The sequence below is a fragment of the Lemur catta genome, chromosome 4 (genome assembly GCF_020740605.2).
Source record: "Lemur catta isolate mLemCat1 chromosome 4, mLemCat1.pri, whole genome shotgun sequence".
Lineage (NCBI taxonomy): Eukaryota > Metazoa > Chordata > Mammalia > Primates > Lemuridae > Lemur > Lemur catta.
The window spans coordinates 79,146,152-79,218,240 of NC_059131.1; the positions used below are offsets into that span (position 1 = coordinate 79,146,152).

A 72,089-nucleotide genomic window follows, 5' to 3' on the forward strand; every position below is an offset into this window, starting at 1 on the left:
CTCATTCCTCACGTAGCATGTAATGTAGTTCTGTTATTATCCCCAGGGCTTTGAGACTTAGAGAGTTTGCTTTGTCTGATGTCTAAGAGAGAATAAACTGAAGAAATGTCTCCAACAGAACAGCTTTAGGCCCTGGAGCACAGGGGGCTCTTTGAAGGCAGTACTGATAACTTTGTAATTGACTGCCTATTCTTAAATGCAACTTTGTTTAGTGGCTCAGGGAATAAGAAAAATAGAAGGTGACAATCAGTATATTATTTAGGGCAGTGTTAGTTAGGATAACAAACCAATCCTCAAAGTACATAATAGCTTAAAGCAAACCTAAACTGATTTCTTGCTCATAGTGTAGTTCTGAGGAGTTCAAGTCATTGGGGAGTTTGGCTCCGTGCAGCCATTTAGGAACCCAAGCTGAATGGCCCTCTGCCATCTCCACCTTCCACAGCTGCCCTGGTCCTGTATCTCTAGTCAGGGGAAGAGGAAGGAAACTGGAACATCCTATGTGAGAAGTGTGCACGGGCCAGCCCGGGATGGGTCCCCATCACTTTCCATCCCATTCCATTGCCTGGAACTCAGTCATGCTGCCCCACCTTCTTGTAAAGGAAGCTGGGAAGTATCATCTTGCTGAGTATCCACAAGGTAGGCAAGAACATGATATTGGGTGTGAAGCTGGTAGTTTGTCCTAGTCCACCCTTCTGCTCCGCAAACATCTGATCATACCCTTACTCCTGTAGAGAATACACCTTCTTCCCTCCCTACAGAGACAAACTACGACCTATCTACATACTGCATCAAACTTCAAGTTCTCTAGGTTATATGCAGTCCACCCAGCAGGTTTGAATGTTGTTCTGTATGGTATGACAAACTACAAGGCAAGTTATCCTCTTCCTCCCCTGCCTGTTATTCCCTCACCCCAACTCACTCCTAATACTGGAGCAGGGATAATTGCAACAAAAATGTCCCACTTGAAAAAGGGAAGAATTTTACTTGCACAGCAGTCATTGGTTCGTAGCAATGATGCAATCCTTACAGGCAGGCACTGCAAGCCCTCTGCACAGGCTGGGACAATGTGCCTGGACTTGTCCCTGTTTCTCCTCTCTAGCCTAGAAGCACCTGCCCTGCCCATTGATTTCTGTGAGTCTGTCTCTGAGAGGGTTTCCTTGTTAATTATTTCATGTGTTCACAGCTATGGGGAACTTTGGAGCATTAGACAGGATGCCCTCTTCAGGGTGCACTTTTATAGCCAACTTTCTGCTTGTGCGAGTTTGAGGAGACAAGGGTACAGTAAGGCTTGAGCCATCAAAGTGCTTGTCTTGGTTTAGTTTTGACCAGCCTCCTTGGCAGGGTGACTGAGAAGGCGATGTTTTTCTCCACTGAAGGCTCTTCACATATTTCCAGGAACTCCTCTATCCACTGCAGTACTGCCTGTGACCAAAGCTTGGCAGACTTAACAGATTATCAGCCCACTCCCTCGGGAAAGGAATTATATACTTGACATTTAAGCTCATGAAGTTTTTAATCTCAAATGCTGCTTTTTAGAAACCCCAGGGTCAGAGTCAACCGTTCTATTGACTCCCCTGGGAGCTGTGGCAGCAGATGAACTTTAGCCTTCCTGGAGCTCCGTTCCCCTGCCCCGAGCCAGCGAGGGATAAATCAAGGTCAAGGCTTGATCCTGCATGCACATCCCATTAGCACCGGCATCATTCTTGATAAGCATTTAATTGAGCACAATAAATGTCTCAGCACTGAATCATGGCAGATCCTACCCTTGGGGTCTCCTGTAAGGTAGTTGTGGAGGGGAGGAGCATGAGCAGGGCACGGGCTGTGGTCACTGGTCTGAAAGATCTGCTGCCACCACCCAGTGGTGTCCTGGGATCCACTGCCAGGACTCTCACTCAAGGAGGGGATATTAAATCGAAATGCAGGTTTGGGTAAATCATCTAGGGATATAAGAATAACGTTCTAGTAACAAAAAAATTAAATTCTAGCCTGTCCTTTAAAAGCAGAATGGCTTTAATCCCTCCAAATAATAAAGCTAGAAAAATGCATGTCTTGGACATATGCATGTCTATTGGTGTTCCATTGGCATAAGTGAGTCCCATAACCAAAGCCAAGGTCAGTGATGTGGAAAGGGAAACCAATATTCTGCTAGTGGTTTATGAAAAGTTCCTCAATCCATGTATTATAGCTATGGGCAAAATGACAACATATACTGGTCACTGGTCTGAGTATATACCACATCACCGTTAGCTTGCTGATGCTGTAATGTACAGTGAGAAAGTATGTGGTAAAACCAGCAATTCTGTGGGTGTTAGCTCACCATCACACTTGCTGCATTGTAAAATGAATTCCCTAGTAGGAAGCCTTGCCTTGTGGGATGGTATGACAGTGGATGGGGCCTTCTAAAAGCCCATGGACAAAGGTGCTCACAGAAGTATTGCAGGCAGGGCATGTGAATCCATGTTCAGAGAGGGTAATAGTTCCAGTGAAGATGCATCCTGTCCCTTGCCCCCACCTGCCCTGGTAGGAGGGGTCTAGTTGTCTGCCAGGAAGAGTGTTGCTGAGTTAGACGGCTTGGTGTTGCCCTCTGCAGTGGCCAGGCTCGGCGTTCAGCAGAGGCTGTGGCCAGGCAAGCTCTGCCGGGAGCCCACGTAGTTGAGCCCACGCTTGACCATCAGACCTGCCAGTGTGACCACTTCACGAGCAGGTCCACTGGGCATGTTTTTCGGGGGGGTGACAGAAAGAGTGACTGACATCCACACACCAGGCGGTCTTACCTTCCTCTTTGGTGAGAGCTACCTCTACTGGAGCTGCTGTTTGGGGAAAATCCCCAAGGGACCAACATCCTTACACTCTGTGACTTCAGAAAGTTGCATTTAAGTACTTTTTTCCCAGAGCAACTTGTCACTGATTTCTCACTCTTGTTCCTTCCAAGTCCCTGAACACCCTGTGAAACCATTAGCCGTGGTCTCTCAATCAGTGCAGTTCCATAGCACTGGCATCTCTCCCTGCAGGCATAGTGAGCAAGCCACTGTCCTTAAGGCCACTCCCTTGTGGGGCTGTGGAGCTGCAGCTGTCCACTTTCAAATATGCCAGGAGAACCCTCTGAAAACAAGGTCCATGTTTTCTTGTCCTCAGTTAACTGCTCACTGGGAGACCCAGCTGGGTCACAGGTGTGGGTTGAGGGAAGGTGTCAGTGCAGGAGGAGGAGGTGCACAGAAGCTGCAGACACTCGTTCAACCAACTTACTTGTGGCTTTAAGCCCAGTTTCCCACATACCAGTTCAACTTGCTGATGGACAGCAGCTGCCCATGCCCAGCTACCCATGCTCAGTGACTCAGAGAACACCCAGCTCTCAATGTGCATCTTGGGTCACATAGGAATTGCCAGGGCCTCTCAGCAAGCCAGGAGCTATTTTTTAGAAGGAGAGGAGTTAACAAAAGGAGAGGATGATCTTGCTCCAAACTCCTAAGGGACCATCCACATGTGACCTCCTGTCAGAGCCTACTAATGACCACACTGGATCTGCTGGAACATATACACGGTCCCTGTGCAGAGCAGCTTGTCCAGCAGAGCTTTTTCTAGCTATGGGACCCACTCAGATCTGGAGCCTGATGGGTAACTTGGGTCAAAGGGTCAAACATGTTGCCCCCAGAATCTATTTCCATATATATTCCTCAGGTTATACACAATATAAACCAGTAAAAGTTTGCAATTATTTCGATGTGTATGGAATCTTTGAGATCAGATTTTATACTTATCCCCTTATGGCCCACAGTGAACCCACAGCCGTTGTTAGACTCTAATCCAGATGTGAAAGCATTGAGAGGTGGAAGGGTGGGTCTGAGGAAGAATCTGCATCCCCTGCGAGGTAACTACCTCAGGTGGGCAGAGCGCATGGTCTCAGAGTACCATGTGCTCACCTGCTCGCCTTGGGGCGGGGGAGGCTGCTTCTGGCAAGGGAGGCGTGCTGGGATGTGGGATTCAAGGTCCTCAGAATAGTAGGAATCTTTTCTAATGATCCCATTATAATCTCAGGGATTCCTTCTTTCCTGATCAACACTTTCACTTTACATATGAGACCTGGCAAGGCTCTGATTTCCATTTGTATTGTATTAATAATTCAGCCACCTTCAGGATTCAACTTTGGTTTAGCTGGTTGTCCTGCGTCTTGACTATCTGGCTATGAGAAATAAGGGGCTTGTCAAGGACGCCATGGAGGCTCCCTCCTCCCTATGCATGCCTTGAGATGAGAATTTAGAACATTGAGCTTGTCACTTCCTTGTCCCCAAATATTCAGTGCAGTGAGAAATAGCCATTAAGCCCCACATTAAACCTTGAACACTTCATTTCCATCAGAACATTCTATGCAATAGCCACTCAGTCTCCCCATACTTGGCCTTCTATAGGCACTTGATTCCAGGAAACTGCATTTGAGCAACTTAAATGGGTTTGTCACAATAAGCCATGGATGGTGGACATCCCATTTTCCACTAGTAATGAGATCATTACTATCTTCAAATCTGGTCAGATCTGAGGAACAATCATCTGGTAACAAAAACTGTCAATCAGCATTCAGAGAGGGGAAAAAAAAAGCCACTCTATGTACCCAAGGTTTAGAGGCTTTAATGTAAGGAAACAATGGCTTACACAAACCGTTGGAAGAACTATTTGAGCAAAGGTCAGAGAAGCCGCCAACAGCGATCTCAAGCTGGCACACCAGAGTGTGGTTCTCAAGTGCTTCCCAGGAAGCCACCAATTCTCCAGAACTCCTGGCAAGCAAGCTCCTGCCAATCCCTCTGCTGGAGCAATGAGCACGTACGTGGCTGTGCAGAGCTGGCTGGGAAGCTGCCGTGACTTACATCTGCTCACAGCCCTGCCCCTGCTGCCTCCAGACACCAACAGCCCTTCATCCTTTTGCATTTTCAAAATCTTCCCTGAGTGCCTCCAACAGCCAGGGTCTTAGCTGGAAGGAACCATATGGGGTAAGGATTCTGGGGAAATTGAGCCCACAGCTTCTCTTCTGCAGGGTAGGGGGGACCCTTGCATGTAGTGTTGGCAATAGTCAGTCAACCCCAGACTGTCTTGTGCAAGAATATCTCCGTGCTTTTCCGTGAGAGAGAAATCTTGGCTTCCAATTTGGATAAACTGATAAGAAGATGAAAATGCAGTGACTGGGGCGGGATTGGCTTGTAGCAGAACAAATGGGGACTCATACTCAAGTGTGGTAAGTTGTTTCATAGCCACAAATTTTCCCACCCCAGATGCGTGTCCCTTTGCCAAGGTCCCTTTGCACCCCTCCCTTTCATGAGGTGGCCATCTTTCTACCTCCCTGCTTTTACAGATAGAATTGGCAGATGTTGTGTGAGCTCTGGAGCCTCAGGCTCAGGGGGCTGGTGCTCTGCCTCCAGGTCTCCCATCAGGGAGCCGCTCTGCCTCACTGGAGCGTGGGCAAGCCCACAGAGGAGAAATGAGGGGACCCAGCGGACAGCCAGCACTGCCTGCCATGCGTGGGCATGACTGTCTTGCACCCCCCAGCCCGGCTGCCTTTCCAGTTGAGTGTCACCCAGGAGTGTGCCCAGGAGACATGAGCAGAGGAACTGCCCAACTAACCCTCCCAAGCGTGAGGAATAATACATCACCCCTGTTTCAGGCCATTATGGTTTGTTGTTCAGCACTAGGTATCCGAAACACCGACGGTGGGAAACACAAATATAGTGAAAAGCTGTGAAGAAGAGGAAATGAATGGCAGCTGTGTTATCTATAACACTCTCCTGTTCGCTTTACTGAGTGCTTGCGCAGATTCTGGCAAGAATCATTTAGACACGTTTAACCCCTTCCTCGGGGCGATGAATGGGAGACCTCTTGACAGCAGGTACAGATCCTTTATATGAAAAACAGGGATAGGAACAAGGAAAAAAATGTGAAAAAACATATTTACCTATATTTCTTATTTCATGAAAGAGGATTTCTGTAAGGTTTTGTTTAGAGAAACTTAAAAACAAATCGTCACCACAAAGATTTGTTTCATTTTACTTTTAAAACTTGAGCAGATGAAACTGTTCTGAAAAAGCAGCCATGTGCAATGTCCAGCATCCCTCAGTATTCTCTTCTGTTAATTATTTAGATATATTGGGCTGGGAGATCAAAATATAATAATAATACCACCAGCAATTCACATTCACTAGGTGTCAGGCTGTGTTAAATAATTTACATGCACTGCTTAAATTAATAACTGCAATAATTCAATGAACAGGTACCGTTATTATCTCTATTTTACACAGGAGGAAACTGAACCTCAGAGAGAATAGGTAATGTACACAAGGTCACATAGCTGGTTTGGGGGGTAGGGACTGGACCTTGTCTTTCTAATCAATAATATGACTCCAGGTGCTTGCCACAGGGCTGGGTGATTGGTGCAGTGACGCTGCTGGTCACTCGGTGCTATGCCAGCCTGTACTGCTGCAGATGTTTGGGGCTCTGGTCCCCAACACACTTGGATTAAAACAATGAATAAACAAAAAGCTGTATGTGGATTTTCTTCTCTGATCACACACACCATCCATCGAAGCCCAGGCTCTTTCCATGAGACCACAAGGTCTCCCAAATATTTTCTGAATTTCCTTTTTTTGTGTGATTATATTGTTCTTTCAAAAATGTGTATTTGTGTTTGTTCTTTTAAAAATGTGTGTGATATAAATTATTAGGACAAGATAGAAACTACCTATTTTCCCACTATACAGAGATAATCACTGTTAGTAATTCTTTTCGTGTTTTAAAAAATATTTGGCATTTAATTAATTTTGAAGTCCTTGAAGTATATATACATGACATATATTATATAAATTTATAAGTAATATAGGTGTATGTGTCTATATGGAAAAGAAAGACATTGTAACATAGATGCGGTTTTCTCAACTACTTGTTTCCCTTAACATATTCATTCCCAGGTCTTTCACATTTTTGTAAACGTGGTGTCCATGACTGCACGGAATCCCCTAATGAACTGGTACAGTCACTTTATGATGTTTCCACCAAGTTAGGACATAAAAGAGTTAAAGCCTAGGACAATTTCCTTGTAAATCCCATCAATTCACGGTAGAGGCCCCAATGTTTTGGACATGAGCAAGCCCCAATCTTTATACCTGTTTTTGCATTATTTCTTACAGAAAGACGATGGAAAAAATTGCAGACTTTGGGTAAACAGACCTGGACTCCAATCCTGCCCTGTTGCAGTGACCTTGGTCAAGTTTGGAGCCTCTTGGAGCCTCAGTTTGCTTACATATCAAATGAGGGTGATGACATCTTCATGAGATAATGTGGGTGAAGTATCTGCTACATAGTGAGTGCTCAGTCTTAGCATTTATGCTAATTCCTTTTCCCAGGCTTCTTTTCTTTGGGGAAGGCAAAGAAAGGCTAGTTTTTAAATACGAATTATTTGTCTCAGAATGTCCATTAAGTGTGTCTGTTTTGTATGTCTGGTGGCTACTCTGGCTTTGGAGCGGGCTCCTTGCAACAGTTGATGACACAGCAGCAGCACAGCAAAGTGGATGAAGGCTGCGAAACCAACAGCCCAGATTGGATCCCGGTTCTACCCCTCCCCAGCTCTCTACCTTTCACTCTCTCTCCTTGTCTCAGTTTTCTTACCTGTCAAATGCAAAAACAATGGTACTTCCTCTACAAGATTAAATAAATTAATACATGTGCAGTGTTATGGCAGGAGGTTCGACAGAATGAAGTGCTTAATAAATGTTAGCTGTTACTGTTCACCATCTGCATCTTCACAATAGGCAGGGTGTGTGATTGATTTCAGGCCAGTAACGGTGGGCAGAAGTCGTAGCTACCTTCTCTAGGCCTGGACCCTAAAGCGTCCCATGGGGCCCTGCAGGCTCTCTCTCCTCATCCTGTGGTTACCAGAGGTGCAGGGAGGGCTCTGAAGACCCCACAAGGAGGAAGAGCCTCAAGGTGGAGGAGTCTGTATCCCCATTCACCACCTGGAAAGATGTTGGCCAAGCACCAAGCAGCCTATTGAAGTATCATGTGAGCAAAACCCAAATCCGGTATTTGGGAGCTGCTACAGCGACGCAGACTGCTTTACTAACATAGGAGTCATTTCCTAATTTGCCAGGGGAAAAACTATGATAATCAATCCATTTTCCTCAATGTGAACTGTGCTGTCTACATTTTTCTCTTAAACCTTGGCCCCTAGTATTGTCTGCTCATGACACCAACAAGGGTCAAAACTAACAAGTCACAAATGAAGACAGATTATAAATCTGAGGGATACTAAATTATCATTCTTAGCTCAGAAATTTATTCTGTTGGTCTTCAGGTATGCCCATGGTTATAACTGTACATTGAACACATATGGGTGACAGATTTTCTGCTAGAAAGAAACTTTTTTTAGTGTGTGAGATGAATTCAGCATATCATTATTTTACAGTTTCACAAAAACCTTCACGTGTTGAATCGTTAAGGTAGTGCGTTAAATGACTGAGGAGAAGTGCCCGGACCACGGGCCCCTCCTGTGATTTGCAACTCACCCAGAACTTGGCCGTCTGGCAAATTTGGTGTGTTGTGATATCATGAAACAGTAATTTAAGGTTCTCCCCCCAGCCCAGGGAGTTAGGGCACGCCACCACCACTCCTCAGGGAAGACATATCACCATATACAGAGAAATAAAGGGTCAGACTTTTGGCTTCTGAATTTCATCAGCCACAGTTCAGTTCTAAGACAAAACGTTCGGGGAAAGATGCTGCAGGAAGAGCTAGCTGTTATCCATACCCAGATTGGCTGAAAGGTCTCCAAATCGGGAATGGGAGAAAAGCTGGAGAACAATCAAGAGAGTTAGACGCTGGGGGCTCAGAACAAGGTGCATTTCCCTGCTCCTCCCCACGCCAGGATCAATCCTGGGCCAGGGCGGAGAAAGCGTCCCCAGGCTGGTTTGAAGATCCCCAGCCGGTAACACAGGAGGCCGCTGGGTCGTGTCGCAGCGCCCCACTCCCAGGGCGGCACCCAGTGGCGAACGTGACACTCCGAGCGAGGAGCCCGAGACTCTGGGGTGTCCCAGTGCCCTAGCAAGACAGCGCTGTGAACTGTGTGCCCCAGAGGGAAAGGAAACAGCTTGGAAAAAAAAGCCAGCCTGGAGAGTCCCAGATCGGCTCCGTGGGACCTGCGGCTGGACACCAGACAATCACCAGGACATTCAATGAATGCGACGCCTGGTGGCTGAGGACCACAGCCTGCCTCCCCGCACCTCACACAGTGGAGGTTTCTAATTTAGTGAAACCTTGCTTTTATCTTTCAGTGTAAGTTTGAGTATAATTTTGATAAGTAAAATTGAGTATAAATTTTTTTATACTTTGTTGAGATAAAATTCACATACCGCAAAATTCACCCTCTAAAGTGCCCTGTTTGGTGGCTTGAATGTATTAATAGGTTTGTGGAGCCATCGCCATGATCTAACCCCAGAACACTCCCATACCTCGGAAAGAAACTCCATACTCATCAGCAGTCGCACCCTGTCCCCTCCTCTTCCCAGTGCCCAGCAACCGGCTGGTCAACTTTCTATTTATAGATTCTACTGTTCTTCACATTTCCAATACATGGAAGCGTACAATATTTGTCCTGTGACTGACTTTTTTCACACTATTACATAATGTTTTCAAGGCTTATCCATATCGTAGCATGTATCAGTAGTTCATTCCTTTTTATGGCAAAAAATAAAAATCCATTGTATGGATATACAGTACCACATTTTTTGGATCTATTTATTAGTATAGATATTTGGGTTGTTTCTGCTTCTTGGCTATTATGAATAAGGCTGCTATGGACATCCCTGTACAGATTTTTGCATGGATATATTTATATATCTTGGATGTTGTGTTAGTTTTGTATGCCTGCTATAACAAATGACCATGAAGAGTAGCTTAAAACAACAAAAAATTACCATCTTAAAGTTCTGGGGGTCAGAAATCTGAACTGGATCTCACTGGGCCAAAATCAACGCAGCAGAGCTTCATTCCTTTCTGGAGGCTTCAGGGAAGGCTCCATTCCTTGCTCGTTTCAGCTTCTAGAAGATGCCATGTTCTTTGGTTCATGTCTTTCTTTTTGTATCATCAAAGCTAGCAGTGTTGGGTAGAGACCTCTGCACGCTGCTGTCTCTCTGGTTCTCCTTAGTCCTGTCTCCCTCTCAGTCTTTTAAGGACTGTTGTGATTTCACTGGGCCCACTGACATAATCTAGAATAATTTCACTATTTTAAGGTTAGCTGATCAGCAATCTTATTTCCCTCTCAGTCTTAATTCCCCCTTTCCATGTAAACAACAGATTCACAGTTTCCAGGGATTAAGTGCAAATGTCTTTGGAGGGTCATTATTCTGCCCACCACTGGTATCTATGTAGGATGAATTGCTGAGTCATATGGTAAGTTAATCTTAAATTATTTGGGGAATGGCCAAACTATTTTCCTAAGCTGCTATACCATTTTCCAATCCCACTAACAATATAGGAGGGTTTCTCTTTCTCCATATCTTCATCAGCATTTGTTATATCTGTTTTTAGATTTTGCCATCCTAGAGGGTATGAAGTGGTATCATACTCTAGTTTAATTTACATTTTCCTAATGACTAATGATGTTGAGCATCATTTCATGCACATAATGTCCATTCATATATTTTTTTTGTAGAAATATCTATTCAAATCCTTTCCTCATTTAAATTGGGCTTCTTGGATATTTATTGTTGAGTTGTAAGAGTTCTTTATATATTGTGGATACTAGACCCTCATCAGATATAAGATTTGCAAATATTCCCTCCCATTCTGTGGCTTATCTTTTCACTTCTTTGATGATGCTCTTTAAAGCACAAAAACTTTTAATTTTTATGATGTCCAGTTTAGCTATTTTTTGTCACTTGTCCTTATTAGGTGTCATAGCTAAACAACTGACTCATCCAAAATCATGAAAATTTACTCCTATGTTTCCACCCAAGAATTTTATTGTTAACCCTTACATTTAGGTCTCTAATCCATTTTGAGTTAATTTTTATGGATAGTGTTATATAGCAGGAGTCTACTTTTATTCATTTTCATGTGGATATCTAAGTTTTCATAACACTGTTTTTTGAAAAGACTATTCTTTGCCCACTGAATCTTTTCAGCATTCTTGTTGAAGATCAATTGACCATAAATGTGAGGGTTTATTTCTGTACTTTCAATTCCATTCCATTGATCTACATTTCCATTCCTTATGCCAGAACCACACTATTTTGATTACTGAAGCTATGTAGGAAGTTTTGAAATTGGGAAATGCGGATCTCTTACTTTTTTTATATAAATTTTAGGACCAGTTTGTTGATTTCTGCAAAGAAAAAGAGCAGCTGGGATTTTGATAGGGCAATATTGTGTTGAATCTATAGATCAATTTAGGATTATTGACATTTTAACAATATCAAGTCTTATGATCCATGAATAAAGGATGTTTTTCATTTATATAAGAGGTCTTTAATGCTTTCAGTAGTAATTTGTGGTTTTCAGTGTACAAGTCTTATACTTCTTTTGTAAACTGTGTTCGTAAGTATTTTATTTTGCTGATGCTATTGGAAATGCTATTGTTGTTTAGATACATTTTTAGATTTTTCATTACTGGTAGATAGAAATAAAATTTATATTTTATATTTATCTGATCCTACAGCCTTGCTGAACTCTTTTATTAATTCTAATATTTTGTATGTGTGTATGTGTTTCTGTGTGTTTGTATGTATTCTTTCAGGGTTGGGGAACCTACAGCCTTCTATTTTAATAAAATCCTTTCATTTTTATTAATACATTTTTGTTCATCTTTTATATTTTTATTTTATTTTTAAAACAAATCTAGGATTTGTTCTGTAAAATTTGGATTCAGTCAAAAGGCTGCACTCAAGGACCTAGAAGGCCACATGTGGCCTTAAGGCCGCAGGTTTCCCACCAAGCTCTGTTGTGTGTAGAATTCTTGGTCTGCAGTCTTTTTCTTTCTGCACTTTAAATCTGCTCTCCCACTACTGGCCTCCATGGTTTGATGAGAGGGCAGCTATCAATCTTATTGAGGATTCCTTGTGTCTGATGAATCACTTTCCTCTTGTTGCTTTTAAAGTTCTCTCTTTGTCCTTGGCTTTTTGCAGTTTGACTGTGTGTGCTAGAGCATGTCTTCAACACTTGAACCTCAGGTCAGCCAGATGTGAGGTTAGGCTCTTCTCAGGTCTTCCCTGGGCATGCACATGTGCACAGCCTTCTGGCTTCACAGGAATATGTCAGAGCTTTTCAATGCCCATTTCAGACATCTCATTCTCCAATTGTTCCTTATAAGTTTTCAGGTCAGCCTCTTTTTAGCCCCAGCTGATATCACTGCCTCAAACAGCTGTGAGGTAAAACAATTTCCACTGGTTGTTTTCAACAAACACCCTGGGTCAGAGCTGTTAGCCCAGAAGGAGCTCTGAGTCAGGTAAAATAACTACAGTCTCTGAGAATGGAACTTTTCAGGAAGCCGTAAGAAAGGTAAAATAGTGACAGTTCTCTGGGGCTTTCAGGAAGCTCCTAAGTGGTTCTGATCCCTCCGGTGGCTGCTAGACTTCTGGTTTCACAGCCACCATAATGCTGAGACTGCAAGTGTTCAGGGTTCCCATGGAGCTGAGGAGAGAGGGATAGAATAGTGCAAGTAAAAGTGTCACAAGGGTCACTGTTCTTACTTAGAGTTAGCTATTTTTCTTGAATAAATACTCCTTAGATTGTTTCAAGCCCTCAGTTAATTTCCAAAGTTCTGAGAAATTTGATTTTAACAATTTTTTCTAATGTTCTTGCTTTTATGGAGGGAGTAGATTTTTGTAAGGCTTTATGGCACCATAACAAAAGTGCTTTTTTACAGCCCAGCATTTAAACACAACTCTGGGGGGAAAATGGGGCTAACCCCATACTAAATTAGAAATACTGTTTTTCATCCACACCATGATCTATTTTCCCTCCCTTACATCTTAACATCTCTGAAATTAGAATGCATCTTGGAGTCCCTATTTGCTAGTCAGCAACCCTAAATAATTTGTCATTGCCTCCTTATGGACATCAAAACTGCAAAATGTATTAGTGGCTTTTAGAAGAAAATCCTGGAGACACTCTTTAAAAGTGGTGTCATCATTGCTTCTAATGGTGCAGATGACAACTTGGGGTGGAAAAGTCATAGAAATTTATGACTTATCCAAAAAGTGATTCAGAAGGAAAAGACTCTGAATATAAATACTTTAAGAACAACTTAAATGATCAATTTAACTTATATTGTACTTTTCTGTAGAACTCCAGCGATATGTAATAAAAAATCTATGTCTAAATAAGTCTAAAAGCTTTTCCAACAAACATAAAATAAAATTCTGAGTTGCTACTATTTACTGGAAATATAATGTGAGCACAGAGTTAATTTGAAATCTTCTAGTAAGCTTGTTAAAAAATATAAAATGAAATGGTGAAATTAACCTTAGGAATACATTTTTATTTATACAAATATTAAATATCTGCTCAACATTTAATCAATATAACAAAACTACTGAGCTATTTTACATTTTCATATCAAGCCTTGGAGATCCAGTGTGTATTTTCCGCTTCACGTCTCACTCAGTTCAGGACTAGCCACGTTTCAACTACCCAATATCCACGTTTGTCTCATGGCTACTCTGTCTCACAGTGCACACCTGAGTGAGACACAAGCTCACATTAAAGTTTAATTACAATATTTTTCTTTGTAGCGGGTGAAAAGATTGGTGCATCTTATACTCAGTGATGTCTTAGATTAGATGAAATATCATAGTTTTCAGCTCATGTTGAGAAGGGAATTCAAGATAGAAATTAAGTTTAGTAAAGGAAAAATAGCTGTATTTCTCACATAAACCTGCTATGCAGTTTAAAGGAGAGTTTTCTGAGAATATGATTGTTTACACAATATTCCTAAACGTGTTCTGGGGGTCACCATGGCCGCCAGCTCTTCATCTGCTAAGGACCCAGCACAGGATATCTTCTCTTCTTCTCCAGTGCCCTCCTGGGCACTCCCAAAAGCTCTTTAATCTCTTTGGGTCAGAATTGTTTTTAAAACAACCAAAGGGCATGTTGCTGTTTCAATCTTCTTTTTTCTCCACTCTTGGAACAATAAGGAAGTCAACAAAGACAGGAAAAGACATATTTCCCCAAGTCCTCGACTTTCCTTTTACCTTGATTATTTGGTCAGTTTCTCAGCGGGTTAAGTACTACTCATTTCTCCAGCCTGCTCCAGTTTAGTTAGGACAGTGGCCGGGAGTAGAGCTTGTGCAATGTCAACCCTCATGGCTGTAGTAGAGGCACTCTTTTCCTCGGGCTGTGACAATCAGAGAAGCTGCCTTCTCATATCAAAATAAAAATTGTCCCTGGCTGACATGAGTATTATAGTTCAGATACATTTCTATGCCCTGGGGATTTAGAGGACTGGAAAGGGCTCTGGAAAAAAGTCTTGTTAGTCTTGATAAATTTCAAAGCACAATTTCTCACAATATTCAAAGTACAGCTATCCTCCGAAGTTGGACCCCTGGAATATTTTGGGGTATAGGACTTTTGAGTACTAGGACAGTATATCAGGGCAGGGGCTGCTTTTAAAAGACTAACATCATGGCTCTGAGCATGCACTTTGAAGTCAGACAGGGAGTGCTACCCTGGCAGTCATTTCCTGGCTGTGTGACGGCAGGTTGATAACTTAACCTCTCTGACCCCAACTTTCTTGGGGCTAATACAATATCTACTTTAGAAGATGGTCTTGAGAGGATACATGCATACCATCCACTGCAAGGCTGGCCTAAATAGTTCTCCGTAGGTTGTGTTTATGACTGGGGTCAGCAAAATTCTGTAAAGGGCCAGATAATATTTATTTTAGGTATGGCAGCCTGCCAGGTCTCTGGCAGGACTTCCAGGCAGCCACAGACATGTAAATAAATGAATGAGCCTGGCTGTGTTCTGAGAAAGCTTCATTTGCAAAGGTAGGCTGTGTGCTGTGGCTTGCCAGCCCTTGCTGCAGGCAGTGAGGGCCTGGCAGAGACCCCATTCTGTGCACCAGGAGTTCTTGAACACAGCACTCAAGTGCATTCGCTGGGCCTACCGGGTTATGCCTTTGTCACATGGTAGGCTTATTTCTGAGTTAATGACTTTGACATGCAAATGGAGTCAAAGACCCTGGCATTTATTTTACTCAGCTCACCTTAGCCTTCTCTTTCCCTACCCTGCTGTTCACTCCCACCTCCTTCACCTAGTTCCTGCTTTCTCTCTTTGAGTGCAGTCTTAAGTAATTCCTTTTCTTTTCGTCTTAATCCTCCCAGCAGCATCCAGATCTCAAAGGATGCCAAGTCCCCTGTGTGTGCCCCTAAGTCTCTGGGGTTCGCCCATCCATGGCTGCTCTGGGAGCAGCAGCCCTTAGACATTCCACCCCCGGGCCCTTCCTGATCGGGGCTGACGGAGCCAGGCCCATGTTTTAATTACCTGGAAGAAAGTAGTCATCTTGTGGAGCAAGAAAAATGACGATGGTACAAAGGTGGTGGGAGTCCTCTCCGATTCAGCACAATTGTCCCAGGTGATGGATGGTCCCCTGAATTCCCCACCTGCTCACATCGTCCTCACGTCAAGAACCCCGAAGGATTCCCTGATTCAAAGATTCCTTCACATTCTAACCAGAAAAGCACAAACACTGAGAATTTCTTTCCAGGAGCCTAGTTAACTGGTTTGCACTTTATGCGGCAAGTAGGAAAATATCAAAGCTAATTTGACATTGTGGTAGGTTTGAGGTGACTCAGCTGTCCCTAGACTTTCCTCTAACTAAGACTTAAAGCCCTGTCAAGCTGGGGAAGAGTCCCCCAAGGCCATACATTAATCGCACTGCTGGGTTACTAAGTCAACATCAAGATTTGTTAGCCTAAATGTGCCTTTGCTTCTTGATTTGCCACTTTCATTCTCCTGCATGTGGCAATTAGTCCCTGGAAGCAAAAAACCCACCCACCTGTGGTCTCAGGCCCAGGCTGTGTCCGTATTCACGGTCTGAAGGCCTGACACTATTATTTCTGCTGCCACTCCGTCTTCTAATTAGGTTTCGGATTTGTGCCATTTTTTTCCTAGGGATGGCTCATTATTTTGCCACTTGCTCATTTGTATGTGTAACTTCAACAAATTCAAGCAGGGAAACTTCTAGACAAATGAAAACATGTTTTATTTACAAGAGAAAAGTCTATACATTGTGTACACATAAAAATATACAAAACCAAAATAGAAAATATCGAAGTGTTAAAATGTATACAAACACTTTTTAAATGCGACTCCTGCAAAACCTCAAGCCTTAATTAGTTGGAAGAGTACACATTTTATTTTAAAAATTATTATACCAAAAAATTCTCAAAGCTGTTAGAAAAGTTCACTGGTTTCCACTGGAAGAATTTCCTAAGTATTTCACCTAGAGTAAAACAGAACATATACTATAAATGTTAGATTTTAACACTATCAATGCAGTTTCCTTTGTTTGAAACCTGCCTAGTAAGAAGATGATTTTCCATAGAACCAATAAATGTTTCTTCTCCTAATCTTTTAAAGCCATGAGCTACAGATAAACTTCTCTTCAAAGTTCAGCATTAAATCAGGCTTCTGACTAGGATAAAATATGAAGGTAGTGTTCCACCTTCATAGCGCCTTTTAAATATTTCTGTCAGACCTTTTTAAACGTAGCCAAGATGTGCTAGTGTGAGTGTGTGTATGAGGGGAAGGGGGGGTTAGAGGACTAATTTTTTTTTTTTAACAGAAGGACATATAACGTTTGAGTCCTTCTGTTAAAAAATTAGTGTTCACATAATTAAAATAAAATTTAGTGTAAAGGTTTCAGCCAAAAAGATTGATGAAAAAAGGCAATATAAAATCAACCATGGGTGCAGATAAGGATATATACAATTATATATCTACATGTACACTTTTAATAGAGTAAGAACTAGATCAATGTCTTTAATTCTTTAAATTTCATTAGCCCAAGCTTGAATAGGAATATGTTGGATTATTGTTTTTCTTACTAAAAGGCTTTATTCATTTATTAAAATAAGAATTTAAATTCTATTTCCTTGAACTGACAGAGAAATACCTTTCATTTACCAAGTGTGTAAATAATGCCCGTGACAGAAACATGCATAATAATCTCACAATGAAAATATCCAGAGTATAAAAGACAAGTTTAAACTCAGGCACCTTTTACCTAAGTAATTAATTTCTAAATGGAGCTGCCTTGATTAGTCATGGAACCACTGGGTAAGAGTTCTAAACTATCAGAAAATCATAAGTTGAAACAGATGATATGATAGAATATATTCCGAGGCTATTTGGCCTATATATTCACTCGAGTCTCTCTGATAATTCCCCTGGTCCCACCCCACACCTTTGCTCTGTCTCCTCCCATAGCTAAGCAGAAATGGGACCAGGTACCTTTGACCACAGGCAAGGTGTATTGATGTGTAAGAAAAGCTGGAGAGAGGACTTTAATCATGTCAGCTGTGAGTACAAAATTCTTCCATCACATACCATTGCTCATCTGAGACTGATCCCACTTAATGTACCCAAAGAGGACCTAATTAATTCAGTAGATGCAAGTGTTCCTGCTCAGAAGGGTCAGCCAACACCACAAGGTATAATCTGTTCCAGCAGAATGAACTGGCTCATAAGCATGTAAGACAGACAGTGACCCAGTGACTTTGATTTCCCAATTTTGAAAACGCTAACAAGTATTTGAGCATCGCTTTCATCCGGGTGCTATGTCTGCAATGGCCGAAGACTACTGCAGAATCCAGGATTGATTAAGTTTCTGGCTGAGAGACTGAGGGGATGAGACACGTAGCAAATGCTGTCTCTGAAGCAGGGCACGCTAGGCTCTGTGTCCAGGCAGAGGAGGAAAGACCCAGGAATCCTAAGATATGTAACAGCCCCTCCCTCTCCCATTTTAATGCATATTTCTGATACAACTTTTAATTGACCACCTACTTGTCCAGAGCACAAAGTTCTCTGTGAAAGCAGCCCGGCAAGGATGGAATGGGGGAAGGTCAGCTGCCCAGGACCAGCACCTGTATTCCATGGAATGCCATGCTCCTGCCCGGCCAGGTATGTGATAACAATAACAGCAACAACAAAAGACAGAGTGAAATTATCTTGAAATGAAAAGTAATGTGATGTTTGTTAATCCTGAGAGTGAACAAAGGAATGCCTAATGGCTTCAGGTTGCACCATAAGGACTGTAACAGCTTCCCTTCACAAAAGAGGACGGAGGACTCTGGAAGGGACAGAGCCCAGGAGAAATTCAGTGGGGTGCCATTTATCGTTAACTACTCCACAGAAGGGCTGTGGGTTTATTGGAGTTCAGTAAATGTTGCATGTAAGGATTTAATCAATGTCTGGCAAAATATGGCCACTTAGGACCCATTTGGCTAATACTAGAAGCAGTCATCACATTAACTGTAACTGCCTAACACTTTTTTAGAAGCTAAACAATTTAAACTTTTAAATAAAAGAATGCCCAGCCAACACCATATTAATATGTGTAGCACATTTTCTGAATGTTTAACAGACCCTGATTCCCAAGAGTCTTTAAGGCTATAATAAATTCAAAAATTTTAATTAAATTTCATTTATGTCTTCAGTCTTTCTTGTAACTTCAGTGAAACTGAAAGTACTCTTTTAAAAATACATGTGTTACAACAAAATGCCCTTTAAAAATCTTTGAAGTGTTTTCTGGGGCTTTTGAATTTGAATATTTACATTGACCCCAATAAACTATTCCCTAGCCAAGTTCTCATGTCACCAAAGGGGACAGACCTGGATAATAAGGATGTCTGCACATAAATCCACTTGGAAGACAACAAAAGGAACTTTAATAATTGGTGGCATTTAAAGGCAAAGCCTGGAAGATCCAGGGATTGCAGGAGGAATATTCATCCCACATCAGAGCTGCCTCATCTGTGCTCCAGAGTTACTGAACTTACTATGCACATGTGAACATGTGGACAAGACCAAGCTCTTTTAAGAAATTGGAAAGAAACATGGCCATATTTGGAAATTAGAAAGAAGTTTGACCATGTCTGCTCAGGCATGAGTTAATGCACAGGACAAAGTTATCTATCCCATCTTGCAGACTTAGTAATGAAACTCCCAAAATGGGCTTTTATTGGATAGTGTCATGATGAAAACTTTTCAGTTACTCCTGTTTCCCTATTATAATAAGCCATAAGAGATGTCTGTTATCCAACTGATTTCTGTTGAGTAGACTAACCAAACAGAAGCTGCCAGTCTCTGTAAACCATTCTTGCTCAAGAAAGTGGTACTGAGAACAGGCTGGACAAAAACAATCCTGAAACAAATAAAACTTTTCCACTAAACCCTCCTGACATTCACATGCTTTGCAAGACAATGTATTTACTTAAGCTGCTACTGTCATTGTCAACAAGTCTTCACTATACCACTGAGATATGTTTTGGTTATATATTGAAATAAAATGTTTAATTAAAGTATTACAAATGTTTCTGTTTTACTATATTCATAGCCAAAAAAATTTCAATGTATCAATGACGGAAGTTGAGATTAAAAAAAAAATCTAAATTTACCTAACACATTGGGATGAAAATTTCCCTCTAGCTGCCTTTTCCTCTGAAGCATATACATGTCTTCCTTGTTGTTAAAGAGCAATGCTTTCACAATTTATCTAATTATATGGCTTTGTTTTATGGTGCTGACATAAAACATATCTGTGAAAACAAAGATTGGATTCCCAAATGTTTGTCTGTAGGAAGAGTTCGTGAAAATTCAGTGCACGTCACTGTTGAGTTCCCAAAAGCTGATAAAAACCTGCAAGAAATCCATATATTATAAAAGGGACAGGTGTTCATCCTCAGCAGCACAGGGTGATGGCTCTGAAGTCCTTATTTCTAGTTTGAACGGAGCAAGGTGTCCCCTGCCTTCTCCCGCAGGGCTGTACCAATTGTTACGTGTGTCACAGCAAGAGCTGTGGGGGAGACCTGCAGGTAGGGAGGTATAAGGCAGAAGAGCCAGAGCCAGGCAGCACCTGGGCCACCCTGTTGCACCAGGGTCCGGTATTACTTGCCAGTGGTGTTCCTTTCCGTCTATGTGACACTTATGCTCCTGGATGAGTCATGGGATATTGTAGGGAAACAACGGGTCTCCTCTGTGGTGTTATAAGGGATCTTACTTTTTCTTGGACCCCTCAAGATGGATGTTTTATGGGTTTAGAAATCTGTCTTGATACACAGAGAGCAAAGCATTCAGTGGACAATGGGAAGCAGAGACGAGGAATGCCAATGGCTGGAAACACGTGCATCTGATAGGATACGGCGGGGATTTCTGCTGTTAAAATAAACACATCTGAGTGGTAATTCAAATGTTCATCATACAATCTAGGATGTTTAATGATTGATGCATGTATCAGTGATACACTAGGTGCTGTAGATACTGCACCTCAACTTGACGTTTCTAGATAGAAAGCATTTCATCATGATCAGGAGTATCACCAAAAACTGTACTTGAAACCACCCTGGTGAGGGGTGCCCCTGGCATAAGAAAAGGCTGACATTTTTGGAGGTATCATACCCATGGTTATACATTTTTCTTTCTAGCTATCTTTTTTTTTTTTGCATCTCTCTTGAGCTTTAGTTTTTAATTCCATTTCTGTATTCAAAGCAGTAATAAATACTCAATGGCTTAGAAAGAGAAGAATTCTCATGACCACCACTACATTATAGTTTAAAGACTCAAAACTACATTGTCTAACATCTATCTTCAAGTATTCCTTTGCGACTCTGAAGTACAACAGTAGTACGTTATTGCACATTGATTCCCAACAGGCCCTTTTTAAGAGTGTGGACCAGTTGGGTTGGGCGCAGGGCAGCGCACAGCCCGAAAGCCCGGCAGGACCACCTTGCCCTTGCGATGCAGATCCCCCTGGGAGCCCGTGTTCAGGCGCTGCACCAGGAGCTTTTCGTAGAGCAGAGGGTGATAGGCCCCGAGGGTGCAGGCCGCATCGTAGTACAGCTCATGGTAGTGGCAAAGCTCTGTCTGCCGGATGGACGGGATGTATTCATACACATGCACCTCTCTGCACATGGACATCATGATGAGGATTCCTGATATGAAAAAGAAGATAATTAGAACCCAATGAACAACTCCCAACAAAAGGGATCATCTCGTTGGAACGGTGGCAACGGGGAGTGACTGTGGCAGGAGAGACTCACTTTGCACTCACTTTCTTGCTACCTTTACTTTTGCAATGCTAGAACCTCCGTTAAGTGGCATGCTTGCAGTTCATAGGGTGTGAGGGCATATTAAGATGTAATACTCTAATATATTCACTGGTTCAATTGATTACTGTGGGTCTGGGAACAAGAGATAAAAAAAAAAGTCATTGAGCTTATGGGGACACAGTCTAGGGAATGACAGATTTGCAATCCCTAAATCAGGCTATCCCATATCACGTTCTACACACATATCCCATGTGGTTTGCAATGGTAGGACTGTTGTGTTCCAAAGAAACATGCTATAAAAAGTTGATTATAAAATAGTTGCTTGATTATAAATTGACTATAAAGCAGTTGTTTGAAAAGTTGTACAATGGAACTATAACAATGGAACAGCTATTATAAAACACTATCATTGTTTGAATGGAAAGAAATGGAATTAGGGTGACACAGTTTAAGAATAGTATTGACAAAATTATTTTTCTCACTTGAATATCAGTATTGAAGTTTTAATTTCTTTTTTTTTTAATGTTACAGATAGAGAGCTACAAAAGCCACCTGTCACTGAGTGAATTTTATCCTTGATCTAAGCTGACAGGCTTTGTTTCTTTGCCTACTATCACTAATGTGAACCTTTTTTAAAAAACATGCTTATCACCTTTCTGGAAGGGTATCCCTTGTTATGAAAAAACAAAAAGCCACACAATTAGCTCCTGTTATAGCCAATATTTGTCTGCAGAGGACAGTCATATTCCCCAATTATTAACTGTGTTTGCAACACAAAAATTCCAAACCAGAGAAGTCCTATATAAGGGACACTGTGAGAGAAGAGGGAAGGAGCCTAATTTTGCCTGGAGGAATCCAGAAAGGCTGCCTGCCCAGAGGAGGTGAAGCCTGAAGCTCCAGGGGCTGCCTGGTAGGCAATGGGCAGAAGGAAACAGGAGAAGGAATACTGTTCCAGAGACAGCAATGTTCTACTGTTCAGAAGACTTTAGAGCCATGATTCAGTATTGTTCCATTTTACACACTCCTAACAAAGAGAAGGAGATTATGCAGGTCAAATTTTGTGAAGTTAAACTTATTCTCAAGGGCAATGGTCAAAACATCAAGTGGCTGGTCAGTTCTTCTTGTTTTCCTCCCAGGTCTACCAGTTTCCTCCCCTTTTCCATGGCCGAGCTATCGCCTGGCTGTGGCATCTCCCTTGGGCTGGCCTAAAGCCACAGTGGCTCAGGTGGCACCAACTGAGAACAAGGAAGCAGTGCCTCCTGGACACTGGGTATGTGGGACGGGCACCAGCACGGGAACACACAATGCAGGTGTAAGTAAGTCTTCCTCTTTCTGATCAGCAATTACTGCTCTGTGAATGTTTTTCTCCCCTGCATAAAACCATTTGCAAGGAATTAACATGGTGAATGAGAAAGGCATCTACCCAGGAAGAATTAAATTATTTGATTCCCAGTAACTTTAAACCTAAACAAACAAGAAACTCTCTGGCGTGTATGTTCTCTGGAGGTGAAGTCTGCCCAGGGCCTGTGTCTGTGGAACCAAGGATGATGGCTTTGTGTTTTCCGATGAGGGGCTGTGGACCAGGTTCCTATGCATTGCCCAGCACTGCCAGCTCTCCCTCACCTGGGCATGGGGTCTGCTGTGATGGCTGTGGCTGTGCACACGGAACCCCCCGAAAGGGGTGCCCTTCACTTATGGACAGGACTGATCAATACATTTATTACAACATTTTTCCTGCACCCAGCAGTGCAGTGGTTTCAAGGGTGTCTTTTGCACAAAGGCATCTTACGACCTAGCAGTGGAACTATACCCCGAAATCACAGGTCCCTGCTACCTGGGCATTTCTGTGAGCCAATAACATGTCAGTATCTGTGGGTATTGGCGTCAACTGTGTCTTGAGCTGTGACCGTTACAGTTCTGGCTCTTACACTGGGTGGCTTTCAGAAGCCAATCTTCTACTTGGGAAATTATGCTGGTCACGCAGTTGGCCCTCCCCCTAAAGCAGTAGTTCTCAAACTTCAGCAAGAAAAAGAATGACCCAGGCAGCTTGTTCAAATGCAGTTTCCTGGGATTTGTCCTCTTTCCCAGAAATGTGGTTTCCATTGCTTTGTGTTGAGGTCCAGGAATCTGAATTTTTAACAAGCATTCCTAAACTGTCTGTATTGAAGGGCCATTTAGAAAAAATTTACAGGCTATCACAGACCAATACTTTTGTAAAATACAGTAATGATAAGTTACCAGAAAAATGATCACCCATTTGGATGCCATGGCTATATGAAATTGCTATAAAGTTTCTAAATACTTGCAATTTCTACAGTAATCTAGTTATGGACCAATAACAAGCCTTCCTGGACCAATGCTGGTCATTGATGATGCTTTGAGGACCAGGCTGGGCTAACACACATATTCTTTGACAATCACTGTGGCAGATCCCCAAGCTGTCTCATGGGAAGTGAGACACTCTGTATGTTGACAGCTACTCTAGAATTGAACTGCAACCCAACCCCCAGTAAGAAGAACCTTGGGTAGTTTCCCTACACATCCTTGTGATCTTCTTGGTCTCAAAAAGCTATCAGATGCTTGAATCTGATTATTTTTCCTGGAAAGTTTTCCAGGGAAAATGTTTACTCTTGCTGCTAGTTAATTGTTATATCTTAAATCCTACATCTGCTAAATATACAATATAGATTTTGTCATTAAGACTAGGCAAAAAATTATGCTCTCAATAGACATAAATAGGTACACTTATTTTCTCATATAAGTACTTTATACTGTAAAATAATTTCTAGAGCTTCAGAAATAGAGCAATTTGTTGGTTAGTTCACAACCGTCCAAACTGAAAGCCAATAGATGCTAAAAAGGGTGTGTTTGTTGTTAGCTATCTGAATAGTTCCTCCTGATGTTTGCCCATGAAATAGAGATTTAGTCACAATGGTTTCCCTATCTTGTTTTTTAGTCTTATGTAAATTTGTGGCTTCCTGGAACTATGAACCACAGTCTACCTAGTGCATCCTAAAATTTAAGTAACAGCAGCATCTGCTCTGAGTGTTTAAGTGACAGCAAGATATAGTACTGATATCAGAATTGGTATGGAGGCAACTTCAAGGGGAAAGGAAAAGATTAATTTACAGCCCTTTGGGTATATGTGAAAGGTGGACAAGGAGGTTTATGGTACCAAAGGAGGAGAATATTCTTTAACATTTTAAACCTTTCCTAAAGCAGCATGATCAATTCATTCGGCAAATGCATACTTTGCTTTTTAATTTTAAAGCTCTTATTATACATAAATTTGAGTTTAGATTCAGACTCTATCATATAATAAGTATTGAAGTCATTATTCTTATATCCAATGTTGTTAAATCTACACATCAGTTTTCCTAAGAGTTACTGATGGTACTTAACATTACACAAAAACTTGAAGGATAAATTTCTTTATACTGTGTGAAAAGGAGCTAGGTGGACGTCACCGTTTGGAGGTATGTGACAGCTCTCACATAGTTCCGATATGTGTGTGAGGAACGGGGTGTGTGGGGAGCAGATACTGCAGGCAGGCAGGGGGGGACAGGGTTCGGAACAGAGTCTTCAAGTGCTGTTGGAGGCCTCTCCAACTAAATTCAACATTTATCAAGCTGGGCACAGAGCTAATCATCATTAGGGACTCAGAGAAAATGTCTTCCAAAAACAAACAAACAAAAAAAACTAAACTAAATTAAAAAGCTGACCTTTAAATTTAAAACAGGTAGAAAGCCCACGAGCAGACCACACTGAGGATGACTTGAAGAATGTATCCTGAATGTTATACTGAAAAAAATGTTTGCACACTACCACCAGATCTTTTCTGCAAAGTTCTGACACTGAGCCTTGTCCTCTACAAACGACATAAATGAGAGCACATGGCTCTCGGAGGTTCTCTGAATAACCACCAATAAGGTACTACGTCAGGAGTCCCCAGCACACCCCTAGGTTCAGTGATTCCGTGGGAAGACCCACAAAATCCAGCACAGAGTTGTACTCATGACTAGGATTTATTATGACAGGAGATACAAAGCAAAATCAGCATAAGGAAAAGGTGCACAAGGCAAAGCCCAGGGGATACCAGCAGCAAACTTCCACAGTCCTCTCCCAGGGGAGTCGCACAGGGACTTAATTCCCCCAGCAATGAGTTGTGACAACTGCTATGGACCAAATGTGTCCCCCCTCCACCCCCCATGCACATGTTGAGACCCCAATCCTTAAAGTGATGGTACAGAAGGTGAGGCCTCTGGGACATTATTAGGTCACGAGAGTGGAGACCTCGTGAATGGGATTAGTGCCTTTATAAGAAGACATGTTGTAGAGCTGATCTCTCTCTCCAGCGACACCATGGGAGGACAGAGCAAGAAGGCAGCCGTCTATGAACCAGGAAGAGAGCCTTCACCAGGAACCAAGTTGACAAAGTAACTAATCTCTGACTTTCCAGCCTCCAGAACTGCCAGAGAAAAATTTGCACTGTGTAAGCCTACAGTCCCCAACCCCAGGGTCACAGACCAGTACTGGCCTGTGGCCTGTTAGGAACTGGGCCACACAGCAGGAGGTGAGTGAGCAAAGCTTCATCTGTATTTACAGCTGCTCCTCATTGCTTGCATCACTGCATAAGCTCCACCTCCTTTCAGATCAGCTGCAGCATTAGATTCTCATAAGGACTGCAACTCCTACTGTGAACTGGGCCTATGAGGGATCTAGGCTGCATACTCCTTATGAGAATCTAATGCCTGATGATCCGAGGTGGAGCTGAGGCAGTGATGTTAGTGCTGGGGAGCGGCTGCAAATATAGATTATCATTAGCAGAGAGGTTTGACTGCACAACAAATGTAATGTGCTTGAATCATCCCAAAACCAGCACCCCACCCCTGTCCATGGAAAAACTGTCTTTCATGAAACTGATCCCTGGTGCTAAAAAGGTTGGGGACCGCTGGTTTAAGCCACTTAGTCTATGGTATTTGTTATAGCAGCCAGAAAAGATTAAGACAACAACACATGTTAAATGTTGACAACCAGAGAAGCTTGTTAGAGACTCAGTGCTCGGGTTTTTATTGGGAGCTGATCATGTAAGCAGTCTGCCCGGCATGTACCAAAATTCCAGACTCCCAGAAAGAAAGCAAGTATTCAATATAAACCATATTTCTTCCATAAACAGTATAGACCACTGAACCACTCTTATCAGTTAGAGGGATGGGAACCTTCCCAAATCCAAGTTCCCAGAAACCAGCCCAGGGCCAACCTTGTAAGCAGCCTCCCAAGGATAAGCAGTCAAGCCTGTCGTGCTATTTTTTCTGTACAGATACCATAAATGCATGAATTCAAAATATCACATTACTTCATTATCATTTCTTCATGCCAGACTGATGTGGGGAATTCACATCTGGTTATGCTAAAAATGTTATTGATTTCTTTTCATTTCCTCTCTTATGCCTGCTTAAGATTACCTAACATGCAAGAAGAATACAAATAATCTAATACTATGCAATTCAGTAAAGAATAACTTTTTAAAAAATCACTTATGGAACTTTTATGTTAAGTAATTTTGCTTATGGACTACCAAAAATTAACTATTTATACCTTCATCACTAATAAAAGTTTTACTGCTTTCAACATGAAACTGGACTTTTTGACAGGCAAATAAATATTTAGACACTTTTTAATGTGTTTTTCAAAGCCAATCAAATGGGCATTTAGCCAGCTGTTTAAAATCTTTAAACAGAATTTAACTAATGCTAAGTTTCTTACAAGGCCAGTTTTTACAAATGACTCCATATGAAGGATTCACTTGAAGAAAAAAAGTGTTAGTACTTTCTAGGCAATTATGACTCAAGAGGTTTCATTTGCCAAACTGTGTACTTTTAAATACTGCATAATGTAAGATAATTACCAAACCAATTAAAAAGCATTTTTACTGGTCTTGATAAAATGTCATGTTATATGATTCAGTATAACAAGCAGAATGGACACTTATTTATTTGCTCTAAAATATGAATAAAAAGCAAATTTTAATGCATGTTCAGATTATCACAAATTCTAAATAAATGAGGTTTCCTTTATAAATCTTTACTTTGCGTGTATAGATATATTTGCTATGTTATCAGAGTCTAGTGCAGTTTAATCATTTAGCATTTAGCTTAATTGTGATTACAGCAGAACTATCTTGCTTTTCACCTGACAGAATATTCAAAATAACATCCAAAATCATTAAGAATAACAGACTCTGCTCCTTGATGACAATATCCTTCCAGTAAAAAGCAAAATGAGCTGTGGGTTTAAAACAGAACACATATAAGCAATAAGAAAAAATACTAGCTTAAAGCAATGCTAATAAACACTTGAACATAATTCATATGCAAGGTAAATTAGGAATTTCTGAGAATCACCACTGCAAAACATTTTTTCTGAATGAGAGGTGAGGGGAAAGGGCTAAGTTTATTAAATATGTCAGGCTAATGGAAATCTAGCAGCTGTTTTGTGGTTTCTCCATAAATTCAATGGTAAATGGAAAATTATGAGAGCTACACTTAAGATTTCTTAAAGAGAAAAAGTGACTTTTTAAGTGGCATTTCCAGAAAATACTTTTAATTAAAAGATGGTTTGGAAATCTGAACTTGAAACAATTTAAGAAGTCTCTACTATATTAAATAAAATAATATAATATAAATTGTCCTTCAAGAATAATAACTTGAAGGCCAATTTTTAGCTCACTTATATTGGATTATTTGCTGCCAACACACATTCAGGATTCATTATTTACAGGTAAATGCAAAAAGTTGTTTCTAAAAAACAAAATTGTGGCACATTTTATACAATCAGAAATATAGATGTTTAGTGGCTTATTATTTTTGTTAATGTTGTGAGTCTAGATGATATATTGGAAAATTAGATCCCAAAATACAATATAAAATGGGAAAGAAATGAAGTTATACCCTGTTTTTATAAGCATATTATTCTTGTGCATACATTAAATAGCCTGAAATTATAGTGTTTACATCTGTGAATTTCAAAAATATTAGTTATAGTATTATCAATAGTGGCTGCCTTTAAAAAAAGGGAGAATAGAGGTGTTGGTGTTTCCTGCAATAAAAAGAACTGGCAGTTGTACATTATAAACGAGTTCCATGTCTGTGTGTATGTTGGACTGGACTGCTGGCTGCAAGGCCTGTCTACCCGTCAGTGCTCAGGCTGTGAGCCAAGGGCAGGGAGACTGGTGCCTCCTACTTTGCCTGGATGCCCTACTGCATGTAGGTGGCAAACCAATCCAGGTGAGATCACTCACCTTCTATAAAAATATCTGTCATTAGGGGGGCAAAATAGAAGCTATGGGATTCCGAGTAAATTATTCCTTATCCTCAGTCAGGCTACGGCACAGTAAAAATGACTTCATTGCACCAAATAACAAGATAAAATCTCTAGTATCCAACTAAGGATAAAAGAGAGAAATTTTCCTTACATATGAACAAGTAGCTCCCTATGGGCTGAGTGTAAGGAACCTAATGAGATGAAGCTGTTCCAAAGAAACGAGTCCTTATGGATCTTCTAAATTACCCTGATCAATGTTATATCCTTTCAATTTTAAAAATACATATGCGGTCCAGTACTGGGTGTACAAATCCCTTTACTGCTTCTCTGAAGAAGAGGATGATGCAAGTGATACATCTCCCATATATCCACTAATGTACATCTTTCTGTGAACTGTGAGGACACATGTGGAGTCTAACTAGCAACTCAACCAGGTAATCCTTGGGAAAGCAATATGTGGGCTCTTGGCAATCATCAAAATGTTATACCCTTTGCACTGGCACTAATACTACTGGGAACTTACCTTAAGGAAATGCTTTAAAGGAAAGAAAACTCTATTATATAGTTACAAATAGAAAATGCTATAGTCTGTAATAGTATAAAAATATGGTAATGACTCATCAACATAATTGTGTGATAATATCAAATACTCTGAAACAACCAAAATACTCAACAGCTAAAGAAAGGCATAAATGATAAACCTATTTGATGTAATTATATGGCCTCTGTAATATTAAAGAAAACAAAAGTCCACTTTCACCGTGATTATAGATCTTAATGAAAAAGCAGTCTTTTCTATTTGGGAGTACAGTCTTATTTAACCTAGTGTAAAGTTTTAGATGAGGTACATCACAGTAACAGTAAGTAGGAAATATTTGTTATTGTGCTTAGGCAAATGATGATTCAAATTTAAAGATACTATCAGCATATTCATTTTAGAGATGAAAGGACTGGGGTTTAGAGATGGTAAGTAACTGGCTCATGTTCATACAGCTAGTTGAGTGGTGGAGCCAAGATTCGATTCTGGTCTCTCCAGAGCTATAGCAAAGTGACACTTACGGGGCTACTGTAAAGTCAAACTCGGGGATGGGTGGGCACCCTCCCGCATGTGAGACCAGTTAAGTCAAATGTGAGAGTCTATAAGATAACATAAATCACAACCTCCCGTTCATTCCTTTGTTCATTCATTCAGCATTACGGGAGGCTCATTCATTACAACAATGTTAAGCTGCAAATGTGGTCAAGATTTGGAAGTGTATATGCTAAAATAAAATCAGGATAGCACTACCACGAAGAGGGGGTGGGGGGTTATTTGTCGTTTAAAAAAATGTTTAAACATTTAGTTATGTTATTTTCCTTCTTCTTATAATATCTGCAAAGTTCTAGGACATACTTCAAAAAAGCCGCAAGAAAAGCTAATGAATCAAGACAGAATGGAACCCATTCTACTAAGTGAAGTATCCCAAGAATGGAAAAATAAGCACCACATGTACTCACCATCAAATTGGTTTCACTGATCATCACCTAAGAGCACATTTAGGAATAACATTGATCGGGTGTCGGGCAGATGTAGGTGGGGGAGGGGATGGGTGTATACACACATAATGAGTGTCTAGGGGATGGACATGTTTGAAGCTCTGACTGGGGGGGTGGGGGGGAAAGGGCAATATACGTAACCTAAACTTTTGTATCCCCACAATATGCTGAAATAAGAATTTAAAAAAAAGACTGATTCTCTTCCTCAAGGTTTGGTGAAAGCTTTGGACCCATATCTATGTGAGGATGAATCATATCTCTAAACCTCCTTAGCTTAGATATGTTAATAAAATAGGATTTCTTAGAAAGCTAGTCAAGCTTTTACTGATTTCCAAGCAATGACCTTGTTACCATAAGTCAAAACGTATTTGCATAGTTATTTTTTAATGTTTTGAAAAATAATTATCAATAATCAATATGCAACTTTGAGCAAGGTTTTCATGTTTAATCACAGTAAATATTCAACTTTTTAATAATAATTCTTCAGAATATTCTGTTAGGTAGAGTTGCTCAGTCATAATAGGAATCTATTATATGTTAAAATGTAGAAAACATGATTTTAAAATAATTCAGAAATTTAAGAGAACTTCAGTATACATTATAGGTATTAAAACTGTAATAAGAATCTTATTAATATTAAGCTTGTAATTAAAGTATAGTTTAAGTCATTTAATGTTAAAATGTATTTATATTATATCAATATTATAATTATTTACATGTTCTCTAATTCAGTTATTATAAGGAAAACATAATAAATTATTATCTTTGACAAATTCTCTATGTACATGAATTGCAAATTTCTGAAATCAGATGTTTTCCCCACAATCAAATGACTTTTGGTGAAGAGCTGCTTAAAGTTTTCTTTAATGGCAGGTCAATGTGTTCCTCAAATCTCAAAACTTACTGTTCTTTCTCTTTAAGCATAAAAGGAAGTCCTATTATTTGCAGATAAAAGAAGGAGAACTTATTTAGTTGCAAGCTAAGTATTTCTGTCCAAATCTGATTTTACCAGGAAATCTGATTTCCTTCTCTATAGGAAATGGTACCAGGCAGATCCTGCAGTGGTGAAGGAAAAGCTCAGCCCTGCCACGGGGTGCTGGGATCAATGCCAATTCTGATGTCACAGTATCTCCAAGCTCACCAACCAAAGGACACTCACCTGGTGCCCTAAACAGAAATTTCATCTAGACTCTTCTTCCCTTCAATATTTATTACTTTCCTTTGCCCAGCAGAAAACATATATGCACACACGCACACACACACACACACACACACACACACACACCAGGTCCTAACCCAACAAGGCAAGACCCCATGATTTATAAGCTATCAGGGATGCTGTTGGTGCTAGGCTAGGGGTTGCTAATGAAGGTGCAAGAAGGATGTTACACTTTTTGAGAAGAAGGTGTTGGCTGAATGTCTTATTCCATCTGGCTGCTGTAACAGAATACCATAAACAGGGTGGCTATAAACAATGGAAATTTATTTTTCACAGTTCTGGAGACTGCAAAGTCCAAGATCAAGGTGTCAAGAGACTCAGTGTCTAGTGAGGGGCCACTTCCTGGTTCACTGATGGCTGTCTTTTTGCTGTGTCTTCATGACAGAAGAGGTGAATGAGCTTTCTGGGATCTCTTTTATAAGGGCACTAATCCTATCCATGAGGGCAGCTGCACCTTCATGACCTAATCACCTCTCAATAGTCCCACCTCCTAATCACCTCGGGGGTTACAATTTCAACATACAAATTTTGGAGAGAGAAACATCCAGTCCACTGCACCGAATCATCTGCCCAAATATTACAGAGAGGATGGTTTTTTGAAATCAGTGAGAGCTGGGATTTGACTTGTTGATTTCCAACTTATTCTCCACTACTCAGTATGTCTAAGAATCTGGGTCCCAACTTGATAGAAACAAACAAGAATCCCGTTATTATGTATGTCATTTCATGATAAGTTTTATGAACATAAAATGAGTTCATTAGAAATGGGAACAAATTTTATAGCTATGTCTTCAAAAGAATAATTGTATTTGTAGTTAAAAATATAATAACACTGAAATATAGGATTTCATGCTACAAAATTTCAAAAGACAAAGATACAAATAAGTGATATTTTTGGTAATAATATGTTATATTGTTTTAACTAAACATAAATAAAAATAATTATTCCAATTGTGTTTAAACACTGCAATAAGTAAGTGACTAGTAGTTACTAAAGAATTTTGTGTCTGCCTGCCGAGCCAAATGCATATCACCTTGCTGGTACTTCTATCAATATAGTAGTAGAATCTGTAGACCAGATTTCTAAAGTTCTCTCTAACTTTAAGATTCTAAAAAGATAAAAGAGTGGTTCTCAAAGTTTGGTCCCAGGACCAGCAGTATCAGTATCACTTGAGAATTTGTTAGAAGTGCAAAACAAATTCTCACCACCTCCACATATTAAGCAACTCTGGAGTGGGCCCAGTAATCTGGTTTAAAAAGCTGTGGCAGCCACCCTCCAAATTGGGTCCCAGTGATTTCCACCTGCTACTCTTGCCTTTTGTGTACTTCCCTCCAATAACAAAGGTGCTGACTTGTGTAACAAATATTATAGAATGCAAATGTGATAGTTACAACATCATAAAAACATGTGGCTTCCTCCTTGCTCTCAGATTCTTTGTTCTCAGGAAGCCAGCTGTCATGTTGTGAGGATGCCCAAGCAGCCCTATGGAGAGGTTCATGTGGTGAGAGACTGAGGCCTCCTGCCCACAGCCCACAGCCATGCAAGTGAGCCACCATGAAAGCAGACCACCCCACCTCCATCTGGATGGCTCAACTGTAACTCCATGAGAGACCACAAACCAGAATCATCCAGCCAATCTGCTCCGAGATTACTGACCCACAGAAACTGTGTGAGATAATGAAAGCTCACTGTTCTTTTAAGTATCTAAGTTTTGCTTTGCAGCAAAGGATTACTAATACACAAATCTTCTGGGTGATTCTGATGCATGCTAAACTTTGAGAACCACTGAGCTAGAATATTCATTCATTCACCAAATAATTATTATTGGTGGTTTTTTTTTTTTTTTTTGGTATCTACTATGTGCCAGGCTAAGAAGAGGAACACAATGATGGGCCAGACACTGCCCAGCTTTTGATGCAACTATTCTTTTCCTTCAATGCACTTATCATAGTCTGTAATTATATTTTATCTACATCTGTCTCCCCCCATCCCCCACCAGCACCACAAGGTGTGGGCAGGACCCTTGCCTGGTTTCCATATTACCATGTCCCTGGGACCAGCCCTGTGCCTGGCACACAGGAGGTGCTCAATTAATATCCACTTGATGGATGACTTCCTTGTTCACTGCCTTCCTCCTATGTGATGAATTCAGGTCCCATTAACCAGGACTCTGAATAGCACCAACAGCACCGTATTTAAAGAGCTCAAGAGCCTCTCCCTGGGAATCTAACTGCTACTGGATCCATTTCCATACAGAGAAATGTCTTTTGTGTTCAAAATAGTCATCTTTTAGAGTCCCTCTGTTTCACACATGCGGATTCCTAAAAATGTATAAGGAAAATGTATGTGGTGGGTTTAGAAATATAAATAATTACATGGGAGACTATTTTTCACATATGGATGAACACATCAGTAAAGGTTTCAGCCACAAAGATTGAGGGAAAAAGGCAATATAAAACCAGCCATGTGTGTAGATATGTGCATCTATTCAATGAACACATCAGCAAAAAAAGTGATTCGTGCTGCTTCACCTCCAGTGCAGCCCTGTCCGGATCAGAACAGGAGGCTGGGACACTGCCAGGGTGCTCTTTTCTGACGATGACCACCCTGCTGACCCATGCACCTGGGGCACAAGACAGAAGGTGCAAACTGAAATGCTCTAATCCGTCATAACTGCTTGTCGATGGGTTCTTTCATTCGGGAGCTGACGTTAGAGGTTAGAGTATTTGGAAATGATGAGGTGCTGAGACAACAAGTCAATACCTTTTCAGCATGACCTCAGAACACGAAGCAGCATTCGGAGAACCTTTTTGATACAAGAAAGAAATACACTCATTGATTTTTTAAATTCTTATGACAGATTGAGATGTGGGTGACATCATTTTAGTGCTATTTAAGGATATCAGATAAATTATAAAACAGACTCTGGCTCTCAACTGATTTCTGGTCAAGATAAAAGAGGAGGTGGAAAGATTATAGTAGCTTCGGGGATAGTCAGTGGGTGCTGGTGTTTTGCTGAGCAGAGCTCACCCAGGCTGTACCTACTGCCTGTCCTTGGTGAGCAGTCTTGCGCTTGCCTGTGGCAAGACACAAGAGCCATAAATGAATTTATAAACACCAGACCATGGCTTCTGCTGCATCTTCTGTCCCCACCCACAGCTTGTCCAGTGGGAACTTAATGATTCCTTATCAACTTGCTGTTTTTCATTCTTCTGTAATTAGGAGAACTTAACAGTGCTGTCCTATACAACTTCTGGGACCAGGAAATGTTCTCTATCTGCACTGTCCAAGATGGTAGCCATCAGGCCATGTGGCCACTCAGAACTTGAAATGGAGCTAATGGCACCATGATGGAAGTTTTCTTCTTATTTAATTGTAATTAATTGAAACTTAAGTAGTCATATGTGTCTAATAGCTACCATATCGGGCAGAGCAGTACTAGGAAATAATGATTAAAAATTGGCTAGCTACTTCATTCTTGGAAAGGTTTTATTATTATTGCCATTTCTCATCTGAGGATTGAGGGTCAGAGGATTAAGTAAGTTGCCCAAGGTCAGACAGCTAGCAAGGGGCAGAGGAGAATTCAAACGCAAACCTGTGCAACCTCAACCTACAGTCTGGCAATGACATCGAACTGCATCCTCCTGCTTCATGTCAAAGAAGCGTTAAACACAATCATCAGCCTCTGAAATCTCCACATTCTCAGTCAATAGCTTTGAAAGGAAGATGGCCACGTGCAGCATAATTATTTTTCAATAAAAACACGTGCGAAGTCACTTTTTTTCAGCTATGACTTTCTAACTTGAATTTTTAAACCACATGTTGATAATAAGTATATTTGACAGGGCCCCCTCACTATGCTTTAAAACTTTCGCTCAAATCAAATATTAGCCACATGAATTCATGAGAAGGTGACAATATGAAAAAGACTTTATTAAACTCCTGCCACATCCTATTGTGCCACCTAGGCATTATTCCATCCTGTTTACCCTTTGCTGACAAACCAGATTATACTTTCTTTTCTAAATCAACAGGATCCTCTGAAATTATACAAAAGATAAAGAACTTGGAGTTTCAAACGAGTCATTTGGAAACAAAGAGTGTCAAAGGCATGACTTTAATGGCGAGAAAAAAACTTGTGGTTAAGAAAAATAATAGGCAGTCATGTTGTAAATTTTTTCTTGAGTTCTATGTAAAATATTTCACAGTGTTACAAGACCATAAACCCACTTTAAAATCTGCGAGGCTCAACTCAGGATATCTGTGTGTCCTGTGTCCATAACCAAACCAGTGTTATCTTCACAAATCTGTCCTTTACGCACAGGGACTCACTGCACAGCCCAAGGAAGGCATAGGGCTGTCAATTCATTGAAATTGGGGCAGAGAACATTACAGTTTCTACAGACAAAACCAATGTTCCCGGTTCTACTATGGCCTTTCGTATTGCCAAGGGGATCTAGGATTTTCCTTAGTATTACCCTACTCCAGTAAAAGCACAGAAATAATGGGATGATAAGCTGAAACACAGTTAAAGAAATGGGGTAAAACCAGAAACTTTGAGGATCAAAGCCTGGCTGAAAAAAATATAAGCCAAATGTGATTACCTTGTTACATAAAATCCATCTTTGGCTTAGAGCCAGTGGTCTCTCTGGTTGAGAGAGCTGAACGAGATACTGGAACTAGTCTCATCAAAGCTCCACCTACCAGTAATCTTGCAACACGATGCACTATCCTGTGGTCACAAACTCAGCTCCTCAGCCTGGCATCCCATAAGCAGTGTGAACAGGAGTGGGTGGTAGATTGAAGATGCCACAGATTCCTGGAAACGCCTCCCTCACCTCCCCTCAAGAGGCGGGGTCTGTGTTTCTCCCCTGGAATCTGGTGAGTGCTGTGCTGGCTCTGAACAACAGAATAGCACATGTGACGCTGTGCAAGTCTCTGGCTGTCTATCCTAAGAAACTGGCAGCTTCTACTTCCTATCTTTTGGAACACACTCCCTAGGATCCCTACACTGCCATTTAAGAAGCCCAATTACCTTGAAACCACCACGCAAAGAGGCCATGGGCAGGCGCATGGTCAACAGTCCCAGTGGAGCCAGGCCTCCTGCTATCCCTGCCAGGAGGCTGGACATGGGAGTTAAGCCATCCCAGACTGAATACCACTAAGTGACCCCCAGCAATACCAGGTGCAACAGAAAGAAAAAATCATTGGCCCACAAAATCATGAGAAAAATAAAATAGCTCTTGCTTTACACCTTAAAATTTTGGAGTAATTTGTTATGTGAGTTTTTCTTTTTTTCTTAATCTACTTTTCCTCCAAAACCACCAGTTAATTGCTCTTACTATACAGGTTGAGCATCCTTATTCTGAATATCTGAAATCTGAAATGCTCCAAAATCTGAAATTTTTTGAGTGTCCACGTGATGTTTAAAGGAAATACTCACTGGAGCGTTTCAGATTTTTGGATCAGAGATGCTCAACCAGTTAAATATCTGCAAATATTCCAAAATCCAAGAGAATCTGAAATTCGAAACACTTCTGGTCCCAAGTATTTCAGATAAGGTGTACTTAGCCTGTATAACATGACCGTCTATTTATTAAATATTAGGCCTCCCCTGCCCGCTGCCCGATCGTTCCAGTTTTTGACGTACACCTACCAATGAAACCAGAAGATGGTGGGTTTGGCTGAATCTTCTCCTTAGTGTTCTCCTGGATAACGTCCCAAAGCTGCCATATAAATTTGGGATGAAGGATATAAAATGGCTGATTTGGGTTTTTCTGACGATGCTGAATATATGGAGTGAACAGGTTGTAATCTGGCTTCTTGTACCACTAAGGAAACAAAAAATCAGAACAGTCAAGTAGAGAAAAGGAGATAGGGCAGCACCCAGGCAGGCTGGGATGGAGGGAGGGCAAAGCCCAAGACTCGTCACTTCTACAGACACTTCCTCACTGTGTGTGAGGATAAACAGACCGGGGTGCTCACCCCAGCAGGGATAATGCTTTCTGCTTTAGTAAAATGAGGGACATAGACTAGGTCAGGGGTCAGCAGACTTTTTCTGCAAAGGGCCACAGAGTCTCTATCTCCTCTACTCAACTGTGCCGTAGTAGCACAAAAGCAGCCATAGACAATAGGTACTGAACAGTGTGCTAATAAGACCTTATTTACAAAGACAGGTGGATGCCAAATTTGGCCCAAGGTTACAGTTTGCTGACTCCTGGTCTGGATTAGTGTATTTCAAAAATAAGTTTTCCAAATTTCGTCCATAGTGACAGAAAGTATGTCAATGCTGTCTGGGTCTGGGCAGTGCCACCTGGCCTGGGGCTGGGAAGACTGACTAGGATGGATTGACAAGGGAATCCTCTGGGGTGATGGAAATGTCCCACTTCTTTATTGTGACAGTAGATACATGGATATATAAACTTGTTAATGCTCATCAAAATGTACACTTACATTTACTGTATGTAAATTATTGTAGCAAAAAAAATCAATAAGATCGATTTAAAAAATAGAAGTCTTCACGAGTGTTTCAGGTGCCATCGTGACATGGGATTTGGAGAGGGTGGGTGGAAAGAGGCTTAGCTCATAGGGCTCCCTTCAAATAGATGCCATTGGTATACAGTGGGTGTATATTAAGATCTCAAGTAATGCTCCACTGATGAAAAGCTTCTGTGGGTTTAAATAATTTGAGAATGACTGGACTGGATCATCTCTAATAAACTAAATCCCCAAGCCAGGTGTCCCATTGGCAAGGGAGCAGGAATGTGGGACCAGAGCGGGAATCGCTCCTTTGCCCTCCCACCTCCCAGGTCCTCGCAGGGCAGCAAAGTCCCCACAGAAAGGGGCCTTTGTGCTTGGATTTTAGCACTGTTGGGTGGGCCTGCTCGTGCCCTGGGCTCAGATGCTTCCAACAGAGGAAGAAACAAGATCCAATAGCTAGAAGCTCTCAGCTGTTCACAAACAACAAGAAAGCTGCCAGAGCTTAAAACTGGGAAGCTTGGGCCAAGAAGGAAGTTGAAAAGGTCCAACACGCATCTTATGTGCGATTCTCAGTGAAGGGTATGTATGAGAATCAATTGGAGAGCTTTCTCAAAAACACACACTGAGGCTACATATTGCCTACGTTTCTGGGAATGGGGCTTTGACAGATTTTGAAAAATATTCTCCAGGAGATTCAGATTTGCACCCCTGGTTAAGAACCAGTTAGCAATTATGCTAGGTTAATGTCCAGCCTCAGTCTCAAGGTGCACAGTGACCAGACCCTCCTTCTGGAGGACCCCATTCCATCTCGGAAAGTTACCCCTTGGAAGAGCAAAGGAGCAAAGATCTGTGCCTCACATCCATCTTAAGGAATTGGCATCACCCCACATTCATCTTAAGAAGGCTGCATCCTCGCTGGTCATGGCAAAACAAGTCAAAGACACTCATTCACACAACTGACAGCATCTCTTACAAGGCTCAGTATAACCCATCTTTCCCAGCCCTCATTAAAAAACAAGTACACTGGCTTTTCATGCAAAGTTTCACCAAAAGTAGTTAGCTGCTTGTTTAGATAGGCGATGATTGACCAGAATGTCCCAAATATAACCCATTTGTATTTTGATCGCTAGTAATAAACTTGTTTCAGCTCTATTGCATAAAATTAAACAGATTTAGAAGCAGAAGCCAGTGAAGAACACATGCAAGAAAAAGCCCCATTTAAATAACCAATGAGCCATAGATTCACAAAGTTTAGATTCTCCTGCCAACCACTTTCAACTTATTTCAATAAGTATTGCAATGACTTGGAAAGTGATGTAACCCTATCACAATGGAACAGTTCTGAGTTTAATCAGCCCAGCCATTTAGATGTTCTATATTTTTTCTCTTAATCCCCCAGAACAAAAGCACTCTGGCATTAGGCAGCTGATGCTCACCAAGGGTGCTACTGTAACTGGGTATCAAAATGCTGTGCACATACATAGATTTAAATTGTACCCACAGTCAGTTTCATTCTGGAGTCAAAGCTGAATCCTTGACTTGTCCCCATGATTAATCAGTGAGAGGCGTGTCTGACAACTGGGGTGGGCCCCCAGGGAAACACTTACCAGGTTAAGATTTGAGGAGTAGGGAGCAGGGTCCCAGGCCACCAAAATGACATCTTTATATAATGAACTGTCAATGAAGTGATGGTTGGGATTGGTCAGAATCTGCAATCACATAGAAAAACCATCTCAAAACCAGTGTCTGGTTCTTCAAAATTATATTTTAGAAAGAGATGAAAATTAAAAAGAGGAACAAGAGCAAGAGAAAAATGGCCCAGACTTTGTATTTTCCTCTGGGGGAGGGAGAGAGGCTGGCATTGCATGCCGAAGCACTTAAAGAATGTTTGCAGAAAGGAGGTTTTTTAAGGAACCACAAGTTCTTCCATTCTCCCCAGCACTGCACTCATATCTAGTGTGCGTGAGTCCAGCTCCCGAAGGATGTAACTCCCGAGCTAATTCAGGCCCCACAGCCTCTTCCACAACTGCCTTCGCGTGTCATGTGAAGAGAGAGCTGCGGGTGGGTGAAATGAGTTATTAAGGAGCCTCCGGGGTTCCAGCCACAGTCTTCCCTCTGCAGCCCTACCTGGTTCAGGAGGAGTTCTTCAATATCACCTGCTAATCATTTTTTTTTAAACTGTAGTTTTGCAAAAAAATAACGTATTGTTCTTCCTCAGTTTTAAGACACAATTTTTCAGCTTTATTACGATGCACCTTTTTCCTTCACATGTTAAGGTTTCTGAAGTTAGGGTGCATCTTACAGGTGACACGTATTTTAATTTGGTGGGGTTTATTTCCACCTCTCTGGGAAGCTTTTGTTAAGCGAATGGTGGATCTCACAGTCAAAGGCATCTGTGAATTAAGGAAATACGGTAATTGTCTCTTACCCTGCAGCGAAGCGCGCAGAAAGCTAATCTCTGTTCTGCAAGCAACTCACCAGAAATCACTCATCACCTCATGTTTTTCCTACATAGTTTTGAAACTCTAGAAATTGTTGTGGTTTGTTCTGAGAATAATTTTCCTATAAATTTGGAAGGCGTTCTTGTTAAGAACATGAAGAAAAGATGTATTTTCATTCCTAATTAAACAATTCCTTTCCATTTTTTAAATTTCCAAATAACGGCCAGTAGTTTCAAAGATGTCCTATGGACCCGCAGAGTTTGTACCTTTGCGTTTCTCTCCTTTCAACCCTGCTTTCCTCATTGCCAAGTTTAACTTTCTCAGTTCACAAAAGGCAACATGCCAAATCTAGAATTATAAATACATAGATGCATATTTCCATTTCTACTGTTTTTTTCCTTTTAATCTTATTTATTCATTTCTTCCTATTCATATCACATCTAAATTCCCACTTCTCTGAATTTTTTCCTTACTAATTTGTATAATTATTAAGACCCATAGAAATAAGCAAGTACTAAGGTCATGGGTAACCAGGTAATTTCTCTTCATTCATCCAGTTAAATCTAAGAAGTGTACATTTGTGAAAATACTCCATCCACCTTACCTGGGAATTAATGATGCGCATGGTGGTTTTATTTCCAACATCTTTCTCATAACCACGCGTAGGAGCAGAGTTAAATCTCAAAACTGCATCATGAGAATCTAAGGGCACATAAGTGACAAGCTTACTTTTTTTCTCTGTAGAATCACATAATCTAGGAAAAAATGTTAAAGCAAATCTTTCAATACCTGAAGCTAATTAGACACCACCAACAAAGTTAAGATATTCACACATGTTTTTCAGATAATTTACTATTGATTTAGAAGAGACCTTGGCTAGGAGGAAAATCAACATGGATATATACATATATATATATAAATCAATTCAATCACAGGTGATCCTGTATCACCTAAGTTATATTTAGATGCTTGCTATCTTTTCACAATCTTTACAAGTGACAAGCTTTATGCAGCCATTCTCTCAAAGGTTCCAAAAAAAAATTTTTTTTTTTTGGAGACAGTCTCACTGTCTCTGCAGTGGCATCATCATGGCTCACTCCCACCTCAACTTCCCAGGCTCAAGCAATACTCCTGCCTCAGCCTCCTGAGTAGCTGGGACTACAGGCGTGCACCACCACACCCAGTTAATTTTTTCTATTAATATTTTTAGTAGAGATGAAGTCTCACTCTTGCTCAGGCTGGTCTCAAACTTCTGAGCTCAAGCTATCCTCCTGCCTCGGCCTCTCAGAGTGCTAGGATTACAGGCATGAGCCATCACGCCTGGCCTGTTCCAAAACATTTTGAAGGTGACTCCTGGGAGCAGGTAAAGACACTAGAGGTCAGGGCCTCATCGTCTGTGGCTCCTTATGGCTTGGAGAGCCCTGAGGCCGGCCAGTCAGGGTAAGGACTGCAAATAATGCCGCTGCCTTCATGAAGATCAAGTGCAGCTCTCACACAGCAGGAGCCACAACCTTCAATTCCACTTGACCACTTTCTGGTGCTGGAGTATGCTTAAAAAGAAAGTTAGCTCAGATTTCCGTGCAGCCTTACCCACTGCTAGCAATGCCAAGACTCATGCGAGAGCAACCTTGGAGCATTCTGCATCTGCAGCGACGGTCTGACCGACTGCGCCACCTGGGAGGATGGCAGAGCCACCAACATCATCAGCTGCCAGGGCTCTTATGCTCTGTGACGGCACACGGTGGTCCATCAAGTTTGAACTACAACATAAATCTACATCTCACTTCATTCAACTTGACACCGAGACTTGCCCAAGTCCTCTGAATGCCGGGCTGAGAGGTCCTGGCGAAAACAGGCTTCTGTATCACGGAGGCCGACAAGGAGGGGAAAAGTGGGAGGTGGAGGAGAGTGGGCTCAAGTATTAGGGGTGGGAAGGAGGGACAAGGTCCCTCTGCATAAGGCAGTCTATAAACATATATGCGTCTTGAAATTCCCAGAAACCAGAGCCAATGAACAATAAAGGAATTTCTAAGGGCTGTCTTCAGCTTCAAACATCCCACACACATCCAAGTCAAACTTGGAGCAATAAAGGGAGAGAGAAGAGAGTTGATATATTTCTGACATGCAGAAGAGCCACGCGGACACGAGGGTGCTGCATGGACAGCAACCACAGCCCACACAAGTCCTGAAGCAGCTCACTTTCTTCCCTTGAGTCATGCTACCCCTTCCTTGGGACTTGTCTTCCTACTCCTCAAGCAGCAGAAATTCACCAAGATGCCACCATTAGAACAACGTTAACAAAAGGTACCTTTATTGACAAGCCTTGAACTCAAAAGAATTCAGACTGCAGTTTTGAGCACCAAAATTAATTAATACACTTTTGGAACATAATGATTGCATAAAGGGTATGTGCCTATGTCATCACAAATCCTATATTGTTCTTTTAGGGGAAATTTTGCAGTTGGCAAGCTATGACCTACCTACGGGCCAAATACAGCCTGCCACTTTTTTTAGGGAATAAAGTTTAACTGCAACAGACACACTTATTTGTGTACACACTGTCTATAACGGCACGGTTGAGTTGTTGAGACAGAGATCCTATGGCCCACAAAGCCTAAAATATTTACCTCCTGGCTCTTAAAAATAAGTTTGTCAATCTCTAGATTCAAGGGGATCTATGCTTTGTATAAATGATGCCAAAATACTTGAATGTTTCCGGTTAAAACCTGGCTCTTTATTTCACAATTTAAGTACTGGTTCATACCTTTCTTTGGTAATGAAGTGTTTTTTATTATTAATATTTATTTTGATTGGACAGTGTTTTGTCATAAAAATTCATATGCTATTTGAGCTAGAAAAATTAAATTACTCAAAGCTGTACACCTCACATTCTGGTCTTACAATTCCTCTACACTCTTGAAAATTGTTGATAACCCAAAGACCTTTTTGTGTATATGAATTGTATCTATTGATACTTACCATATTAGAAAGTATAATAGGAAACTTGAAAAAATGCTTATTTATTAATTTATTTTAAAATAACATTTTTAAATTAAATAAAAACTACATTTTCAAAAAATTAGTGAGAAGACTTGCACTGTTTTAAATGTTTGCAAATCTCTTTGAGTCTGGTTTTTTAGAAGACAGGTGGTTTTTCATATCTGCTTCTGCATTCAATCTGTTGCAATCTGTTGCTTCAACTGAAGTATGTGAAGACTTGGATACATTGTTGAAAAGGAAGGACTATTTTAAGAGTCCTTTGAATAGTCTTCTTTGATACTTCATCAAAACTTGACAAGTACCAATTTCTTAAAGGTTGGTTGCAATGTGGAATCTGAAACACATCAATGAACTTTTTGTGCTCTATACATGAAAATCCATTGGTCTGTTTTGCTCTTAAAATGGATCTTTCACCCATGTGTAATTTTGTAATATCATGCAATGATCCCTAGAAAACTATGGGGTCATTAAGTTAAGCAGATCTTCCAAATGTGGATGCATTTCATTAAAAAGTATCAAAAGACCACATTGGTTAATATCAACATGGATCTCATTGGTTTTCAAGCATGGTAAGCTTCCAGGATTATGGTTGGAAAGCTTGAATTTTATCACTGGCAACAAATACTGTCAGTTATTTTCCTAAAAGTGACAGGCTCATTTAATTCCTTTTTGAGAAAATATCTGCCAAATATCCAAGTTTGAATAATTAGAGTGTGTCTGTCACTTTTTTCAAGCAAAGGTTGCATTTCATGACAAAAGTGGCTATTTGAGCTCACAACATAAAAATCACAGGAGTGCTTCTCCACTGTGCACAGTTTGCAGAAGTGCTTTTCTCCTGTCTCCCAATTTGTCATACGGAATCTGAAAAACACTCAAGGGTTGAGATTTGGGTGCTGATTCCTTGATTTGTGTTAAGAAGCCAGCAGTTTCCTATATCATTGCTTTTGCATTGTTAGTGCAAATGGCACCAGTTGAACAGGAAAAGACCTCTGGGTATTACAAAAATAGTTTTTACTTTGTGGACCCCCAAAAGGGTCTTGGGAACCCTAAGGTAGGGGGACTGCACTGTTCCATCTGCTGACCCAGGGCAACACTCTGACAAGGCAGAAAGTGAGAGGAGACTCCAGACAGTGAGGTGATGACAGGTGCTCAGGGAGAATCAGCCCCAAGACCAGGGAGGAAGGGAAATGGCAGCAATCGTCAATCAGAGTCCCCCAGGAACCGTGCTGCCCTGCGCGGACACAGCCTCACATAAAGGTAAGGTGAACAAGCCAAGGGCCTAAGATGGTCGATGCATTTCTATTCACTGCGTAGTAATTCCAAATTAATCCCATTACCCTTGAAATCATCCCAGCATTTAAATGCCCATTATCCTACATGGAACTGTGTTCTAAGCCTTCCAAGGGCTTCATGAGAACAAGGCACAGAAAGGCAATGTAGTGTAACTCCTTGGGAAGTGTGACCAGTCTAGAGAGTTAAAAGGCCACCTGTGTGGCGGGAGCAGGGAGGCATAGTGTTGGAGACTCCTGCTAAGCCTGCAGCAAGCTCTCAGTGAGCTGCGTCAGGTCTGGATGGGAGGGGAGGACACACTGAGTGTCTGTCATGCAGGCATGTTTTGCAATGTCCGCCTGGTTGTGCATCACCTTGATAATGTGTCTTAATAATAAAAGAAGGAACAGATCAGACAGCAAGCATGAGGGGAAGAAAGGCAAGCCTCATTTCTGGAGAAGGCATTTCCAGGCCTGAGCTATGCTATGTTGACCTTGAGAATGGAGCCAGGCAAGTGCATCCACTGAAGGAAAATTGAAACCTGTCAAAGAGCTGCTCCAGTCACTAGGGAATTGCCTGCCAGGGATCAGGACAAAGCCATGCTCCACCTCCCTCAGCTCCCACCACCCTGGGAGTCCTGTCTGGGCTGCAACCCTCACCTCTTGACTGACTTCCCTTGTGCCCTCAAACCCAGGCTCTGAAGCAATCTCTCTAAAGTGGAAATCTGCAACACCTTTGCATCATGGGCATGGGGTGAGAGAGAGACCCAGACTGGGGTTTGAAACCAGGCTTCACCATGTGACTTGAGGTGTCTGTGTTTCCTTATCTGTAAAATGGGAATAATCATGTCTATCACTTATGGTTGTGAGCCTTAGAACAGTTAGCACATGAAATGCATTTCAAATGGGACCTTGTCTGTAGTAAACACCCTGTAAGTGGTTCCTATTATTACAATTATTAGCTAAAGTCTAATTTCTGTAGAACAGTGTGCAAGGATGTCCATGAGTTGATCTGCCTTCCCAGCCAGCTTTTCTGTTTCCTCTCCTCACTGGCCCTGTCTCCTGTGGCTCTCACCACCTGCACACCATGCTGTCTCTCACCTCCCTGTGATGCTGGGCCTTCAGCCTGGACCCACCCTTCCAGAGCTGTCTTTCTTAACCTCCTCTCTCTGCTCAGCCACCAGCCCTGGGAGTGGGGGGGTGGGGGCAGTTAGGATTCCATAGCCATTTCTGCCCTGTCCACCTGTGGATCTCTCTGTCTTTCTCCTACCCACATGACACTGGACTGTTGTCTGTTTATGGTCTGCCTTCCCCACTGGACTGTGCAGGTGCTATGAGTTGAGTCTGTACTTTATTCACCTTTGTGTCTAGCACAGGATCGGGCAGAGAGTTGGTGATCAATAAATAATTAATGCCTGTTCAGTGACTCTATAAACTGCTTTCTTTCTTTTTTTTTAAGGAAAGGTAATATGACATGCTAAACCCCACACTTTCTCCAGTAAGTTCTCCCTGTCGCACTCCAAACTCACCTCATTCCCCTACCTTCCATTTCCCACCCACTTGCCAGAATTTCAGTTTCAAGTACACAGATCTTGGTATCCCACATCAAGGCTGTTACTGGTAGCTTAGATCTTTCTCCTCTGTACTGTGTTTCCACAGGAGTGCTAGTAATGATTTCAACTAGCAAATTATTATTGCTCAAATGCATGACTGAAAACAAGTCATCTCATGACTCTAGGAAAGAATGGTCCATGTTTCCAAAACAGTTTGCTTTTCAATAGCATATTCAAAGTGGAGATGTTTACAACTGCTACACTTTTCTGGCCAAAAACAATTACACAGTATGACTCAGTCTAACAGAAGGCTCAGGGAACAGGACTGCATTGATAACAGAACAAACGCCAGGGGGAGCTAAAGGGAAGCCAGTAAGCAAACTGAGGCTGGCTGGGTCTCCCTGGGGAGGGCGGGGCCAGCTGCTGAGTGTTCAGGGACATCCACTTGGTGGGGGCCTCAGGGAGAGCTGGGGTGGGGCTAACAAGCACTGACCACTGCAGGTACTTTCTAGCTCTGCCGTCAATTTTTCATAAGATCCTGACCTTGGTAAGTCTTTTGATCTTCACTTAGCCAATTCTCAAGCAGATACTTAGGGCCAACATGAATTTAGCGGGAGCATGCCTCAATCTTCCAAGTTGCCTGGAGGAATCTGCTACGTGAATTTGTTTTTATTCTAAGAGCTGTTAATAAATATGCGGGTTTGCGTGTGTATATGCAGGTGACTAGGAAGGAGAGTGATCAGTACCTGGCATGCACAGTGCTGACACTATGAGATGCCAGCTTATAATAATGAAAGACTTTTTGCTTTTACAAATTGAGTTGTGCTATGATTATGTGTTCTTAAAATGGTAGGTACAAAATCTGATTCAAAGGAACCTAGACAAAACAATAAAGAGAATTAAAAAAAATTTCCAGGTATGTTCTTCAGTTGTGATTCCACAGTTCTAATTATGAAGCCTCATATAAATGCAAACAATATTAATTAAATTTGGACACCAGAAACTACCAAAGATATAACTCTGTCATTTCATGTTCCCCAGAAACATGGACTTCCCAGTGTCTTGCACACTCTCTTGCAAATTCTGGATAGAGCTTACAAGACTCTGGTCAGAGATGTCTGTGCGGGAGTGAGGGAATTCTTCCTGAGATGCAAGAGCCATCCCCGATGCAGAGACAGAGGTGTTTAAAACAAAATAAAACCAGAAGTAAGTTACTGCCTGTTTCTTAGCACAATACTTAAATCCCTTCTCTACATTATTAATATTGGTCCTCAGAAATGAGAAAGAACTGTGGTGTTATTTCACCCCAGGGACCTCTAAAACCACTGCTCTTTCTTAATAAATTGCAGGCTGCTCCGCTCTGGCTTTGGCTACAAGCTTCTGTGACACATGGATTGTGTTATTACGAGCCTGCTGTAATGTCAGCACAGGGACACAGGGACCCCAGACCTCAAGTCCAGACTTACTGTCTTGTTTTTTTAACTTTTTGAAAATGTCCCATTCAGCCTCATTCCCAAGGACATCTGAGCAGAGGTCTCATTTTCTGAGCCTGCCTACCGTGGCTCCACCCTACTGCAAGGTGGCTCTGGAACATCAGCCACTCTTCAAGGACACACAACAACTAATGCATTTGCTTAAAAACAAGGCAAGAAACAAGGATTATTCATTCCTTCGTAAGGAAGGAGCAACGTCCCTGGAAGGTCACTTCCAGACTACTTATGACCTAATATCGTCTACTGTAAGAATGTATTAGCTAGGGTTATTTTACATCTAGACTTGAGGCTGAGGCTACATCAGATTCACATTTATTTTCCTGCTCCTAATACAGAATCAGGCACATAGTAGGGGCTAAACACATGTCTGTCAAAAGAAGAAATGAGCCTGAAGAGACAAGATGCTTGCTCTCTGGTGCAGCAGTGAAATTAGCCTGGGCAGGAAATCCCGGGAGCAGCAGCAGCACAGGAGACTGGGTGTCTCTGGTGACCAGGGTGAGAGGCTGGGGAAGGTGAGGAAATGAATGCGATCCAGCCGCGCCAGTTCTGTAGCTGGCCAATGCCAGCCCACCCAGGGCAGGGCTGCATTATGTGGGAGGGGAATGTACCTGAACGCTTCCCTGCCCCCTTCAACCAAAACGTATTAGAACTGTTATTTTACTTAAAGACTGGGAAGAAACTGTCTTGGTTATTGTTATGTGCCAGCTTGGCTAGGCTACAGTACTCAGTGGTTTGGTCAAACACCAGTCTAGATGTTGCTGTGAAGATGTTAGATGCAATTAACATTTAAATCAGCAGACTTTGAGTACAGCAAATGGCCCTCCACAAATAGGTGGGCCTCATCCAACAAGTTGAAAGCCTTAAGAACAAAGATGGAAGTTTTCTAAGGGCGGAGGAATTCTGCCTCAAGACTGCCACACAGAAACCCTGGCCTGAGCTTCCCACCTGCCAGCCTGCCCTAGGATTTCAGACTTGCCAGCTCCCATAAGCACATGAGCCAAGTTCTTAAAATAAGTCTTTCTTTCTGTCTCTGTATCCCACCAGTGGACTCTCTGGAGAAACCTGACTGACAGAGGAGCTGTGAAGCAGATGTGCTCCAGGGCTCTTGACAGGGATTTGAAGGCAGAGTGTGGCAGGGAAGATGCAAGCTCAGGTAGGGTTTGTAATTTACCATCCTGGAGAAGGTCCCTGCTAGGTGCACTGGCCATGAACCAAAGGTTGCATTTGAGTCAGCAGTCGAGGAGGCCAGAACTCATTTTCCAATGAGAAGGGAGTTCTCCACAGCAGGTGGTCTCTTCTCAGAGCCCACAGAGGACGACTTTTAGGCCCAGAAATAATCAAAATAATCTTCACTTAGCCTTCTCCTTGGAGTTGGCACCTGATCGGGCTTTCTCCTGCTGTCCTGCCTCCTTCTCGTTTCTCTCCCATACTCCCTCTACACGATGGGTGTGTCAGGCTCTTGGAGGCCAGGCTGGGAGCCTATCCAGCGTAGACCATGGGTTCTACGGGAGGTGAAGTCTGAGACAGGAGCAGTGGGAACTGATGTCGGGGCAAAGGGAGTGCTCCCCTTCACTCCTCACTGGCACCATCTACGGGGAAGACATCCTTCCTGCTCCCCAGCAATCTCTAAGAACCTGCTCTCAGATTCCTCCGAAGAACATCTCTGCTGAGACCCCCAGACAGACTCACTCTGTCCCAGCAAGGTGAAACCATCATCGGAAGACTCTCCAGGTAACTCTAGACACACCCACAGTGGATACGCAAGCCTGCCCCGCCAGTGACATCCAGGGACGCGCACAGAAAGAACCAGCCCCCAGTTACCCACTAGCCCAAGACAGGGCGTCCTGCCTCCCCCATGAGACCCACCTATTTCCTCGCCCAAGGAGGAGTTGAGGATTGCGCCTGCAGACATGACCACGGCGCAGCTGCGCAGGCCGCGGGGGTGCAGGCGGCTCAGGGGCACGGCGGGCACCAGCCGCCGCCAGCCGAGCGCGGAGAAGGGCGCCTCGGTGCCGTCCAGGGTGCGCAGGCGCGCGTGGCTCCGCAGCCGGCACAGCAGCTCGGCCCTGCTGGGAGCCGCCGCCCGCCGCCCGTGGAAGCGCACCCCGTGCTTGTTGGCCGCCAGGTAGGCCTTCATCGCCTTCTGCAGGCGCGGGCTCAGCATCCTGGAGGAGACGTTTCCCTTCCAGAGCTGGTACAGCAAGGCCCTGGACATGAAGGGCCTGCTCTCGTCGTCGTCCTCCAACACGTGGCTCCTTCTCTGTCTCCGGTGCCTGTCCTTCACCCGCCCTCTCTGGGCCTGTCCAGCCTGCAGAGCCCGCTGCTTCTGGCCTGGCTCCCCGGGGGAAGAGAATCCCAGTGTCCTCTGAGTGTGGCTGGGCCACCCTGGCTGACCAGCAGCGAAAAAGTAGGCGTCGTCCTCCGCGTAGAAAGCATTTTGAGATTTTTTCTCCACCTGGGAGGAAAAAAAGTCTTCACTTTCCAAGCCATCTTGCGCCTGGGACCATTTCTGCGGGTCACCAGGTCCCACGTGAAAGGGGCCGGCCGGGCGTCCCGCGGGCAGCGCCGGGTCTGCGTCCATGCTCCCCGGCCAGGCGGGCTCGTGCATGGCGCCCATGATGACCCGCTGCTTGCCCTGCACGGGCAGGAGCCTCCTGGTCTCCAGGAAGGAGAAGGAACTGGGCGCAGGCTCAGCAGGGTTGCTGTCGGTGAAGTAGATGAAAATCACCAAAAAGAGGAGCCCCCAAGCGAAAATCCCGAACAGCATTCGTTGTCTCCATTGCTTCAAGTGTGGTTTCATGGCAAGTCTCTGGGGTCAGCACCTTGTGACCTAAAGCAGGTGGGAGGCAGAATGAACCTGAAAAACAGCCAGATGCTACAGTTAGCCAGTGTGGGACATCTGCTCATACGCTGCTGGGAACTTCCATCTGGAACAGTGTTTCCAGGGGGAGGGGGGAGTATTAGGAGCGGCATCAGAAACGAGAATCGTCCCGGAGCTTAAGCTAAATCCAGGTGTCATATTTACCCCTCCCTCACCCCTGACCTCTGCAGGACAGGGGATCTCACCATCTCAGCTGAGTATCTAGGGAGAGAGGGGGTGGGATGAGTGTATATTTGTGAAAACCTCACTCAGGGACATATCTGCTTCCCCACCTTGAGAGACACTTAGCAAGGTGCCTGCCAACAAGCTCCCCCTGCAGCCACGTTTGCAAAATTCCAGTTTGGTAAAGCAAAGCAGGAGAGTTAAGCAGAGTTTGCCCTCTCTTATCTGCTTATCAGAGGGCCCAAGGCTCAGATCGTTTCTCAGGAGTTACTACCATACCTGATTTCCTCACCATCTCCCCAGGCCTGGCTGGCTACTTGGAACATACCAGAATTTCACCTATGGCACTGAATGAAGCAACGCTTACGTGACTGTGCAGGCCAGGGTGTCTGCTGACTTCAAGAATGCCTTCCTACTTCACCCTTGCATGAGCCACTGGTGGGATAAGAGGGACATGTGCTCAAATTTTACATGGAGGGGGAGGTGAGACGAGAGCTTGCTGATCCTAGATGAGATTCCAACAGAGAAAGAGTGACCAAGGAGGCAGAGATGAAAAGTATCAGATACAGTGAGAGAGACAATGAATCAGTGTTACTGCTGTGGGCAGCACAGGGCTTGGTACTAAGGGAAATCATAAAACATTAAGAAGATGTGCTCCTAACTTTCCAGAACTTATGCAAAGAAAGGGAAAAACATAGGTATGTTTGTGGAATAAGAATTAAGCTTGCTAGAACTTCAAACTGAGCACAAAGCCAAGCATAGGCAAATACTAAATAAATACTGGCTGCATGAATGATGTGAGTCTGTGTGTGTGTTTCAGGGAGGGGCTGTGTGTCTGGGGGTATGCATGAGTGTGTGTTTGGGTGGTGGTGTTGGAAGAAGAATGGAGACCACTTGCGGACGATGTAACTGGAGAGGTACATCCTTCCTGCCATGGAGAGCCTCCAGTACCTGCTGGGATGTCTGGGCCACATTCCGTATGAGAAAGAGAGAGTGAGTGACGTTCTTAGAGCAAGAGAGTGACATGGTGGTTCCATGGGCTTTCAGGAGATTACTTTGTGGCAGGTAAGGCAGGGTGGCATGCAGGGAGGAAACATGGGGAAGGAGGAGGTCATTGGTGTTATGGAAACCAGTCACCAGAAAGTAGAGAGAATCTGACAGGAGGTGCTGCTAGGGGACATCTGTGACTCCCACCCTCCTTCTCCGGCTGAGGCTGACTACTGCTAAAGCACAAAGGCATGCAGGATGTGACCACAATGCAATGGCTGGTGTCTTTACTCAAACAGATGGTAACTGAAATCAACATGAGTGCTCCTACGGTCACTTGCGAAGTGGTCAGCTTGGGAAGTCATACAATGTCTTTGGTGAAAAGAGATGTGCCAAGTAAGAAAACTAAAACCACATTTCTTTTGTGGCTCTATACCAGATTAAAGGTGGACACAGATTTTTTGACCTTCCACCCAGGGAGAGGTAGGGTCCGTATATCCCTCTATTAAATAAAAGTGGGGCTCTATGACTGCTTGCACTAGTAGAATATGGTGGTGGTGACACTATGGCAGGGTCCGTATATCCCTCCATTAAATAAAAGTGGGGCTCTATGACTGCTTGCACTAGTAGAATATGGTGGTGGTGACACTATGGCAGGGTCCGTATATCCCTCCATTAAATAAAAGTGGGGCTCTATGACTGCTTGCACTAGTAGAATATGGTGGTGGTGACACTATGGCTGTTACTGGGCCTAGGTCTAGCCGCTTTCACTTCCTGCCTCTTAGAATGCTCACTTTGGGGGAAGCCGGGCACCAACGAAGACCTGTCCCTAAGCTTAGTCCACCAGGCAGTGAGGAAGCCCAAGCTAGCTATGCGGAAAGGCCACTTGGAATGAGAGATGCCAGGCAGCCCCAAGCTGTTCCAGCCACCCCAACGGAGGCACCAAACGTGAGGAATGAAGAGGCCATCCTGAATGTTCTGCCCTGCTAAGCTTCAGGTGACTCTATCCCCAGCCAGCAACTGACTGAAACCCACAGAAGACCCTAAGAGAGAACCAGCCGAGCCCAATCAACTCATGGAACCATGAGAAATAATAATAGGTTGTTGTTCTGAAACACTAAGTTTTAAGGTGATTTGTTACATCAGATCATGGGAACAGGCTCTAATTCAAATGCCAAATAAGAAGTTCCAAAACCGCTTCCAACGATTGCAGCATCCCAGAAGGATTCTACAAAAAGCAACATTCACTTACATGTGTAAGTTGTGGCTTTTAAAAAAGCGTTTGCTTTATTTTGTATTCACATAAAAGCAAGGCTGTAGATTTCATATACAATCATAAATCAAACATACATACACAGAATATGCTTCAACCAAGCCAGAATCATTGATGCCAAGAAGCAAACATAGAAGAAATAATACCACAGTTAACTTGCTATATGCCAGGATATGGTTAGCATTTGTCCTGGGTTATTTCATTCGGTCTTCCCAGCACCTAGTTAGGTAGAAAACGCTGCTATATCCGTTTTCTAGATGAGGAAACTGAGGGCCAGAAAGATTAAATAATTTCCCCAAAGCACAGAGAGAGCAAGCAGCAGATATTACATACAAATTGATCTGTGTTTTTCTCAGGCTCACACTTTTTAACACTAAATTCTGGTTCCATCTGATCACACCAACTGAAGCTGTATTTTCTAAATTAGGCGTCTCAAACTGTGGTGAAGGATCAATTTTTTCCCCAAGTTGTCACTGTCTGATATTTTATATTTCCATGCCTGAATGTCTTGGCATTGTCCAACTGCTAGAAAAGTTTCTAAATTCTTGCTCTCAAGTTCTGTACATACCTCATCGGGACCTGGTAATGAACAGTTTGTGGACATGCAGTCTGGCCCACACTTTGAGTAGCAACTTCTCCATGATCTGTCTAACCTGCCCACTCAGCGGCCCGTGCTTCAAGTTGTAATGCCCAACGTGAAGGGCTAGAAGCTGTTTCTGATGTTTCAAGATTTCCAACAGAAATTGGAAAATTACCCTTAATAACAGTGATTCTGTTTCTGTCCCAGTGGGGTGCACTGCTATATAATTCTAACACTCACTACTAAGAGTCAGAGCAGACCCCCTGAGTTAAGGGCTGTTTTCCACAAGACTGCCCTCACTTCAGATGCCAGCTGCATGTGGGGTTCCAAGGCCACCTACACTAACAGCTGTCCAGCTACCAATCCCCAGATTCTTAGGACACCCTTCAGGTTTGATAATTTGCTAGAAGGGCTAACAGAAGTTATTATGGTTACAGTTCTATCGTAAAGGAGATACATAGGGTGGTATCTGGAAGGAATGCAGTTTCCACACCCTTTCCCCTTGGAATCTGGCTGTGTCACCCTCCTGGCACATCAATGTGTTCACTAACCAGAAAGGTCCACGGAGCCCCAGCGTCCAGAGTTTTTACCAAGGTTTCATTAGGTAGGCATGATTGATTATATTATTGGCCGTGTGACTTAATTCAATCTCCATTCCTTCTCTTCTTCCAGGAGGTCTGGCTGGCCCAAAGTTCCAACCCCATAATTTCACCTGGATGGTCTTTCTGGTGACCAAGCCCAGCGGAAGTTATCATTAGCATAACAGAGACAGTTCTATCAGTCAGGAAATTCCAAGGGTTTTAGGAGCTACATGAGCCCCAGGCAAGGCCCAGACAAATAGCTTTATTATAACACACTAGGGCTGCAGTAGCTAATTTAAAAGGCAGTCTTTCTGCCTCTAGCTGAGAATTGTCATTACCTGCTTTCCCTGCACCTAGCATCAGCTCAGTGGGCAACTAAACAATGGGAAACAGAAGTTTTTTATTTCAGCATTTGCTCAAGAGAAAAAATTTAAAACAGAGGCAAAGGTGAGGTATGTGCAGAATGGCAGGAAGTGAAATAACAGAAACGAAGACTTGAGCTGTGGAAAGTTCTGGCCTCGGGGGTCAGGGCTGAGGGCCAGTGCCCCATACTCCAGATGAACTAATGTTGCCTTAGCTTGGTGGAGTCAAGAAACCGCAGGAACTCAAGCTGAGAAGGCGAGCCTGCTAAATTTCATAGCAGGATTCAGATTATCACACATAAACTTCATTATATGAAAATGCCTAGTTCCTGGCTGGAGAAATGGGAAGTCTTATTTGTAACGGGAGGTGACAGAAAGGGAGGGGGAATAATGAGAGGATGTCTGAGGACACAAAGAAAGGGAAGAAGAGCCTGGTAGGGCAGAGGGGGCCAGGACCGGCTGGTAGAGTGTGTCCTCTCTGCCTGGCTTGCTGGGGAGAGGCAGGGTTTCTGAAGCCCTCTGAGTACCATGAAAGGAGCAAGTATCCCAGTGCAAGAGTGGAAGACTCGTCATTGGGTAAGGTTTCCTTACATGGCTCCTAACGCACAGTAGTAATAGAAAGGAGTGGGTTTGCTGCCTCGCCGCATGATTAGGCTTCAACTCTTAATAATCCAAAAGCCTTGGCTACAGCCTCTGTAGCTGCAAATCTTCTGTTGCCAATTAAGGGAACATTCTCCAAAATGATTAAGTCTTAAGGCAATGTCAAATCCTCTGCTAGTGAAACGCTACAGAAATCGCTAGTCCCAGTCATCAGCATATTTGTAACCAAGCCAGGTTAGAGAGAGGCGGGGACGTCACCAGTGTCCTAGCCCTGGATCATCCTTTTCCTTAACGTGACTATACAGCCTAACAGAAAGGAAGGTTTTGCTAAGCAACAGAAAATACAATTTTTTTTCTCTAATATAGTCCATCTGAAATATTATAATGATATAGCTTAAACAAAGTCATCTGTAACAGTGCAATAAATGGCCTTTCATTAACTGGTGTGATACTAATATAAATGGCATCGGGGGATATGAGAGTCCCATCAGGCAACACCTGTCCCCAGGTGCAATGGAAAAGAGCTCCCTAATCACACGTGTGCTTTGTCGAGGATGGTTCAAGTGACGGGGGCTGTTGAGCTCTTGCCAGTTTTCCCCTGGGAAGAGCAATGGCAAAATTATACTCATCCCAGATGCGGTGTGACTTTGTCTTCCTTTCCATGGTGATTCTAACAGTATTACCTGGCAGGGTGAAGGTTTAAATTCCCAGTGGATGTTCTCTGCCTATTTGAACTCTTTTCTCCATTCCCAATCTTTCTCCTGCTTCTGCTTCGTTTCTAGCCAAGCCTCTAAGGAACTTCTGTTTTTGCAGGCAAAAGTCACAAGTTCCCCCCTGCTGGAAATTATTGAGATTGTTTTACCCACTCAGGGAGGTCGGTGCCCACATCTTAGCTACTAACTAATTCCCAAACAAAGAAACGAGTCACATTTCCTCATGGATATTCACACGAGTACAAAAGAATGTTTAAAATTCTCCTTCAAAGTGTTCTGAGAGAAATCACATTTTCCAAAAGGCATCATTTATCATAAGTTGTCAGATGAAGTTATGAAATGTAAACACTGCCACAGAGGAACATTACAATGCAGCTTAGGGTTAATGCAGCCAACTTCGTATTTTGTTCAAGGGCAGAGAGAAGTTAATTCTAGGCCTTGCCACTTTAATGATGTCCCTTCTAAGCCCTGCGGGACAAGCTTTATCGCCAATTTTCTTGAATGGAGAGGGTTTGTTTTTTTAACACACTTTGACTGATGTGTCTGCTACAGCTGCCAGCCGGCCAGGTTTTCTGTGGGTCTGAGAAACACTCACGTCCTTTTTTGTGCTGAAGAGTTGTCTGGACTAATCTTAAGTCTAAGTATTTATTTTAATGTTGAAATAATAAAGAAGATTTAGTGTGTGAGCTATAGTGAGACACTCATGTATCTTAATAGCCTTCAGGAGTCATTTTCTTTCAGAATCATTTTTCTAAAATTAGCTCTTGTCACATATCTGAGAAAACTGTCTGCAGGAAAGAGGAAGATACCTCCCCCAGCTGGAATTCTTTTTTATCTCTTAACATGCTTATTGGCTCCTTTTACAAATGAGCTCTTTTCTTTCCTTTTTTCATTTTTTTGTAAATGTAAGAAAGCCTCCAGACTGCTAAATGCAGAATGCTACGGGTGCACTCCCTAATCCATCCTCACTGGAGCCCCGGCCCATTCTTAAGCTAATGTCCAGAAGAACAGAAAGAAAAAGGTCGCTGGGGCAGCAGCCTCCTGGTGGGGGGAGGGCAGCCCCCATTTCTGAGCGGTGCACTCCCAGCAGGACTGCCAGGTCCTGGTGCAAGGGCAGTCCCCCTGCAGGCAACGCCTTCTGCTTGTGACCAGGGCTGTCTGACTCCAGAGTGGATGTGGCAACCCCGAGAGCCACGAAGGGCACTGCTAGGGCTGGCAGACCCAAATGACATTGCTTGGCCAAGAATAAGTTTAAGACACTGCCAGGGCTTCTGGTTAATGTAAAATTTGGACGTCTGAGCAACCTGCAGTGAGGAAGCCTGCAAGCTCCTTGAAGGCGGGACCACGTTTTCTTCAGTCCTGTGTTCCTACCAACCAAAGTGGGCTGACAGTGGTGGAAGGTTCCCTTCAAATATTTCTGAATGAAATAAAATGAGTGCCTGGAATCAGTAAAAGAAGTGAGGGGATGTACTGCAGAGGGAGTGCCCACTGAGCTCTCTGCTGCTGGGGAGGGAGGCTGTGCCTGGCTCCCTGCGCTGTCAGCTGTCAGCAAGGCGGGAGTGTCTGGGGGCCCCAGGTGAATGCATGCGGGCAGGCTGCCGTGGGCTTAGGTTTGTGTTACTAGCAGCAGTCGTGGCAGTGGTCAGGGTGCTGGTGGATGCACCAGCAGCAGCGCTGTCAGAGGCTGCCATCAGCCAAATGCTACCATACGCCAGGCCCTGTGCTGAGCACACATCATCTCATTTCAGTTCCTCATCTCAGTCTCATCTTGACAACAAAATCCTTAATAAACACCATTATTCTCATTAGGCATATAAAGAAACTGAAGCTCCACGTGGTTCCATTCTGGTATGTTGTCCCAAAGTCTTTCCTTCACTAGATCACGAAGCCAGAAAAAATTGTTGGTGCTACTTGAGCACCAGCCTTACAAATTTAATGAGATTTTTTTTTCTCCCCAAAGTACCATGCTTAATTTCAGTTCAGTTCCCTAAATTTACCAGGCCATATAACCCCCTAATACCCCACTTTTCCCAAACATCCCTGTCTTTCTTTGCTGGAGTAACTGATTTTTCCAGTTAAGGCTCAGAATCCACCCCCGCCCCAGGTGCCTGGCATTTACCAGAGAAAGCTTAGTCTTGGGACACCCATCCAGCGGATTTTTCCCCCTCAGAATGGGCTGACAATTCACTGACATTTCCAGAGAGGCTACAGGTGTCCAGGCCCCTGATTGCATGAGTTGCTATCTAGGTAGGAAGACAAAACGATGCTGACTGCTTTGTTGCTCAGTCCTAGGATTGCTCAATGTGTGAGGAGCAAAGTGGATTAAAGTAATCCCAAGGGCTTTAAAGAGGAGGGGGACTGAAGTTGGAGGTTGAAGGACAGACACATCAGTATGGAGAAGAATCAGTGATTTCACGCCAGTGGAATGCCTGAGCTCGGCTGGACAAGAGTGAGCCGCTCTTAAAAGACGATGGCATTATCTTTGTGGGTCAGATAATTCCAGCAGTACAGGGTTTTTGCTTGAGAGGCAGGGCAGATGGGAAATAGTTTAAAAGGCAAAGAGGCACATATGTGAACCACCCTGGGCAGCTTTCAGTTGGGGAAGGGGGAGGTGGAAATGAGTCCAGACGGCTACCATTGGTTGTGCAGAGACAACACAAGCTGCCTGCTAGCTAGGGGTGTGCTGGCTTCCTGAAATAGCATTCATCAGCGTTGGACATGGTGGCTTGTTTGTTTTACAATAACTAGCATTCAAATATGTACACTTTATACCAATAATGTGCCAAGGCTGGCGATCGGAGCTGTAAATTCACTTCAGCACTGACGTCTAATAGTCAAGAAGATGGAAGGCTGCACGCCTGGCACTGGACTTGAAAGGTTTATGTGGATTCCTAAAACATACGTGGGCTTTGGAGTAAAAGTGTAGGTGGCTGGCAGGTGGCTCCTACACAGAGGATTTTGTACGTGCAGAGACCTCACTTCACAGGAAAAGCAATGGAGGTTACTCCTGTCCCAGCCCAGGAGAGGTGCAGGACATCACTGGGCTGGCAGTGGGCAGGCATGTGATGGTGACGGAGTGTGGCGAGTGTGGGCCACCATCCCTGGCTTACACACTGGGTGCTCTAGAGCGAGACAGATGACAGTCTATTACACTTAGTCTGTTACGAAGAGCAAAGGCAGCGTATGGTGGACCAGAAAGCCCTGTGGTCAGGCAGCCTGTTCCTAACTGTGTAATTTTAAATAAGCCTCAATTTTGGATGAGCCTCAGTTTCATCAAATGTGAATCAAAACAAGACCTAGATCATCACTGTTCTATGAGATGAATAGATAAGATGACATGCTTAGCACAGTCCTGGCCCAAAGTGAGAGCACGATAAATATTTTTCAGTCCAAGTTTTGAAATTCCATAAAAGTGGAAAAAGTGTCATAACAAGCATGGGTTTCACTGTATGAGTATTGGCCTCGTGTGTATACACTTGACAGTGCAGTAAACACCCCACTCTTTAAATAACCCTAACTTGATGTGTGGTGTTCTGTTTAGATAAACATCAGTGCCCCACTCAAGCTAATAAGCACTAAATAAGCCCTGCCTAAATAAAGTCCTCTGTCTCGTGTTTCAGTCCTATAAAGGAAACCTGTCATGGACCGAATGCCCGATAAGTACCCTCTAATGAGTTCACTGTGTTAATCAGTTTATTATAATTTATGCTGCTATAATTCAACAAATATTTAAGTCTAATGTCAGGTTGCATGTATATCACATGATGCCTTGCCCTTGGAGAATTGACTTAGTTCTTGGGAAGTTAAGATTTACATTCTTGAGTAACAAAAGAGTGAGCAAAATGGGTACTATAGATTCAACTCCAAAATCTCTCAACAGTCCAGACAATGAGACCTCTCACAAGAACCCAGAGAAGAAAGGGTGCTTCTAAGTGCCCTTTCAGAAGATTTCAAAGGCCCCATGTGGCATTTGTTTCTCTCACTGAAAAGACAGTGTTATGTGGCAAGAGCTCCATCTTAAAAAAAAAAAAAAGAAAAGCTAAATGTCTTAGCTCCATCTCCATGGGTAAATTTCAAGTGTAGCGGATGAGGGAAAAATAAAGGCTACAAAAGCAAACATACCGACCGAACTGGGCCATTTATGTAAAATGTTTAAACACACAATATAAACTCCATCTAGTAGCTACCTCTAAGGAGGGAGGACAAAGGTGTGAATGGATGGGAATGGGGATGCTTGTGTCATTGCCAAAATATTTCCCTTCTTATAAAGAAAAAATTGGATGTAAATATAGCAAAATATTAATATGTATTCAATCTGGGTATGAAACTCCCTTATTATATTTAGTTTCTCTATTTTACCACATATTTAAAGTATTTCATAATCTTAAACAATAACAAAAAATTGTAAAAATACAGTCATAATAAATGTTGCAAAGTTATAAAAATAAGAAAGAGAAATCATTGTGTTGATACATACATCTTTATTTCCAAATGCCCTTAGGTAACCATTCCTGCTCATCTAGCAACACAAAGCATAAATCTAACATTTTACACTGGACTCTGGATTTAGTTAAAGCTTTCACATGATAATATTATCAGTCAAGAAAAGAATAACTTAACACTATAAGGCTGGGGTCCCCAATCCCCGGACCTCGGATGGGTACTGGTACGTGGCCTGTTAGACACCAGGCCACAAAGCTCCACCCCCGCCACCCCTGTCCATGGAATAACATATTTTTTATATGAGACAATGAAAATAAATTATCTGTTATTATCCCCATAAATAATAGGTATTTTAAAATACCAGCTCTGCTGCATGCCTGCAGGCTGTGCTAAGCACTTCCATGTACCATCTTGACTCCTAACTGGTGGGACGATGCAGTCTCTTCTAGCCTTCCTCTTTCCTTGTTGAGGAACATCTGAGAAGTAACATCCTGGCCTCTTGCTCCACCCTGTAATCCTTCCCATAAAAAAGGAGTCCCCAGTCCAAAGGAGAGGCATTCATCGTGGTGTGAGTCTCTGGAAGCCCAAACTGTCCCTCAGTGGGTTAGTCCAAGGTCTAGACTTGGGTGTATAAGGGAAAAGGGAGGATTGGCAATAATACAACTTGTTCCTCACACCTAGGCCACAATCTTTGCATGGCTTTGTCACTAAAACACGTGATATTTTAACCTCCCATCTGTCTAATGCTCATGGCACCAACCAAGGTGCTGAGCAGTTACTATGTGAGTCTCCCTCCAATCCTACGCCCCACCGGGAAACCACAGTCAAGCCCATTGCATGGATGAGAAGCATGAGTTGCAGCGAGGGAACTGTTAAAAGCACCACTTGTTAACAAGGGGGACAGTCAGGCAGAATGAGGACAGGGATGATATTTGCTCTCTTTACCTCCCAATGTTGTTGAAAATAACCAAGGAAAAAGTGTATTAGTAAGAACATTTTGAATTTAGAGTTCTTACAAATTTGTTCAGTTTTCATGATGTGAGGAATAGTCAATATTTAGATTTAATAATTATGGTACAGGAATCTTGGTTAATTTCTTGTTTCATAAAATAAGTATAAATGAAAAGATGATCCTGGTGTGTACACACACAAAAAAATCACCTTGGCAGATGTAGAGGTGCCGGTGAGAATCATGGACAGGTGAACATTCCTCTGGGCAAGTAAAGAGGTACTTTTTTGCTCTGTAAGGCTATTTAGAGGCTGTGGTAGAGAAGCATTAACACTACTGAAGTTTGGGTTTAAGGATGGAGCATTTAAGACCATATTAAAAAAAATGCCAAGTTGTTAATGATCTAACACCTTGCTCCTTACAATGGGATCCGTTATCCTTAGACATCATGGGATTAAGCCAGCCAGGTCTTCCTGGGGTGGTGATTTTCACAGAAGACTTGGGGTGAGAGAAACACGTTACTTTTTATATTAAAGCATATACACACTTGTTAATATTTAAAACAAAACATGAGCCTTCAAGAAATTTCTCAGTGTGGGGCTTTGAGCTCTGCCCCTGAGCCTCTGGAGCTCTGTGTTCCCTTCTGTGCACAGAGCTGCCCCCGTGGAAAAGTGTGAGCAGCGTGACCTTCGCTGGGGTGAGACTCCAGAATAAGGACCCACAGCAGACTTACGAATAACCCGAACACAGGGCGGGTGTTTGCTCTACAGTATGCTTGTCCAGGTTTTATTTTTCAAAACCATTAAAAAGATGCCAGATTATGAAATAATTTCTGAGGTTTCTAACTCTGAAGACTAGCTTGCTCTCTCATAATATCTTCCAATTTCCAACAAATTCCAGTCATGCCCATCACTGTGTGACTGTTCCCATGTGAACAGCAGCACAAACTTTCTTTTACATATGTGCGCATGTGTGGATGTGAGCGCAGAACTGACGGTCCATGACACACTCGCCCATTGCTTTATTCCTTTTGCAGACATTTGAGTGCCTACTCTGTACTGGATTCTAGGTGACAACTACAAGTAAAGCAAATTAACTTCTTCCCCTATTGAGCTGATAGTGATGTGGGAAAGACCGAAAATAAGTATAAAAATCTTGCAGGATACTATGCAGTCTTAATTGTTTTTGTTTTCCATTTCCTTTCACACCATGACATTCCCCTATTCACAGCCATACACGTGTAAGACCTCCCATCCCTAAAGGATAATTGTCACAAAAGAACCAGAAAGGAGTTATGTCGATTCTTGGCTTTTAAGTTCAAAAGCTGTGTTTCAAAAGCGGGAGCAGGGAGGATGACAATTAGGAGAATACTTGCTAAGTCAGTTTTCTTTTGCTCAAGGGGAGATAAAAATTATCTCTTGGCTGACAGAAAAGGAGAGTGGGAGTTGAGGCAGATGAGTTAGATACTGGCATGAGTCAGTTTCCCCCATATCCTGCCAACCCCAAACCCACTGGGGTTAATGCCAAGAGGAAGAGGACAAGAACCCTAGGCAAGTTTGGGGGCTGAATGGAGAAAGGATCATGCCGCAGTCTGTTCCCTGAATCTTGGATGTGACAATGTTGCAGGAATTCCCCACCCCACTGTAAACAGTAGCACTGGGATGACTGTGTGAGCCACAGTCTTCTGTGCCCAGAATGGCGTGGGAGAACAGCCATATGTAGCCCCAAGTAGGTAGAATCCACAGACACAAAGGGATTTGCAGGCCTGGGCATGGGGGTTATGACAGCAGTGGGCAGCACATACTATAATGCGCACAAGGCAGGAGACCAGGTGGGAAGCTAACGTCGGGACAGTACTACACATGTGCAAGTGGATGCCCACTAAGGACTAGACAACCCCCCTGACGTCATGAGGCTATCTAAGTCCCCAGACATTAGAAGAGAAACAAAGAATCCAAATCACCCATGTTTACAACGTCAACTTTATTTAATCAACTAAAAGGACTGGCTTCATTGGCAGTTAAATTTGCCAGTACTGAGTGGAATGGGGTCTCAAAACTTAGCTTAAGTTGAATTTAGATAAAGTTGCATTTCTTGAAAACTTGTGAATGTAGATGAAAAATATATACCTGTTACATAAATGCAGTTATAATTGTGCTGTGTTCTCCAAATACACGTCTCCCAAATTTGTTTATACCTATACCCTTCGTTTCTCCCCTGAACTGCAATCCATATAATCACCTGCCTATGTGATATCTCTGCTTAAATGTTTTCTAGGAATCTCACCCTTAACATCCAAACAAACCATCTGTTATTCTCTTCTCATCCCTTAGTCTGCCCCACCCAGTAAAGAGCATGGCCATTCAACCTGCTGCCCAGGTCTAAACTATTGTTGTTCTTGACTCCTTTTTCAACTTACACCCATAAGCGGTTCATACTTTCAGCACACCCTGACAGCCCTAACTCCAAATCACATCTCTGACAGCCTCTGCCTTCACCACACTCACGTGGTCCCAGCCACCTCCCTGCACTGGTGTGAGAACTCGGGACTGGTCCCCCGCTTGTTTCCATCCTGCCTCCCTTCTGTGGCTGCTCCACCGCAGTCGAAATGACACTTTTAAAATGGAAATTTGATATGGCCAATTCTCAGTTCTCAGCCCTCCACAGCTCAGCCACTCCAGGACTTTTGTACAGGCCGTTCCCTTGACTGGGATAATCCTCCTCTAGAAACAGGCCTAGCTTTTCCAGGCTTTGCTGAAGTCTCAGCTCAAATGCCACCTCTTCAGAAAGGGTTTCCCTCCAGCACTTTCTCATCCCATCCTCTCTACCCCTCTTGGTTGGCTTTGTTTTGCTTTTGGTACCTCTCACCACCAGATATGCTTATTTGTTTATTGCCTTTCTTCTGTAGTGAGCCCTAATCTGCAGGAGGGAAACCTGTCTTTGTCGTTAACCATGGATTCTCAGAGCTTAGAACAGTGCCTGGCACGGAGCAAGTGCTCAATCAGTCCATGAAGGAGGTCGGGAAGAAAATGCATAAGATGCTGTGAGACCAGACTTCAGGGGATAATTCCAAATGGGGAGCCTGGGAAGGTCTTTGGGAGGCAGTAAAGCTTAAGCTGGGAACAAATGCATGGTGAGGACTTAGGTATCTGGGAGCAGGGGCACACTTTAAGTGGAGGAAACAAGAGCTGCAAAGGGTGAGGCAGCTGAGAACGTGTGCACCGTGCACTGCAGTCTGGGTACATCCACAGCTGCACACCAGACCCTCTCTACACAGGTCAGACCACTCAGTACCAGATAATCTACAAACACATCATGATATGGAAAGGCTGGCTTCTATAAAACAGACTAACAACTTTTGAAAATATTATAACTTTAATGTCTTACCACATCTAATAACATAAATAAAAGGCAATGGTTTCAGCATCCCCATCTCAGCTCAGTAAAGACCTTCCCTTGCAAAGGGTTTTGCACCAGCCACATTCAACTGGGCTATAGGAACTCAAAAGTATGGCATCTGTGATGAATGGAACTAGAAAGAGAGAAACGTGAAAATAATAACATAGCCATACCCACCCAGCTTTAATGATTGCACAAAACTTCTGCTGGCTTCGGGAGGACCAAACATTTTACAGTCTAACACATTTAGGAGGCACCAACGCCAAACACTTGAAACCCAAATCCAAGTCCACTCTTGAAATGTCAGTGACAGAAATTAAAGGAGGAATAGAAAGTTGAGACCATAGTTGTGGCTAAATCATCAGACTCAGAACATAACATTTACCAGGAAGACACAGGAAAACAGCACAACAAAAAAGAAGAAAACACTCTGAACATCGAGTGTCTCTGAGATGACACCATGAATCATCACAAGACCTGATGTATTCTGATTCCAAATCTATGCTGAACAAGTAATCAGCTTATCTTCCCCCCACCAGCCTGCTCAGCCAGTTTTCCTTCCTACCGAAACCTCTCTCTGGCCTGTGGAAATCTTTCTCCCAATTTGTAAATAACTCATGGCATTTAAACTGCCCACCTGCCCCTTAATGAGAATATTCATTTTTATATATATATGTGCATGTGTGTGTACATGTATGTATATACACAAACACTTGTGTGTGTATTAAGAATTTATCACATGCCCAAGCACTGTGTGAGATGGTGGAGATTAAAAAGACAATACAACACAGTCTTATCTTCCATGATCCTATAATTTAGTGGAAATTACTGGAAAAGTTGTCATCATAGTACCTGTGTCAGCCAAGAATATTGCATTACTAAATAAAATAGATGTTCACTTACTCTTACTTCATACTTTTATGTAAATATACAAATGGTATTATAATAAGAGTAACTGCATCTAATTTCCATGCTGAGTAAATGACAGTTTTATAGCAGAAAAGAAAGCACTTACCCAACATTTAGTCACTCAACAAACATCTCTTGTAAGCCACACAGTCAGACATAAAATTATTAGTGATCATTGTGTATATGACATGCAGCTTAAATGAAATGCTAATACCCCTGCACCAGCGTCATAAAGCAGCACCGATCTTTATGTTGCCTTTCGCTCCAGCGTGCATTTGCTCATTTTATTTCTGCTCTTGGCAAGATTTAAATAAAGGCTTTTTTTTTTCTTTGCTCTACAAATGTTTGCAGCAGCTATATTACACCGACTTAACACAGCATTAACTACAGTACAAATACATACTCCCTAGATTGCTTTTTGAGAAAGGAAAATGTTTATGATCTCTATCATAGAAACACTGAATTCATCAGTCTAAAATTTATTTAAAATGTCAGATGAGTTTGATAAAAATCTATATCTGGAATTCATTTCTGAACAGTGTAGGGTTATTACTCTGACTGCAAAGAAAAAAAATAATACACCCTAAAAAATGTCCTGGCTCTCTCAGAATGTAAAGTTCAAGTTAAACCATGTATGGCTACTGTGGATTTATGCTGCATTATGTGCTTCTAGCTCGGTTTTCCATCTCATTTGAGTAAAATTTTTAGTCCCAATTCTGCAATAAAACAAAATATCAGTTCTAAGTGAAAACAACTGAGAAGCATGGGCTGAGAGGAATATAATTTTATTATGCTTTCTTTTTATGACCCAGGCACTAAACTGAGGCAGGCCATAGAAGAAACATTTCTAGACAGAGATAGGACAGAGCGGCCAAGAAAAGTGACTAAATGCTGGAGAAAATCACTGAGCTATTTTAAATCTAATTAATTTGATGAAATATGTTTCTATGTTTCCCAATCCCAAAATAAATGATTACAATAATAGAATCATGAGTTCATTGCTTACAATGTAATTTTTGTTTTTTTGTCTTAGGAAAGCCAAAGAACACAGTATCAGTGGAGACGTTTTCTCCCTCCACCCTGGAGACCCAGAAGCCCTCCATCACTCGGGTCAGAGCTGGGACAGACCTTACAAGGATTCTAACTTTCTCTCTTTACAAATGAGGAGCCCAGGGTTTGGAGATATGAAGCAAGTTACCTGTGGTTACCAAGCTAGCTGGAGGCAGACACAAAATGAGAACACGGGTTGCCTGGCTCACGCTCACTCTCTTTTTCTCTCTGTCTTGTTTTCTGTTACTAAGTGATGGAAAGGGACTGAAATACAACCTACAGAAATCTATTCTAGTCACAATATGCTTCTTGTCACCTAATGACACTGAATTGATCGAACCATGGATTTTACTGCTTGAATATTTTAAAGTTCTGTAGCTAAACAGAATGCTGCAGAAATTGAGACTAGGGAAACTCAAGAATAAAATTAGTGCATCGTCTAGTTTGTAGAATCATTCCAACAGCATTCAAAATACTTTGGGGGGCACAGGTGGCCCCCTGGCTAATTGTATGGTTTCTAAGGCTGGTTCCAGAGCCATGAGGTGACATCCTCACAACCTCACAACACGTGTCTGTAGCCACTATGGGGCACTGTGCACCCAAGGAAAACGCACTGGTAAAACAGTCAAAAGTCTGGGTCTGCCAGTTGCTAGAGGTGGGACCTGGATGCACTTAATTAACCTATGCCATCCTCAGTTCTCTCAACTGTAAAATAAGAAGCATAATTAACTGCTCCGAACATCTCACCGGGTAATGTTGGGGATCAATAGAGACTGGGTATAAAAGTGATATGGAGCTTGGAAAAGATATTATCATCATTGTGCATGCCCCTTTCTCTTATTTGGGCAGACATCATACAAGCTATAGGATAATAATATTTCTCAAAGTGTGGTGCCTAGTACTGCCTCAGAATCTCTAAGGATGTGTGTTTAAAATGCAACCTCCTGGGTTTTACCCCAGACTTAATGAATCAAAATCTGAGGGGCATAGCCCATGAGCCTGCCTTGTCAAAGCTTCCCTCACATTGCATGCCCCTAGAATGGCCGCAGTCAATGCCAGAGAAGACCAGGAAAAATGGGCAACTGCATCCCGTGTGTGCCTCCTTTCGGGGATGGTCTGGCACCTGGACAGAGGTTCCCACAGAAACGATGTTAAGCACACTGCTTGGAATCACCGAACTCCCCACATATGCCTGCGCGACCGCAGTTGTATAATTCCCATTACCGCCACCAAAACCAACCTCTATCCCCACAACACTGTAAACCCTGGAGGCCACATGCAACGCCAGACAGACCTACATGCCTTTGCCAGGGCTGTTTTCTTGGCTTCTCTGGTGTCCCTTGGTCTCTTTCTGTGCTCGCATGGCACTTGCTACAAATTATTCCTCCCTGGGCAGAACGTTTAAATGTCCAGTGGTTGGCCCATTTTACTTTCAGTGTTTGATGTACAAATAAATGAATGAAAGAAGGAATATAGTATTAATTATACTTACAAAAATCAGACCATAGCATTTAACGCTATTCCTTTTACAAAATGTATTCCCACTTCCATTTGAGAAATCAAAGATAATAAGCATTTGAGTCACAAATACCTGGATTCAAATATATTTCCAACATAAGTATTTTTCATTTATTAGCTGTATCAACTTGGGCAAGTTATTGAGTCACAGATCAGTTTCTTCAACTGCAAGATTGAGGTGATATCACAGAGATTTTAATTGGGCCCTATATGAAAGGCAATTAATGTATTGCCAAGCACAGATGCCCAAAAAATGTTTATTTCCTTCTCCTTTTGCCTTTTCACACTCTCTAATGGCTTCTGTAATGGTCTACAATAGCCACAGCTTGTAACAAATCTTCCAAAAGGAACTTCTGCACCAAATTGCACCCTGTAGTGCACGGATAAATGTTTTACAACTGCCTCTCAGGGAGGCGGAGGGAAGAAAGAGGCCTGATGGTTAGCGTTTGCTTTTTCCATGGTATAAATACCTCCACCACAACCAATTTCAAACTACTCATAGGACAATACTCAACAGAATTGGGAAGACATCTGCAAAAGCTCGTCATTGTATACGGTATTTCCACCATACAAATACAATGAGAGTAAATGACTTCAAGAGCATAGATAATAATAAAATGAAGTAAAATAATTAGGAAGTGATGAGTGTTGAGTATTTACTACCTTTGTTTTCAACGCTGTTTAATAATTGGCTCACGAAATTCCTGAAAATCTACAGGCCAGATCCAGCACACCACTGTGTCTCACCCCACCAAGAAAACTCCGACCTTAAGGGAGTACTAATTCCAGGCACTTCAGCCTACCTAGAATGCTTTATTTATGCAGGACCCTTGAAATGGACTCAGAAAGTACTTGCTTGGAGTTTCTACAGGGGTGAAATGTGGCTACAAAACTGTGTCTGAACAGTCCTGACATATTGTACATGTGCATTAGTTCTTCCAGGCAAAAGCCCCATCTATAGAGAAAGAACGCTGCATGGTGCTTAACGCACAGTGTGCACCCAGGCGATAGAACAGTGATAGAAAAACTCATTGTACCTCTTCTCTCCATCACATCCTTTTACATACATTTATTTTTACTTTGACTTTTACCTTAGGTCCCTCCTCATTGTAAGACACCATGCCACGATGTGACATTTTTTAGGATCCACGTCACACATGAAACGCTCTCACTTTAGACACAAGGAAACTGAGGTACAGAGGAGGAAAGAAAGGTGCCCACAGTTAGGCCTTACATCTGTACAAAACAGCATTGTTCTTTGAAGCCGTTAAGGCACTATATTTTATTTGCTTATCCATTTGTACAGACACCGAGTCATTTCAAAAGAGACAATAAAGTATGTTTGTGACTTATAAAATTTTGTTTGCAGCCTGCTCAGTGCAGAAGTGACATTTAAAGACTCTGACTTGCATTTGCATTACCACAATAGAGCCATCAGGTTTGAAGACTTGCTCAGTAGTAGAAGTGGCAGAAATTAACTTTTATTAAAAGCTTATTATGTACCAAGGTGGTACCATGTAAACAATAAACATGGCTTCATTTAAACAGAAGAACAACCTATGAATTAGGTAATATTATGGCTTCAATTTTATGATGAGGAAATGGAGGCTCCTTGAGGTTAAGAACCTTTAGACTAGGGCTGGCTTCCTGGGCATGTGACCCACGCAGTCACATAGGGCCCCACACTCAGAAGGGCCACACTTGTTTCCATGCTCTCCTGTCACTGGCTTGAAGTTCTCAGTAATTCTATCTTTGACCTTGTGCTCTGTAAGCGAAGTCAGAGGGGAGAGAAAGGAAATATGAAGCAGACATGCGTTATGTGTGTGTAAGGCAGTGTCCACCATTCCTTGCCGCCCATTCACATACAGCATTGGAATGTCCCATGGGTGCAGGAGTCTAATGAGGCCATGATGCACGGGAGCTTTGCAAGACTCAAAATGAGTACAAGGTGAACATGGCACCTCTATGACAAGCACGGGACCCAGCAGGCCTGAGAGGTCATGCTTTCTGCTAGAACCAGAACTGGCTTCAAAAGCAAAAAGAAAGCATTTGTGCTCCAAGAAACACATCGAGCAAGGACCCCTTAATGTCCTTTCTTATTCCTTGTATTAGCCAATCATTTGTGCTTGAAATGACGACACAGAGAGCCCGGCCTTACCCATCAGTAAGCAGAAGGTAGACTGTGTTGGTGGAACTGCTGGTATCAAGAAGAGACATAAAAACAGTGGAGTTAGTTTTCAGCAGTGTTTCCACGGTTCTGGTCAGAAAGAAACACATAGGCAGGTGCCAGCTACGAAATACAAACTGTGTCATTTCGGTGATTATGAAAATGAGGTAAATGCTCTTATATTTGCATATAAAACTGGCACTGCACAAGTTAAAGACAAACAGAAAAATTCATGCTAATGATTAAAATTTTAAGTTTTCATTACTTAGAACATTAAAAACTCCGTGACAATTCAAGAGAGAGAAGGGAAGGGAGACAAGGAAGGAATGAGAAAGGAAGGAGGCAAAACATTTTTAGTACCTTTAAGGGCACTTTTTTCCTGCTTTTTGAACAAAGGGCCCCACATTTTAATTCCACACGGGGTCCCACAACCAGTCCCGGTTGTCACATCACTTGGAAGTGGCAGTCAATATCTGAACCCATGTTGACTCCAAAGCTCCCTTCTTTGATGCCTCCCATTTAAATCAACAGGGCTCTTCAGTTTCAGAAAATGTTTGTCATTATTCCACTGTTGGCAATCAGGACATCTGACAGTTAATTGTTTATTCTCTTTCCCTTTTCTTGTTGATTTTTCCCCCCCTTCTCTGAATCATTTCAGCTGTACTTTCTCCATTCATTGAAGAAGTATTCACTCTGTGCCAGGAACATCTAACTCTGTTACCCAACAGTGCATCAGCAAAGCCTACAATTTTGGAGACAAAAAGGGCTAAGTCATTTCTAAGAACCTTAAAAAAAAAAAAAAAAAGATGACAAGTTTTATGTAACTTGAAAGTCTTTCTGCTTTTTTCCCTAATACTTAATTACCTGTCTAACCAGAGGCTACACTTCATGGCAGGCCTAATCTTGCAGAGCACCAGTCAGGAAGAAGGAGGGCCCAGAGTGAGCGCCGGCTGCTAAGCAGACATTTGGTTTCAATGAGGGTTTGTTCCACGGAGCACCAAATGTGGCCTAGAAGCAGGAGATTAAAATTCTGTGTGCTTGTGTCCCACGGAGGACTGAAAGTCAGGGAATTTCCATCCAAGACTTTTCTGTTCTTTCTTCCTCAAGCCTCCCCCCAAACCACTGTCTGGATTGTAAATTAAATCAACTGTAGTCACTTCAAAGAATAAGGTATTATTATATAAAAAGGTAATGCTGGTATCTCTGGTCAGCATCTTGATTCTTCACAGTCAAGGAAATAATCAACTGAGCAAAGAGACTACCTACAGAATGGGAGATAATATTCGTAAGCTAGACATCTGATAAAAGGCTAATAACCAGAATCTACAAAGAATGCAAACAAATCAGCAAGAAAATATCAAACAACCCCACTAAAAAGTGGGCAAAAGACATGAATAGAAGCTTTTCAAAAGAAGATAGACTAATGGCTAATAAACATATGAAAAAATACTCAATGTCACTAATCATTAGAGAAATGCAAATCAAAACCACAATGAGATGCCACCTAACCCCAGAGAGAATGGCCTTTATTAAAAAGTCCCAAAACAACAGATGCTGGCATGGAGAGAAAGGAACACTTATACACTGTTGGTGGGACTGCAAACTAGTGCAACCTCTATGGAAAATAGTGCAGAGATTCCTCAAGGAACTAAAAGTAGACCTACCATTTGATCCAGCAATCCCACTACTGGGTATTTACCCAAAGGGAAAAAAAAGTCATTTTATCAAAAAGACACTTGCACTAGAATGTTTACTGCAACACAATTCACAATTGCAAAGATGTGAAATCAACCCAAGTGCCCATCAATTCAAGAGTGGATTAATAAAATGTGATATATGTACACCATGGAGTACTACTCAGCCATAAAAAAATGGATTAATACCTTTTGCAACAATCTGGAT

General features: G+C 42.4%; 1 protein-coding gene across 1 annotated transcript; it reads right to left on the bottom strand.

The window, feature by feature from the left end:
* Positions 1-20,855: 20,855 nt before the first annotated feature.
* ST6GAL2 (ST6 beta-galactoside alpha-2,6-sialyltransferase 2) lies at positions 20,856-50,475 on the bottom strand. The gene is made up of 5 exons (XM_045548916.1): positions 49,480-50,475; positions 40,904-41,001; positions 39,466-39,567; positions 37,035-37,209; positions 20,856-21,182 (listed from the first exon to the last, which is right to left on the bottom strand). The coding sequence occupies exons 1-5, from the start codon at positions 50,411-50,413 to the stop codon at positions 20,911-20,913; spliced, it is 1,581 nt and encodes a 526-aa protein (XP_045404872.1). The 5' UTR covers positions 50,414-50,475; the 3' UTR covers positions 20,856-20,910.
* Positions 50,476-72,089: the final 21,614 nt, after the last annotated feature.

Excerpts from the sequence above, each read along its gene's own strand:
- ST6GAL2 (XM_045548916.1), bottom strand. The coding sequence starts at position 50,413 with ATGAAACCACACTTGAAGCAATGGAGACAACGAATGCTGTTCGGGATT. Across the intron at positions 39,568-40,903 it reads TGCGCATCATTAATTCCCAG|ATTCTGACCAATCCCAACCA; the intron begins GTAAGGTGGATG and ends ATGTGATTGCAG. Across the intron at positions 21,183-37,034 it reads ACCATCTTCTGGTTTCATTG|GAATCCTCATCATGATGTCC; the intron begins GTAGGTGTACGT and ends TTTTCATATCAG.